The 72,089-nt window shown below is 40.7% G+C and overlaps 1 long non-coding RNA gene across 1 annotated transcript; it reads left to right on the top strand.

Moving 5' to 3' along the window:
- The first annotated feature begins 39,957 nt into the window (after window positions 1-39,957).
- Window positions 39,958-63,679, top strand: LOC117402267 (uncharacterized). Its single transcript, XR_004544436.3, has 4 exons — window positions 39,958-40,314; window positions 44,561-44,623; window positions 51,827-51,919; window positions 62,519-63,679. It is a non-coding gene; the product is annotated as an uncharacterized LOC117402267 (long non-coding RNA).
- The last annotated feature ends 8,410 nt before the right edge of the window (window positions 63,680-72,089 follow it).

Below are 72,089 nucleotides of genomic sequence, written 5' to 3'. Positions count from 1 at the left end.
AAAACGATTATTATTCAAACAGATAAGATTATTTTGATGTTTTAGTCTGGTTTTTATAGCTACTTACATAAGAACTACACAAGAGCTGTACCCATATAGGATGCCATTAACATTAACAAACACCTTTTAAAAGAATCTGTCAGAAATCACTGTTAGCTCTATATTGTCATCTTACTGAAAATACATATTAATGTAAAGTATCAATTCAAATTTTTATTTGTTTGCTAAAAAGGTGTGACGTGAAAATACTTTTACACTTAAATGGCAGCAAAGGCAACATCCTAGAAAAATGAAACTGTAAACTGAAAAAAGGGAAGCACAGTCTGTGAAGCAGCATGGTACGACAGTCTTTCTTAATGGACTATCCGTCTGTAGTCAACACACCAAATCCTTACAACTAAAGAGGGTCCCTTTTGTCAGCGTTCTTCAGGCTGCAATAAGGATGGGATCAGGTCCTTCAGGTCTTTAGCAGCAGTCTGGACGCATGCGTAATAAAACACTGGGCTATCTGCTTTCAAATGGAGCTGCACTTGAGCAGGAATGTTATTTTTTCACTTTTTTGTGGTGCTCAAGTTTGCCGAGGGGTTTAAGCCCTTTCACAAACAACTTGCAGCGGGACCATCTGCTTTTTATTGACCTACACTAGCAGAGACTGCTAAACGTTGTCCAACAGCTATTCCAAGAAGGCTGTTTAAAACACATATTAATATAGTTCAAATCTGAGGTTTCATTAATGCTGTCACTGCATTGAAAAATTGTGCCTGTACTATATTTCTGTGTTACCTATTTAAAAATACCTAAATGAAAACAAAAGTCTATCGTCATTTCTGTCATTTCACAGTCTCTACTGATAAGAGTGTATACTGCTGCAGGAAGCTGCTGTCATAAAATATAAAATGTATAAAAAATAAATAAAAAAAAGCTGTTGGGTAAAGCGCTGGGTTTTGTTCAGGGGAGGTTTTCCGTAATGCAGTTTTGACGGTTTTGAAATTGGCCTGTGTGAGCCCACAAAGAGGAACACTGGAGCTTAAACAGCAGAAAATCCATACTCTCCAGACACCTGCTCGACACTGGAGAATCGCAAGACACTGACCTTCAATTCAGCCTGCATTCTGAGCTGATGAAAAGAGATAAGGAGGCTAGCCTGACAGTCTTCTCAGGCTCTTTTTTATTGACTGCCTGACACTCAAGTTATTTCAGCTCAGGCTGCGTTGCATTAATATAGCAGATGTGATTTAGAAACCTAATAGATATTTATTTTGAGGAGCTAATATGAAAATTGCCACTAAAGACTTCTGAATCAATTTACAAAAGCAAACACAATTGGTTATTCCAGCAAATTTATTAAATCTGAAGGGGTCCAGGTTTTTTTTTTTTTGTGTGACATGTTAGTATGCTTCCCCTCTTCTGTCGCCATACAGATTGAAGAGAGGATTTACTGCAGTGAAGTGAGATTACCATAAAGTATACTTAAAAGTAGATAGACACATTGACATGAGTCAGGAATTCTTGCAGCCCAACAGGGCCCTGGTTGGTCATCACACGTGGGTATACGGTACCCGACAGTGTCACGCGTGGGTATGCGGTACCCGACAGTGTCACGCGTGGGTATGTGGTACCCGACAGTGACTGGCAGAGTTTGAAAAAGAGCTCAAGTGGTGGTAGACTGGTAACCCAGTGCAATGGATCACATACATACACCACCCACCAAGCTGCACATCCGCTGTTTACTGGATGAAGGGAAACTGAAACTAATATGGGATGGAAAAATAATTAGTTGGTAATAATCTACTGTGACTTGACATTCACTAAAGTGTGAACGATATCCTGGAACAGACATACACGCAATTTCATAGGACATTGCTAGTGCCGGTAATAATATGTTATTTCCTGTCATTGTTATAAAAATATATATATATATATATATATATATAAAGTTATGTATATAAAGTTATATATATATATATATATATTTTAAAATGAAGCCCCAATCCACAAATCACCTACTACCTCAAAGGAAAGTATAACATATTTGACTGACATTGTCTAAATTGTAGTTTGACACACTTCATCATTCTAACCTTTATGCAAATGCAAAACATTGAAAATGTGATGGACAGAATTCAATTAACTGAGATGACAGAAAATAATCTACTGAACCGAATGCATCAGGCAGTTGAAAGGTAACATAATCGTCAGGATTTTTTTTTTATATAGCCCATTTCCGCCAGTCTTATCTAATGACACAAGCTATATTTCTCCAAAGCATAGTTTCTAGTCCAGTAAACTCTTGATCTCAAATGGAAGGCCCAAAACACTGTTGCTAAGCAATTAGGGCCTTTAAGTGGGCTGCTTATTCCCTCTGTTTGCTGTCCATCATTACGATTTTTCCTCACCTAATAGACTTTCATATTGATGCACCTCTGCTTGCTGTGTTTAAAGAAAACATTGAGGCTATGCTAGAAATTAAATCACCGGTGTGTATTATTACAATAATCGTTTGCTACTTCTACTTAGAAGAACTGTTGCTGTATGTTTACAACTACAAATGGATGCAATGAATATTACTATATACTTACACAGCTAGAATGCATACATGAGTACACAGACGAACAGAAATGTCAGGAGAGCAATGTATTGCCCTGGTATGTTTCAAAACCTTTTCAATCCTTCTTTCTAACCAGCAAAAATGTGTTACATATTATTAACTGGCAAAATGAACATGAGCTCCAATTATTATTGACCACTTTGAAAGGACTTAATTTAATTACTGCTTCAAAAACAATGTTCAAGCTCACACCTATTCACCTTAATCCCTCAATTACAAATTTCAAGCATTGAAACAGTTGCTTCCTACATTAAAGAAGTGCAGTTACTACTTAATTGGACATCACAAACAGTACAAAAACACAATTACAGTCCAGTATGGGACATACCTGCCTGTAAGAATTTTAATTACAATTACATTCAGAATCCAAATTATATCCCAAGCAGGGGTAGTGTGGCAGTGCTCTTCTTAAAGGGGTTACACTGTTACTGTGCTCCTGTTGTCCACTCCCCTCCCAGCCCCAGCAGTGTGCTCTTCTTAAAGGGATTACACCGTTAACTGTGCTCCTCTTGTCCGCTCCCCTCCCAGCACTGTGCTCTTCTTAAAGGGATTACACCGTTAACTGTGCTCCTGTTGTCCGCTCCCCTTCCAGCCCCAGCACTGTGCTCTTCTTAAAGGGATCACACAGTTAACTGTGCTCCTGTTGTCCACTCCCCTCCCAGCAGTGTGCTCTTCTTAAAGGGATTTCACAGTTAACTGTGCTCCTCTTGTCCGTTCCCCTCCCAGCACTGTGCTCTTCTTAAAGGGATTACACCGTTAACTGTGCTCCTGTTGTCCGCTCCCCTTCCAGCCCCAGCACTGTGCTCTTCTTAAAGGGATCACACAGTTAACTGTGCTCCTGTTGTCCACTCCCCTCCCAGCAGTGTGCTCTTCTTAAAGGGATTTCACAGTTAACTGTGCTCCTCTTGTCCGCTCCCCTCCCAGCACTGTGCTCTTCTTAAAGGGATTACACTGTTAACTGTGCTCCTGTTGTCCGCTCCCCTTCCAGCCCCAGCACTGTGCTCTTCTTAAAGGGATCACACAGTTAACTGTGCTCCTGTTGTCCACTCCCCTCCCAGTAGTGTGCTCTACTTAAAGGGATTTCACAGTTAACTGTGCTCCTCTTGTCCGCTCCCCTCCCAGCACTGTGCTCTTCTTAAAGGGATTACACCGTTAACTGTGCTCCTGTTGTCCGCTCCCCTTCCAGCCCCAGCACTGTGCTCTTCTTAAAGGGATCACACAGTTAACTGTGCTCCTGTTGTCCACTCCCCTCCCAGCAGTGTGCTCTTCTTAAAGGGATTTCACAGTTAACTGTGCTCCTCTTGTCCGCTCCCCTCCCAGCACTGTGCTCTTCTTAAAGGGATTACACTGTTAACTGTGCTCCTCTTGTCCGCTCCCCTCCCAGCCCTGTGCTCTTCTTAAAGGGATTACACCGTTAACTGTGCTCCTCTTGTCCGCTCCCCTCCCAGCCCCAGCACTGTGCTCTTCTTAAAGGGATTACACCGTTAACTGTGCTCCTGTTGTCCGCTCCCCTCCCAGACCAAGCACTGTGCTCTTCTTAAAGGGATTACACCGTTAACTGTGCTCCTCTTGTCCGCTCCCCTCCCAGCCCCAGCACTGTGCTCTTCTTAAAGGGATTACGCTGTTAACTGTGCTCCTCTTGTCCGCTCCCCTCCCAGCCCTGTGCTCTTCTTAAAGGGATTACACCGTTAACTGTGCTCCTGTTGTCCGCTCCCCTCCCAGACCAAGCACTGTGCTCTTCTTAAAGGGATTACACCGTTAACTGTGCTCCTGTTGTCCGCTCCCCTCCCAGACCAAGCACTGTGCTCTTCTTAAAGGGATTACACCGTTAACTGTGCTCCTCTTGTCCGCTCCCCTCCCAGCCCCAGCACTGTGCTCTTCTTAAAGGGATTACACAGTTAACTGTGCTCCTGTTGTCCGCTCCCCTCCCAGCCCCAGCACCATCCTTGGGAATCAACCCTTTTGTGTGGTTAAATGTGACACAGCCTTGGACCGATGACTGCAGACCCTCACAGCGGATTTTATATTAATGGTGTATGAATGCCTGCATAGCATTTGCAGAATAAAACAGGCCTTGCGACCTTGGCAATATAATAATACATTATTAATTACACATTTCCAACATGTAGTTACAGAAAGATTGTTAGTATTTTATCAAACTCCAGATGGTAAAAAAACCAAAACAAAACAAAAAAAACATTGTATGGATTCTAAACTATTGCTGCTTTAATACCAGTTTAAACTAAACATAGAGGAATGAAGTCTTGTTTTCATTTGAGGCAAGCTGAAAAGGATTTACTTTAAGCTTTGACAGGTAAACCAATTAAAGTGTGGAGTAGTGGTTAGGGCAGCAGTATGGAGTAGTGGACACGGGCTCTGGACTCTTGACCGGAGGGTCGTGGGTTCAATCCCAGGTGAGGGACGCTGCTGCTGTACCCTTGAGCAAGGTACTTTACCTAGATTGCTCCAGTAAAAACCCAACTGTATAAATGGGTAATTGTATGTAAAAAATAATGTAATTGTACGTAAAAATAATGTGATATCTTGTAACAATTGTAAGTCGCCCTGGATAAGGGTGTCTGCTAAGAAATAAATAATAATAAAAAGGATAACAATTACAATATATTTGAACCTACTGACTTTTATTAAAGGAGGCTCACATATACATTCTTATCTTAATTATTATTTTTGTATTATTTATTAATTAGTCATTTAGCAGACAAAGCGACTTACAGAGACTAGGGGGTGAACTATGCATCACAGCGGCTGCTGCAGAGTCACTTCCAAGAGGACCTTGGTTTTATGTCTCATCTTTATAGAGGGCAGCCCGTCGAATTAACACTTGTGTGCTTACTCTTACAGTATACAATTACAGCACACTGCTTTCATTCATCTCTTTCTATTGAATTTCCTTTTTTTAAACTTGTCTTGTTAACTGTGTAATAGTTATTGAAAACACCAGAATGAGGGCAATACTTCAGCAAACCACACACCACACCCGGGGGGAGGGGGGGCTGAAGCTTCTACATGTTATACACAAACAGCCAGCTGGGGGCAGTCTTACCCAATTTAAGTACAGCTAAAGCTACTGGTGTAAAAGCCTTCACAGCTTTGCAAGATATTATTCGTCAACTCAGTGTAATGCCACCACTACTACTATTACTACTACTACTATTACCACTACTACTACTATTACTACTAATAATAGTAATAATGTATTAATAATAATAATAATAATAATAATAATAATAATAATAATGTACAACTTTACCTGCCAAATATGTATTTATTACACACATTTTAATACAAGTAATTCTCTTCACATGAAAAACCTTTCCAAATAACTTTAAAAAAATGCATTCAATTCTTAAATATTGTTTTATTTAGAAATTGTAATAGTCGGATTATGCTGTTTGGTTATTTTTTTATTGAAGAAATCATAATAAACATATATACAATTGCAGGCAAGCTAAATTATAACACAATTATATTTAGATATATAGATATATACACATCACACACACACACACACACGAAACAGTAATTATACAAAAGAAGAAAAAAGAAAAATCAACAAAAAAACTTAGGCGTGTAAATTAAAAATCTTATTATAATATTTTATTGTAACCAGACTTACAGTTTTGTGTTTGTTTTAAATAATCTAATTAAGATTTAAGTTATTCTAAGAAAACTCTGCATTTGGGCATAGAATTTGAAAACTTAGATTTGTGTATATGAAACTTGGCAAGCATTAAAAAGAGATTTACAATGAATTCAAGACCCTTGCTAGAATTATTTTCATAAACCAAATGATCTCTTGAGCTGTTAAGGTAATGTGAAGACCTGTTCCATCATAGATAAGCTTACAAAATCCAGTCTCGTTCTTTAGAATACCCGCCCAGATCAAGACACGTTCGGTTTCGCGTGATTACATGATGTCATCGCTGCTGTCGATCACGGAGGTTCGAGAGCCATTGTTCTTCTCTATAAAGTCAGTGTGCACACTATGCCTTCAAACTGTATTAGTTGCCTTTAAACCGGCTTAAAATTGCTAAATACGGTTAGCGTCCACACTACGCAGCATTTAACACCGTACTCAAGACCACTTCAGGAGGTAGTCTCGAGTCCGGTTCTATTAGATCGTATCAGGTAGTGCGGTTTGTCAGAAGTGTAGATGCTGTAATACCAAACTACATATTTTGTGTATCCCCCCAACATCCCAAAATGCTTTCTGATATGTTTGGAGAAATACTCAGAGCAGGCGCCTGAAGGACTTGCTATCAGTATACACTCCACACTAGGTATTCATTTTTATGCTTAAAAAAAAAATAAAATTCTGCCCGGGCATCTAACTAGTGGGCCACATAACAAGCACAATGTTAAATTAGGGGACTGCAAAACTGAAAATCGAGTTAAAAGTGGGGTCAGGGGTGTTATGTACAGGCCAGTGTTGGGGGTTAGTTCAAATTATTAACATTTTAATTAATACATTAAATATTAGAATTTGACTTGGTAAATGTAGTTTAGTTATGTGCTTACATGTGTGTTCTGTGCACTGTTGCCATATAAACACTAGGTGGCTCTACGGTGACGTTGGTGAAGCTAACTGCTTCAGCTGCTTTTATCTAATGTTAATTTAATTTCTTAACGACAGAGGCCGTGACACTTATTTAAATGTACAGTTTTAATGTGTCATCAATATTCATTAGTCCTTATGTGAATAGTTTGGAATTTTTCAAAAGTGACATTTAGAACAACAAGCAACATTTTCAAAAGTAAATTCTGGGGGTTTTAAGAATCATTTGATAAAATACAATATGTATTTAAACTAAAGTAGTTAAAGCAAATTTGCCCCAAATCAACATGTCATTTAAATATGTATAAACATATTTTACCAACATAATTTGGTTACACAAATGTAAAAAGTAGCCTTAGTTGAGTTGACGTTTATATTTTTACAATGACGACAGCTTGTTTAAACTGTGCATTTGCAGATGTACACCTCCCCACAAATTGCGCAACTCAAGGCTGTGTTCGCGTTGTATCATTATTTAAAATTATACATTTAGGAAACACAGTACAGTGGTACACTACCATATAACTGGGACTCAGAACTAAAACTCCAAACCCTACACTCCGATATCTAGCCCTCAGACTTTCCTTACCATTTGTGAAGCACACTTTCTGATTAGCATCTTGCCATAATAGTTTCTCGGATTGGCTATTGTAATTGGTAATTAACTGTGAGGTAGGTTGGGGCTAACCAGACACAGAATTGGAATGACAGACTCCAGTGTTAGTCCTATAATAGAATGATAATGGCAGAGAAAACGTGTTCTTGTTTCAGAGCAGCTTGTATATTTTGTGGAGATGAAAAGGACGATGTTATGGCGCGTTGGGAATTACAGAACTACACAGCTGACGTTAATTGTGTTTGTAAAGTTCTGTATACTCAGTTAATAAATAAAAGCTTCTGATCATCAACATTTTCATCAACCATTTAAGGCAAAGGAGCTCACCACTATGTTTGAAAAATACTAATTCTATTAAGAGGCTGTTTAAGCCTTCTTTCAAAACAGATTAAATGAATAACCCTATTTTTTTTTAAATAATAAAACCTACAAAATAAAAAACAGAACCATTACATATTGTTGTTAAGTGATTTCTCACTATATCTGTTACATATAATATAACTTACACTAGCCATCAAACTACTGTAAGGCATTTAATTAAATATACCCTTTCAAAGAAATCCGTTGCAGGCAATTTAGAGTCTAGCACATTTGAAGCTTGTGTGCGGTTACTAGTGCTTTTAACCACTGCTTAGAGTGCACAGCCTGTTAATTAACATATTTAGAATGAAGTAGATTTGCCACCACTAATCATTCTCTAATTCAGTAAGAACTATCCCCCTCAAACACTGGACACTAATCACAGTTGCAAGAGCCCGCATATTACATAATCACCAATTACATTCTGCAAATAAAATTGGTGGGGGCTCATCAATATGAATCGCTAATGGCTGCTTAGTGTAGTCAGGCGGTTCTTGCTGAAGTGAAATATACACATTCTGCATCATTTTCTGATTGTATTAGCATAGAGAAGGGCAGTGTAAAAAGTGGGTTTGGGCCATAAAGTGGTTTGGTGTGCATCATGGACACAAACAAATATTCCTTCCTTTTTCTAAACTCTGCGTTGGTCTGTACTTTGCATTGTGTCAGGTGAACTGGTTGATGAATGCTTGAACATCTTTTAATGGACCTGACAGCAAAGCAAATGGGAATCAAGTGCCCGGCCAGACTACAGGGGTCGCTGGTGCGCAGTGAGCCGAGGACACCCTGGCCGACCTAACCCTCCCTCCCCCCGGGCGACGCTTGGCCAATTGAGTGCTGCCCCCCTGGAAGCTCCCGTCCACGGTCGGCTGTGGAATAGCCTGGACTCGAACTCGCGCCGTCCAGGCTATAGAGCGCATCCTGCACTCTAGCGAGTGCTTTTCCTGGATGCGCCACTCGGGAGCCCCTAGAATATCAAATACATTTTAACTGTATTTCCTACATTCAACCTGAAAATCTCAGAAGTACTGTACAGTTAAACAAGTAAAAAGATGCTGCAAAGTGCACTGGCTATGTATCTCTACAATACAGCACAATACCGCATGCGATAAGCTTGCACTGGCTATGTATCTCTACAATACAGCACAATACCGCATGCAATAAGCTTGCACTGGCTATGTATCTCTACAATACAGCACAATACCGCATGCAATAAGCTTGCACTGGCTATGTATCTCTACAATACAGCACAATACCACATGTGATAAGCTTGCACTGGCTATGTATCTCTACAATACAGCACAATACCGCATGCAATAAGCTTGCACTGGCTATGTACAATACAGCCCAATACTGCATGCAATAAGATTCCTTACACATAAACAAGCAAAACATGTTGAAATCTGCCAAGGCATTCCTGTCATCTTTACCAAAAGAAAGATGAATTAATTGTCAAATTGGTCAGTAGCATTGACATTGCACATGTGTATAGAACACATTCTTTATATATATATATATATATATACACACAGTACCGTGCAAAAGTTTTAGGCAGGTGTGAAAAAATGCTGTAAAGTAAGAATGCTTTCAGAAATAGACATCATTAATAGATTATATTAACTAAATGCAAAGTGAGTGAACAGAAGAAAAATCTAAATCAAATCCATATTTGTTGTGACCACCCTTTGCCTTCAAAACAGCATCAATTCTTCTAGGTACACTTGCACAAAGTCAGGGATTTTGTAGGCATATGATTAAACAATTATACCAAACAGGTGCTAATGATCATCAATTCAATATGTAGGTTGAAACACAATCATTAACTGAAACAGAAACAGCTGTGTAGGAGGAATAAAACTGGGTGAGGAACAGCCAAACTCAGCTAACAAGGTGAGGTTGCTGAAGACAGTTTACTGTCAAAAGTCATATACCATGGCAAGACTGAGCACAGCAACAAGACACAAAGTAGTTATACTGCATCAGCAAGGTCTCTCCCAGGCAGAAATTTCAAGGCAGACAGGGGTTTCCAGATGTGCTGTCCAAGCTCTTTTGAAGAAGCACAAAGAAACGGGCAACGTTGAGGACCGTAGATGCAGTGGTTGGCCAAGGAAACTTACTTCAGCAGATGAAAGACACATCATGCTTACTTCCCTTCGCGATCGGAAGATGTCCAGCAGTGCCATCAGCTCAGAATTGGCAGAAAACAGTGGGACCCTGGTACACCCATCTACTGTCCGGAGAAGTCTGGTCAGAAGTGGCCTTCATGGGAGACTTGCGGCCAAAAAGCCATACCTCCGACGTGGAAACAAGGCCAAGCGACTCAACTATATACGAAAACACAGGAACTGGGGTGCAGAAAAATGGCAGCAGGTTCTCTGGACTGATGAGTCAAAATTTGAAATATTTGGCTGTAGCAGAAGGCAGTTTGTTTGTTTTTTTTTCAGTGTTTTACTGTTTTTCTAAATTTGAAATCCGTCATAGTCTTAAACCATGAAACACCAATTATAATTTTAAAACTATTAAGAAAAACAAACTTAAGAATTCTAGAATTCCACCAATAACATGTCTAAGTTAAACATTTGGAGTAAGAGACTGTATTTTAATACACCGGATTCCACTTATTCCACAGTACACAAATAAAAATATATCCTTTTTTTATTTCACATAACACCCAGAAAAGAGACAAACATACATATTAGATAATCTTGGAAACAATGGCGTACAATGCACTGAAACTGAGAAAGGGGTTTTAAGCCTCCTGTAAGCTGAGTTACTGTTGCATCTACAGATGATAAAAACAGATTAAAAGTATATACTGTGAATTAATCACACAGGAAGCACTACATCTCTTGTTTTATTCATGAGTTGGATGAAGATCTAAGCAAAGAACCCCTGCAGTCACACCGTGTGAAGGTTATGAAGGACATAAATAAGAGATTTGACTGTGCTGGATTTCCAGTGTGCTTCTGTATTAGTGTTACATCAAAAGTAACTGGAGAATATAGTTAATGTAACAATTTTCAGCTATTGTGAAGCTATAAGGAGTGAAAAATAATCAATTCCGCCCATAGAGAACAGTACAAAAAATAAATGTTTAGACAAAAGAAAAAAAGTCTAGTATAAAAAGTGTAGTCTTCGGATTGTCAGGAAAAGGGTTACTGGACCAAAATATGATTGAAAAACAATTACAAAGGAAACTAAAATATTGCATATCTTGATACGGACAGTGTTTAGACATTAGAACACTATGGTTTTCAACAAACTTGACATACATTAAAACCAGTGTGCATGTTTTTGCAAGTGCCCAGAAGTGTTAATCAGCACATTTTGAATGTGTCTCTTGAACAGTGTACTTTCAGTGATATAAATAAAAACAAACACTTACTGCCCTAATTCTTACTGCTCCCCTTTTGAAAATCAGAAGTTGCTTTTTTATGCTGGACGGTGGCAAAAAACAAAACGGCAATTGACTTCCACACACAAAGGGAGTTGTGCAGTCATTTTGTGCAGAAAACACCTACTAAGTAACAAAGAAAAGTCATTTTATAAATAAGGGGTGGAATAATTGTTTCCCATTAAGGTAATAAACAAGCAACACAGGCAAGTGATGGGATACCGTATCTGTGTATCTGCTTTTGTATAAATGATCTGACCTGGTATGTTTTTATTTCCATTATAAAAAACCTATATATTGTTGCTCGGGAGAATAAAATCCTAGCAGTAATATTTTGTCTTTAGCTTTTGGCTGGGATTTGTATAATTGCTTTTGTGAATGCAGAAGCAGTTGCTTCCATCACTTAAGCCCTAATGAGTGGAATTGTTGTTTAAAAGACTGCGTTTTCCTGCTGTGAAACTGCATTAGATCCAGACAGCCGAGCTCATTCCCATTCTCCCTGTCATCTCTCTAGAAATGACGTGCAGTGCTTCAAACTGTTTATTTCCACATTCAGACCTCCTCCGCAGCGGCAGTCATCGGCTTCAATTACCAGGTTTCCTGAGCGGAGCCATCAGGCAGCCTGACACCAAGGTCCAACCTAATTCCCACCTTCTCCAAAGTCAAGAGCATAATGTGCAGATAAAAAAAGGTGGAAAATAGCCTGGACTTCATTAGCATGCAGAGCCTGGCTGTTCATTTGCTTGCTGCGAATGAAAGTTCTGACACTCAGCGCCTTCTGCAATATGAGAACAGTCCTCTTCAAACTATATGATGTCCTTACTGCTGGGGAAAGGTCACTGAAAGGCAGACCCCAGCCTTGCTATCTGCTCTTCATGGCTGGGGTATTGATTGTGGGGACACCTCACTACATGCTGGATCAACACATTATCACCGTGTTCCCTGAGTGAATTGTTTACAAGTGTCTTTATCACGGGCAGAAGCCTCCTAGACAGGCCATGACCGCACTCATTTGTCTGTGACCTGCCAATTAGATGTTATCTGATATGCTGCTATCTGCCTTGATGCATGACCAGGTCCGCTGCCCTGCATCAACGGAGCCCCATTACAGCTTCTTGCTCCCTATGAATATATCCATTAGCCTGCCAATGTGTGTGTTGTTTTCCCTCTCACAGCAGTCAGACGGAGTGCTATGTCTCCATGATTTCCTATGCATGAGGTCTCTAATCAGTCACAAATAGGATTCAGTTGCTTCTTGCAATACCCCACACAATCTGCAATCAATATGCATGGTGTAAAGGTAATACTGGAAGGACAGCGGGGGCTGTTATATAACTAGGTTGCCTTATATAAGTGAAATGCCTTAATAAAAGGTCCTGGCCCTGCGCTGTCACATTGCATTCGGGCACAACAGAGGAGAGTTCAAATTGCAAGGGTGCTGGGTTTGTTTTTTTTTTAATCCAAATTGCTAAATAATTTAACCTCGAAAGCAAAATGCACATAAGTACAATTCCCAGTTTCGGTGTCAGTTTGATTTGACCCTTATGGGGTGAAAACAAACGCACTCACGCACACACAAATAAACCTTTTATGCTGTTGATGTGGCATTTGACCTGCAATTGCTAAAGAGGCAGGACGGGAAGCAGCTGACAGGCAGACCTGAATAGAACAATGTGATACACGTGCAGAAAACACACAAACACACAAACAGTGCACTGCCTCCAAACTGCTGAGGTTCTGAAGCATCCTGGATAAGCATATGTGGAACAACAACAACAATAATAATAATAATAATAATAATAATAATAATAATAATAATAATAATAATAATAATAATAACATTTACTCTGCGTACAGCAGCTAAAAATTGTGTGGGGCTTCTGTATCATGTAAATTACTTTTAGAATTGTTTCAATATTTTACAAGTTATTAAACATGCAGGGAACTGATTTAGATGATATATGCGTTTGGTTTCTTTTTTTATAACATGCTTCGTGTGGTATTTTTTCATTTTGGATTTACTTCCTGTTTATTAGATTCTTCAATAGTTTAGCTCTCGGTGCTCTCTGAGGAAGCAGACCTTCGTACAGCACGTCACTCTGCGAGACAAACCCTTCTCCTTTTACTGCTACTCATACTTCTCTTGTTATTGCTGAACCCAAGCAGTTATTTTTAAAGGAACGTCTGTGTTTTTAAATACCTGATAACAACTTCTGAATAAAATAATAATAATAATAATAATAATAATAATAATAATAATAATAATAATAATAATAATAATAAAAAATACATCATTTTATACTCGATTGTTTTTGAGCAGGATATTTGGAGATTGCTTCTAAAATAAAATGTAAATATAATCCAGGGAGATTGCCGGCAGGGTAATTGTAAATTGAATGTTAGACTTTAAAAGACCAACTGACCAACATATTCATACCTACGCTTGCCTGGGGTCGGGCAACTTCCTGCTACCCATGCCTAGCATATCATTTAATAAGTGGACAGTACCAGAATGTCAGGGTTCGAGAGCAGCTGCAGGGACAGACTGGGTTTAATCATCTCTGTCCTGTCCCATGCACACACACACACACACACACACACACACACACACACACACACACTAATCAGCTGTAGAGAATCACGGTATGGGCATGTACACACATACACTAATCAGCTGTAGAGGACCACAGTCTGAACACACTCACACACACACACACACACTAATCAGATGTAAAGAACCACAGTCTGTACACACACACACACACACACACACACACATACACTAATCAGCTGCAGAGAATCACAGTCTGGTATTTCATAGCTTTTATTACAGTGGTTTCTCACATATACCACTTCATACCTGAAGGAATTCAATAGAGCCGACAGGTGCCAGACACGAATAACATTTCCTTTACTATGCAACCAATACATTGGGAATAAAAAAACCTAACTTACACAACAGGTCCCTTTACCGGGCAGTAATCCATATACAAAATGTAATTAATGTTCATATACCCAAAGCAACTGTATTCGGTAGTCTGCAAAACTATCATACAACATATGCTTTACAGTCTCCATTTTGTAAGTCTGAGAAACAGCATAGAACAGTAAGTCGTCTTACATTTATCATGGTTGTTAGACAGTGCAGGCTAATTAACCCTCAGAGGGCAGTATGAAATGACTAGGCACACTGCTTTTGAAGTCAGCAAACAGCTAATGTTTCAGAGGTAGGCAATGAAATTGATTATTATGACCAGCTTGCTCCATATACACCAGGACATTGTGCATTGTACATGATGCAGATTACCATGACTATGGAAGGGAAGTCAGTAAAGTAAACACGACGTCTGAGGTTACATACACTAGCAAATGTGAGCCAACGACTGCGTGCAAAAAAACCTCCAAGAACATAATTAGATCAATCTCCAGTTAAAAAAAAAACCCTGTTTGTTATTTAAATACTTTGTGTTTCATGTTTATTCGTGTGCTGCATTTCCATATTAATGGCTAGGTAAAGGTTACCAGGCAGACTTCAGAGCAAGGATCTCTCTTTCCGACATCATGCTTTTAACTGAGCCATTTTCAATTCATAGCAATCTAGTACAATTAAAATGCTCTGCACTGAAGTATGTTTTAGTGAAGCATTAAAAAGCATTCCGCCAAATTGGATTGACTAGAATGATCAGCTAGGAAATACTTTCTTTTTTTTTTTTTTCTATGAGATTTGAACCTCAGCATACCACGTTTGGATGACCCTGTCAAACAAGCCCGATCAAAACTCAGTAAAAGTTTCTCTGTATAAATCTGTGTGTTAAGCCTGGTATCACAGAGGTGCTGGATGTACTTAATACTTTGGGATTCTTGTCATCACTGTCCTTTCCATGATATTATTAACTTTACTGGCCATAAAATTGCAAAAAATTGGATTTTGCACCTTTTATCCACTTGACAGCACTTAACTAATTGCTCCCCCCCCCCCCCCCCACACTAGACTGTAGAGGAACTGTTTCTCTATTACTTTCAAAAAGATGAGGGCCATGGTGTCTCTAGCGCCATTTGCATATGGACTAAATTCACCTCTGACCTAAATTTAAACACAAAACACTCACATGTCATCTAAACAAGCCTTTAAAATGATTCAACCACATGGGCAAAGCCGTGGGTTACTTATACAACTTGTAATGGGGAGGGGGGACCTTCGTATCTGACTAGCAATTATTTGACTCATCCAGGGGGAATTCTCTAGTGTTCGGCTTTGTTTAGTGCAGTATTACATACTGAATAAGGCTGAAACATTGCTGACGTCAGTTTGTCAGGTACTGCACTGCTGAGGAACTTTGTGGAATACACTTCATGATGTTGTATCCATTGTGTAAGCCCTATAAACCCTACGAATTAATTTTATTCTTTTTAAAGAACGCCTGCACCACAGCAGCAGAATAAAGAAAAACTTTAGTCAACCTAATAAAACCTTTTTAAAGCAACTCAGAAAAAGAGCGTCAGTCCTTGTCAAGTGTATTAAGAGAATGATTTATTCGACTAAAAAAACAGACTAACACACTTTCACTATTCACTGTGCACTAGTTTTAGGTCTGCTTTGTGATACCTGCAAACAGGATTGACTGCACTCACAGCTGTTAATCATTGAAACTATTTTCAAGCTGCATAACTCATTCCTGTTCTTAAGCCAAAATGAGGAGGGGGGGGGGGGGGGTTATTGGAAGCCCCAGTAATGCTGTCTCTAAATCCAGCCTGCCACTTCAGAAAGATACGAACAACAGTATGGCTGTTTTCTTAGCCTGTTTTGTCTGTGTTACTTTATTTGAAGAATGGGCATTCTACAAAGACTTGCTTGTCTGTCTTCTGATCAGTATTTACTCATAAGTAAATGCTTACAATTCTGCTTTGTGTTGTTTACATCTCTGGAAAGCGACATCAGTGAAATCACTCGATACAACGATTGCTTTCGTGCTGCTGCTCTTCTGTCATTTTGGAGGATAAAAAACAAAAACACAGAAAGAGAAATTGCTCTTGCAACAATGGGATCCAAACAAAATGGTCAATAAAAGGTTTTGTTATTATTACTAACAATGTTATTGTCTTCATTACTGAAAAAAACAATAAAATACTTTATAAAGTAGCGGTGTTACTAAAACATATAACCTTACTGCATATTTAAAATAATTTGAAACTTCACTCTTAGCTACTTGAGAAATTCCACAAACAATCAATACAGAGCAATAGAGTACACAGAAGACAACTTCACCAAGTATTATAATAGGTATTAAGGAAATACATAGGTAACAGCACAGAATGCTGACGTTGAAGTGTGTCCCAAAGTGAACTTTTGCTATGCGCCCCACGCTGCCAACGAAGGGAACTACACTACGTAGGTCTTAGGGGATAGTGCATAGGAAACAATTTGAGACACAGCCTTGGTGTCAAAGCAGTGGGATAGCAACGCCTCCACAGGCCAGGAGCAGTACTGCAGGTACACTTTTTTTTTTTTTGTAAAAAGAATGGAAGGCGAGTTGGAGTCAGGCCAGTTGTGGGACTGGATAAAGGAAAATCCTGGGCTGGAGGACCAGTCCATGCCGATGGTGAATGATGCTCTGCGGTAGAGGGATGGGGACCGATAGAGGGCCTGGCAGCGAGGACACCGCCCAAGGTCACCGGAGGAGGTTGTGGAGTTGGTCCTCTGCTACCTAAAGGCAGGCATGGAGAGAACAGCAGCAAAGGTACCAGTGTCTCCCACATGAGACGGAGAAGCCCAGCAGTCTCCAGCGCCACAGGAAGGAGCCCCGCTGTCTCCAGCGTGAGAGGGAGAAGTAAGAGAGGGAGAAGCCTCTCTGTCTCCTACGCCTGAGGGTGAAGGCCCACTGTCTCCAGGGCGAGAGGAAGAAGCCCCTCTGTCTCCAGTAAGAGAGGAAGAAGCCCCACTGTCTCCAGCGCCTGAGGAAGAAAGGAGGGAGCCCAGCTGTCTCCAGCGTGAGAGGAAGAAGCCCAGCTGTCTCCAGCGTGAGAGGAAGAAGCCCAGCTGTCTCCAGCGGCTCAGGGAGAAGCCCCGCTATCTCCAGCGTGAGAGGAAGAAGCCCTGCTGTCTCCAGCGTGAGAGGAAGAAGCCCTGCTGTCTCCAGCGTGAGAGGAAGAAGCCCCGCTGTCTCCAGCGCGAGAGGGCGAAGCCCCTCTGTCTCCCGCGTGAGAGGAAGAAGCCCTGCTGTCTCCAGCGTGAGAGGAAGAAGCCCCGCTGTCTCCAGCGTGAGAGGAAGAAGCCCCGCTGTCTCCAGCGTGAGAGGAAGAAGCCCTGCTGTCTCCAGCGTGAGAGGAAGAAGCCCCGCTGTCTCCAGCGCGAGAGGGCGAAGCCCCTCTGTCTCCCGCGTGAGAGGAAGAAGCCCCGCTGTCTCCAGCGTGAAAGGAAGAAGCCCCGCTTTCTCCAGCATGAGAGGGTGAAGCCCCGCTGTCTACAGCGTGAGAGGAAGAAGCCCAGCTGTCTCCATGCCTGAGGGAGTAGCCCCACTGTCTCCAGCATGAGAGGAAGAAGCCCAGCTGTCTCCAGCGCCTGAGGGAGAAGCCCCGCTCTCTCCAGCGTGAGAGGAAGAAGCCCCGCTGTCTCCAGAGTGATTGGAAGAAGCCCCGCTGTCTCCAGTGTGAGAGGAAGAAGCCCAGCTGTCTCCAGCGCCTGAGGGAGAAGCCCCGCTGTCTCCAGTGTGAGAGGAAGAAGCCCCGCTGTCTCCAGCGTGAGAGGAAGAAGCCCTGCTGTCTCCAGCGTGAGAGGGAGAAGCCCCGCTGTTTCCAGAGTGAGGAAGATGCCCCGCTGTCTGCTGCGCGAGAGGGCGAAGCCCCTCTGTCTCCAGCGTGATTGGAAGAAGCCCCGCTGTCTCCAGTGTGAGAGGAAGAAGCCCTGCTGTCTCCAGCGTGAGAGGAAGAAGCCCTGCTGTCTCCAGCGTGAGAGGGAGAAGCCCCGCTGTCTCCAGCGTGAGAGGAAGAAGCCCTGCTGTCTCCAGCGTGAGAGGGAGAAGCCCCGCTGTTTCCAGAGTGAGGAAGAAGCCCCGCTGTCTGCTGCGCGAGAGGGCGAAGCCCCTCTGTCTCCAGCGTGAGAGGAAGAAGCCCCGCTGTCTCCAGCGTGAGAGGAAGAAGCCCCGCTGTCTCCAGCGTGAGAGGAAGAAGCCCCGATCTCTCCAGCGTGAGAGGAAGAAGCCCCGCTGTCTCCAGCGTGAGAGGAAGAAGCCCCGCTGTCTCCAGCATGAGAGGATGAAGCCCCGCTGTCTCCAGCGTGAGAGGAAGAAGCCCCGCTTTCTCCAGCATGAGAGGGTGAAGCCCTGCTGTCTACAGCGTGACAGGAAGAAGCCCAGCTGTCTCCATGCCTGAGGGAGAAGCCCCACTGTTTCCAGCATGAGAGGAAGAAGCCCAGCTGTCTCCAGCGCCTGAGGGAGAAGCCCCGCTCTCTCCAGCGTGAGAGGAAGAAGCCCCACTGTCTCCAGAGTGAGAGGAAGAAGCCCCGCTGTCTCCAGTGTGAGAGGAAGAAGCCCCGCTGTCTCCAGCGTGAGAGGAAGAAGCCCTGCTGTCTCCAGCGTGAGAGGGAGAAGCCCCGCTGTTTCCAGAGTGAGGAAGATGCCCTGCTGTCTGCTGCGCGAGAGGGCGAAGCCCCTCTGTCTCCAGCGTGATTGGAAGAAGCCCCGCTGTCTCCAGTGTGAGAGGAAGAAGCCCCGCTGTCTCCAGCGTGAGAGGAAGAAGCCCCGCTGTCTCCAGCGTGAGAGGAAGAAGCCCCGCTGTCTCCAGCGTGAGAGGAAGAAGCCCCGCTGTCTCCAGAGTGAGAAGAAGCTCCGCTGTCTCCAGCATGAGAGGAAGAAGCCCTGCTGTCTCCAGCGTGAGAGGAAGAAGCCCCACTGTCTCCAGCGCGAGAGGGCGAAGCCCCTCTGTCTCCCGCGTGAGAGGAAGAAGCCCCGCTGTCTCCAGCGTGAAAAGAAGAAGCCCCGCTTTCTCCAGCATGAGAGGGTGAAGCCCCGCTGTCTACAGCGTGAGAGGAAGAAGCCCAGCTGTCTCCATGCCTGAGGGAGAAGCCCCACTGTCTCCAGCATGAGAGGAAGAAGCCCAGCTGTCTCCAGCACCTGAGGGAGAAGCCCCGCTCTCTCCAGCGTGAGAGGAAGAAGCCCCGCTGTCTCCAGAGTGATTGGAAGAAGCCCCGCTGTCTCCAGTGTGAGAGGAAGAAGCCCCGCTGTCTCCAGCGTGAGAGGAAGAAGCCCCGCTGTCTCCAGCGTGAGAGGAAGAAGCCCCGCTGTCTCCAGCGTGAGAGGAAGAAGCCCTGCTGTCTCCAGCGTGAGAGGGAGAAGCCCCGCTGTCTCCAGAGTGAGGAAGAAGCCCCGCTGTCTCCAGCGTGAGAGGGAGAAGCCCCGCTGTTTCCAGAGTGAGGAAGAAGCCCCGCTGTCTGCTGCGCGAGAGGGCGAAGCCCCTCTGTCTCCAGCGTGAGAGGAAGAAGCCCTGCTGTCTCCAGCATGAGAGGGTGAAGCCCTGCTGTCTACAGCGTGAGAGGAAGAAGCCCAGCTGTCTCCATGCCTGAGGGAGAAGCCCCACTGTCTCCAGCATGAGAGGAAGAAGCCCCGCTGTCTCCAGCGTGAGAGGAAGAAGCCCTGCTGTCTCCAGCGTGAGAGGAAGAAGCCCCGCTGTCTCCAGCGCGAGAGGGCGAAGCCCCTCTGTCTCCCGCGTGAGAGGAAGAAGCCCCGCTGTCTCCAGCGTGAAAGGAAGAAGCCCCGCTTTCTCCAGCATGAGAGGGTGAAGCCCCGCTGTCTACAGCGTGAGAGGAAGAAGCCCAGCTGTCTCCATGCCTGAGGGAGTAGCCCCACTGTCTCCAGCATGAGAGGAAGAAGCCCAGCTGTCTCCAGCGTCTGAGGGAGAAGCCCCGCTCTCTCCAGCGTGAGAGGAAGAAGCCCCGCTGTCTCCAGAGTGATTGGAAGAAGCCCCGCTGTCTCCAGTGTGAGAGGAAGAAGCCCAGCTGTCTCCAGCGCCTGAGGGAGAAGCCCCGCTGTCTCCAGTGTGAGAGGAAGAAGCCCCGCTGTCTCCAGCGTGAGAGGAAGAAGCCCTGCTGTCTCCAGCGTGAGAGGAAGAAGCCCTGCTGTCTCCAGCGTGAGAGGAAGAAGCCCCGCTGTTTCCAGAGTGAGGAAGATGCCCCGCTGTCTGCTGCGCGAGAGGGCGAAGCCCCTCTGTCTCCAGCGTGATTGGAAGAAGCCCCGCTGTCTCCAGTGTGAGAGGAAGAAGCCCCGCTGTCTCCAGCGTGAGAGGAAGAAGCCCCGCTGTCTCCAGCGTGAGAGGAAGAAGCCCCGCTGTCTCCAGCGTGAGAGGAAGAAGCCCCGCTGTCTCCAGAGTGAGAAGAAGCTCCGCTGTCTCCAGCATGAGAGGAAGAAGCCCTGCTGTCTCCAGCGTGAGAGGAAGAAGCCCCGCTGTCTCCAGCGCGAGAGGGCGAAGCCCCGCTGTCTCCCGCGTGAGAGGAAGAAGCCCCGCTGTCTCCAGCGTGAAAGGAAGAAGCCCCGCTTTCTCCAGCATGAGAGGGTGAAGCAACGCTGTCTACAGCGTGAGAGGAAGAAGCCCAGCTGTCTCCATGCCTGAGGGAGAAGCCCCACTGTCTCCAGCATGAGAGGAAGAAGCCCAGCTGTCTCCAGCGCCTGAGGGAGATGCCCCGCTCTCTCCAGCGTGAGAGGAAGAAGCCCCGCTGTCTCCAGAGTGATTGGAAGAAGCCCCGCTGTCTCCAGTGTGAGAGGAAGAAGCCCCGCTGTCTCCAGTGTGAGGGGAAGAAGCCCCGCTGTCTCCAGCGTGAGAGGAAGAAGCCCCGCTGTCTCCAGCGTGAGAGGAAGAAGCCCCGCTGTCTCCAGAGTGATTGGAAGAAGCCCCGCTGTCTCCAGTGTGAGAGGAAGAAGCCCCGCTGTCTCCAGCGTGAGGGGAAGAAGCCCCGCTGTCTCCAGCGTGAGAGGAAGAAGCCCCGTTGTCTCCAGCGTGAGAGGAAGAAGCCCTGCTGTCTCCAGCGTGAGAGGGAGAAGCCCCGCTGTCTCCAGAGTGAGGAAGAAGCCCCGCTGTCTCCAGCGTGAGAGGGAGAAGCCCCGCTGTTTCCAGAGTGAGGAAGAAGCCCCGCTGTCTGCTGCGCGAGAGGGCGAAGCCCCGCTGTCTCCAGCGTGAGAGGAAGAAGCCCCGCTGTCTCCAGCGTGAGAGGAAGAAGCCCCGATCTCTCCAGCGTGAGAGGAAGAAGCCCCGCTGTCTCCAGCGTGAGAGGAAGAAGCCCCGCTGTCTCCTGCGTGAGAGGAAGAAGCCCCGCTGTCTCCAGCATGAGAGGATGAAGCCCCGCTGTCTCCAGCGTGAGAGGAAGAAGCCCCGCTTTCTCCAGCATGAGAGGGTGAAGCCCTGCTGTCTACAGCGTGACAGGAAGAAGCCCAGCTGTCTCCATGCCTGAGGGAGAAGCCCCACTGTCTCCAGCATGAGAGGAAGAAGCCCAGCTGTCTCCAGCGCCTGAGGGAGAAGCCCCGCTCTCTCCAGCGTGAGAGGAAGAAGCCCCACTGTCTACAGAGTGAGAGGAAGAAGCCCCGCTGTCTCCAGTGTGAGAGGAAGAAGCCCCGCTGTCTCCAGCGTGAGAGGAAGAAGCCCTGCTGTCTCCAGCGTGAGAGGGAGAAGCCCCGCTCTTTCCAGAGTGAGGAAGATGCCCCGCTGTCTGCTGTGCGAGAGGGCGAAGCCCCTCTGTCTCCAGCGTGAGAGGAAGAAGCCCCGCTGTCTCCAGCGTGAGAGGAAGAAGCCCCGCTGTCTCCAGCTTGAGAGGAAGAAGCCCCGCTGTCTCCAGCGTGAGAGGAAGAAACCCCGCTGTCTCCAGAACGAGAGGAAGAAACCCCGCTGTCTCCAGAACGAGAGGAAGAAGCCCCGCTGTCTCCAGAACGAGAGGAAGAAGCCCCGCTGTCTCCAGCGTGAGGAAGAAGCCCCGCTGTCTCCAGCGTGAGAGGAAGAAGCCCCGCTGTCTCCAGCGTGAGAGGAAGAAGCCCCGCTGTCTCCAGAACGAGAGGAAGAAGCCCCGCTGTCTCCAGAACGAGAGGAAGAAGCCCCGCTGTCTCCAGCGCCTGAGGGAGAAGCCCCGCTGTCTCCAGCGCCTGAGGGAGAAGCCCCGCTGTCTCCAGCGTGAGAGGAAGAAGCCCCGCTGTCTCCAGCGTGAGAGGAAGAAGTCCCGCTGTCTCCAGCATGAGAGGAAGATGCCCCGCTGTCTCCAGCGTGAGAGGAAGAAGCCCCGCTGTCTCCAGCGTGAGAGGAAGAAGCCCCGCTGTCTCCAGAACGAGAGGAAGAAGCCCCGCTGTCTCCAGAACGAAAGGAAGAAGCCCCGCTGTCTCCAGAACGAGAGGAAGAAGCCCCGCTGTCTCCAGAACGAGAGGAAGAAGCCCCGCTGTCTCCAGAACGAGAGGAAGAAGCCCGAGCGGAATAAGATTCTAAGTAGAATATCAAAATATCTCACTGAAGCAAACACTTTTAAATTATAAATTTAAAATATATTTGTATTAAGTTGAAATTAATAATAAAAGCAACCCAATGTACCCAGTCATGAAAAAGACAAGGAACAAAAAAAATAATAAATAAAAGCTGATTAGCAAGTTCTGAAGAATAACTGGTTACAATAAACCAAATCTGCACAAAATAAACCAGGGCCAAATGTTGCAGGTCTCTATGAAGAAAAAGGGTTGCACTGGCAGATCATTCAGAAAGTATTTGTATTAGCTGTTTATCAAATTATTAACTGCACAGATGTTTGGCTGGAGAGCAGCTGAACTCTCTAGCTGCCGAGCAGGGAGACAAAGGTCTGGAGGAATAATTAGAGATGTGGGCAGAATATTAAATTCATTTACTGCTCTTCATTCTCATGCAAATTCTGACCTCTGTTAAAGCATATCAATTACATGGCATACACTGTCTAAAAGACAGGAGACATATTCCTTTAAAGAATTAAACAGAAGTGAAGCAGTAAAAGAAACCATGATACATTGACTTGGGAACAAAGGGAAATATAAATAAAAAAATAAAACACATGTTTTTGTTGATGTTGTTCTGCAGTGTTTCCAATCTGATTAAAAGATGATATATATATATATATATATATATATATATATATATATATATATATATATATATATATATATTCTGGTACCGCAAATTTTATTGTTTTAAAAAATGATTTTCTAAATGGTCTAGAGACTGTATACTAATGATAAAACGTAGTTTGTGATATTATTTCTTCATTCATTCATTGGAGTGTGTAATGGTCGTACATGGTGTTCATTTTACTCTATTACAAAGACAGCAGGAAATGGAGTAGAATTCCTGTTCAGATGAATGGTGAGGAAGAATGATCAATCGGTGATACAGGGCTCTGGGTTCAAGGCTTCAGGTTTTGTAGGTCACCCTCAGGAAGGAGAGTTTAATTTAAAGCTGCTGTATCTTGTGGCTCCGGTAGGACTGATTTCTACCCATGGTTTCATCTCCTATCTAGTGGATTTAGATTATTTGTTATCGAGGTTGATAGTATTTGTTTCATATTTTATCTGTCTAAACAACAAAGGCACATATATATTCTTACCACAGACTTTCAAAGGTAAGTTTACTCAGCTGACAGTGCACTCGTCAACGATTGCACAACAATTATGACATAGAAATACTGGAATGGCAACGTAAATATACCAAGATATTTGCTGCATAGCTAAAGGCTGACTTTGGTACAACTCAGTTATTGCATGTATTATGTATGTAAAAATGTATTGTACAAATAGTGTATTAGTGTAGCGTCTTAATTTAATAAAAAAAATATTATATTTTACAACTTAAAACCTTTGAATTAAAAACTAAATAACATGTGTGGATTATGCTTCATGTGTTATTATATGACGGTACTGTGTACATTGCATTGTAGGACTTTTTCTTAATAGATATGAGATGCTTATGAACAGAAGCTGCCTATATTTTTCACTCTACTAAAGAGACCTCAATATTTCTTTTTTCATTTATTTCTTTATTTTCTCTAGTGAAAATTAAATGAATAGGATAAAATAATGGGATTGATCCCTTTCATCAGCCTTTAAAAGAGCCCAGCGGTGAAATGGTGTTTGGAGGCTCTCTTCGTCACCCCCAATATGTACAGCCTTTCAGCTCTGTGCAGCACGAACAAAAAGCTCTGCAACAATATCAATTAATCATGCAGGCAGCGAACAAGGGGATTTATTCCACTACAAATAGCCTCACAGAGGGACTGAGAATAGGGATGATTAGCATGTGAAAAGGAGAGCAAAACTCCACAGTTCAACAGCTAAAGAGCAATTTGATGGGGCTGGGATGGGGAAATTGCTTGATTAGGGTCTGCAGTTGGAGGAGCCACAATTAGAGAAGCTCAGCTGTGAAGCATGGCAATGAGACAACACACAGCACAGTCACAGTCAAAACACGAGACAACACACAGCACAGTCAAAACACAAGACAACACACAGCACAGTCAAAACACAAGACAACACACAGCACAGTCAAAACACAAGACAACACACAGCACAGTCACAGTAAAAACATGAGACAACACACAGCACAGTCACAGTAAAAACATGAGACAACACACAGCACAGTCAAAACACAAGACAACACACAGCACAGTCAAAACACGAGACAACACACAGCACAGTCAAAACACGAGACAACACACAGCACAGTCACAGTCAAAACACGAGACAACACACAGCACAGTCAAAACACGAGACAACACACAGCACAGTCAAAACACAAGACAACACACAGCACAGTCAAAACACAAGACAACACACAGCACAGTCACAGTAAAAACATGAGACAACACACAGCACAGTAAAAACACAAGACAACACACAGCACAGTCACAGTAAAAACATGAGACAACACACAGCACAGTCACAGTAAAAACATGAGACAACACACAGCACAGTCAAAACACAAGACAACACACAGCACAGTCAAAACACGAGACAACACACAGCACAGTCACAGTAAAAACATGAGACAACACACAGCACAGTCAAAACACAAGACAACACACAGCACAGTCACAGTAAAAACATGAGACAATACACAGCACAGTCAAAACATGAGACAACACACAGCACAGTCAAAACACAAGACAACACACAGCACAGTCACAGTAAAAACATGAGACAACACACAGCACAGTCAAAACACGAGACAACACACAGCACAGTCAAAACACAAGACAACACACAGCACAGTCACAGTAAAAACATGAGACAACACACAGCACAGTAAAAACACAAGACAACACAAAGCACAGTCACAGTAAAAACATGAGACAACACACAGCACAGTCAAAACACAAGACAACACACAGCACAGTCAAAACACAAGACAACACACAGCACAGTCAAAACACAAGACAACACACAGCACAGTCAAAACATGAGACAACACACAGCACAGTCAAAACACAAGACAACACACAGCACAGTCAAAACACAAGACAACACACAGCACAGTCACAGTAAAAACATGAGACAACACACAGCACAGTCAAAACACAAGACAACACACAGCACAGTCACAGTAAAAACATGAGACAACACACAGCACAGTCAAAACACGAGACAACACACAGCACAGTCAAAACATGAGACAACACACAGCACAGTCAAAACACAAGACAACACACAGCACAGTCAAAACACAAGACAACACACAGCACAGTCACAGTAAAAATATGAGACAATACACAGCACAGTCAAAACATGAGACAACACACAGCACAGTCAAAACACAAGACAACACACAGCACAGTCACAGTAAAAACATGAGACAACACACAGCACAGTCAAAACACGAGACAACACACAGCACAGTCAAAACACAAGACAACACACAGCACAGTCAAAACACAAGACAACACACAGCACAGTCACAGTAAAAACATGAGACAACACACAGCACAGTAAAAACACAAGACAACACACAGCACAGTCACAGTAAAAACATGAGACAACACACAGCACAGTCAAAACACAAGACAACACACAGCACAGTCAAAACACGAGACAACACACAGCACAGTCAAAACACAAGACAACACACAGCACAGTCAAAACACAAGACAACACACAGCACAGTCACAGTAAAAACATGAGACAACACACAGCACAGTCAAAACACAAGACAACACACAGCACAGTCACAGTAAAAACATGAGACAATACACAGCACAGTCAAAACATGAGACAACACACAGCACAGTCAAAACACAAGACAACACACAGCACAGTCACAGTAAAAACATGAGACAACACACAGCACAGTCAAAACACGAGACAACACACAGCACAGTCAAAACACAAGACAACACACAGCACAGTCACAGTAAAAACATGAGACAACACACAGCACAGTAAAAACACAAGACAACACAAAGCACAGTCACAGTAAAAACATGAGACAACACACAGCACAGTCAAAACACAAGACAACACACAGCACAGTCAAAACACAAGACAACACACAGCACAGTCAAAACACAAGACAACACACAGCACAGTCAAAACATGAGACAACACACAGCACAGTCAAAACACAAGACAACACACAGCACAGTCAAAACACAAGACAACACACAGCACAGTCACAGTAAAAACATGAGACAACACACAGCACAGTCAAAACACAAGACAACACACAGCACAGTCACAGTAAAAACGAGACAACACACAGCACAGTCAAAACACGAGACAACACACAGCACAGTCAAAACATGAGACAACACACAGCACAGTCAAAACACAAGACAACACACAGCACAGTCAAAACACAAGACAACACACAGCACAGTCACAGTAAAAATATGAGACAATACACAGCACAGTCAAAACATGAGACAACACACAGCACAGTCAAAACACAAGACAACACACAGCACAGTCACAGTAAAAACATGAGACAACACACAGCACAGTAAAAACACAAGACAACACACAGCACAGTCACAGTAAAAACATGAGACAACACACAGCACAGTCAAAACACGAGACAACACACAGCACAGTCAAAACACAAGACAACACACAGCACAGTCACAGTAAAAACATGAGACAACACACAGCACAGTAAAAACACAAGACAACACACAGCACAGTCACAGTAAAAACATGAGACAACACACAGCACAGTCAAAACACAAGACAACACACAGCACAGTCAAAACACAAGACAACACACAGCACAGTCAAAACACAAGACAACACACAGCACAGTCAAAACACGAGACAACACACAGCACAGTCAAAACACAAGACAACACACAGCACAGTCAAAACACAAGACAACACACAGCACAGTCAAAACATGAGACAACACACAGCACAGTCAAAACACAAGACAACACACAGCACAGTCAAAACACAAGACAACACACAGCACAGTCACAGTAAAAACATGAGACAACACACAGCACAGTAAAAACACAAGACAACACACAGCACAGTCAAAACACAAGACAACACACAGCACAGTCACAGTAAAAACATGAGACAACACACAGCACAGTCAAAACACGAGACAACACACAGCACAGTCAAAACATGAGACAATGTCCAGCACAGTCAAAACATGAGACAACACACAGCACAGTCACAGTCAAAACATGAGACAACACACAGCACAGTCAAAACATGAGACAACACACAGCAGTCAAAACACAAGACAACACACAGCACAGTCACAGTAAAAACATGAGACAACACACAGCACAGTAAAAACACAAGACAACACACAGCACAGTCAAAACACAAGACAACACACAGCACAGTCACAGTAAAAACATGAGACAACACACAGCACAGTAAAAACACAAGACAACACACAGCACAGTCAAAACATGAGACAACACACAGCACAGTCACAGTCAAAACATGAGACAACACACAGCACAGTCAAAACATGAGACAACACACAGCAGTCAAAACACGAGACAACACACAGCACAGTCATAACATGAGACAACACACAGCAGTCACAGTAAAAAAACGAGACAACGTCCAGCACAGTCAGTCAAAACATGAGACAATGTCCAGCACAGTCAAAACATGAGACAACACACAGCACAGTCAAAACATGAGACAACACACAGCACAGTCACAGTTAAAACATGAGACAACGTCCAGCACAGTAAAAACATGAGACAACACACTGCACAGTCAAAACATGAGATAACATCCAGCTCAGTCAAAACATGAGACAACACACTGCACAGTCACAGTCAAAACATGAGACAATGTCCAGCACAGTCAAAACATGAGACAACGTCCAGCACAGTGAAAACATGAGACAACGTCCAGCACAGTCAACACATGAGATGTCCAGCACAGTCAAAACATGAGGCAACATCCAGCAGTCTAAACATGAGACAACGTCCAGCACAGTCACAGTCAAAACATGAGACAATGTCCAGCACAGTCAAAACATGAGACAACACACAGCACAGTCACAGTAAAAAAACGAGACAACGTCCAGCACAGTCACAGTCAAAACATGAGACAATGTCCAGCACAGTCAAAACATGAGATAACACACAGCACAGTCAAAACATGAGACAACACACAGCACAGTCACAGTTAAAACATGAGACAATGCACAGCACAGTCAAAACATGAGACAACACACAGCACAGTCAAAACATGAGATAACATCCAGCTCAGTCAAAACATGAGACAACACACTGCACAGTCACAGTCAAAACATGAGACAATGTCCAGCACAGTGAAAACATGAGACAACGTCCAGCACAGTGAAAACATGAGACAACGTCCAGCACAGTCAAAACATGAGACAACACACAGCACAGTCAAAACATGAGACAATGCACAGCACAGTCAAAACATGAGACAATGCACAGCACAGTCATAGTCAAAACATGAGACAACTTCCAGCACAATCAGAACATGAGACATGTCCAGCACAGTGAAAACATGAGATAACGTCCAGCACAGTCAAAACATGAGACAACACACAGCACAGTCAGTCAAAACATGAGACAACGCCCAGCAGTCACACTCAAAACATGAGACAACACACAACACAGTCAAATTCAAAACATGAGACAACACCCAGCACAGTCACAGTTAAAACGAGACAAAGCACAGCACAATCAGTCAAAACATGAGACAACGTCCAGCACAGTCAAAACATGAGACATGTCCAGCACAGTGAAAACATGAGACAACGTCCAGCACAGTCAGAACATGAGACAACGTCCAGCACAGTCAAAACATGAGACAACACACAGCACAGTCAGTCAAAACATGAGACAACGCCCAGCAGTCACACTCAAAACATGAGACAACACACAGCACAGTCAACACATGAGACGTATCCAGCAGTCAAAACATGAGACAACGACCAGCACAGTTAAAATATGAGACAATATCCAGCAGTCACACATGAGAACATGAGAACATGAGACAGCACAGTCACATTCAAAACATGAGACAACACACAGCACAGTCACATTCAAAACATGAGACAACACACAGAACAGCACAGTCAAAAAATGACTAGTAACATAGAACTTCCGAAGTGCAAAACTCCTGGAAAACCTTAGCACATACATAACATATGTTTTAATATCCCCAGAATCTAATATAACAAAAGGAGCCAGTATCTCTGCTTGGCAACTACTCAAGCGTTACAGTACAAGCGGGCCTTTTCTACTCAAGCGTTACTGTACAAGCGGGCCTTTTCTACTCAAGCGTTACTGTACAAGCGGGCCTTTTCTACTCAAGCGTTACAGTACAAGCAGGCCTTTTCTACTCAAGCTTTACAGTACAAGCAGGTCTTTTCTACTCAAGCGTTACAGTACAAGCAGGTCTTTTCTACTCAAGCGTTACTGTACAAGCAGGTCTTTTCTACTCAAGCGTTACAGTACAAGTGGGCCTTTTCTACTCAAGCGTTACTGTACAAGCAGGTCTTTTCTACTCAAGCGTTACTGTACAAGCAGGTCTTTTCTACTCAAGCGTTACAGTACAAGCAGGTCTTTTCTACTCAAGCGTTACTGTACAAGCAGGTCTTTTCTACTCAAGCGTTACAGTACAAGCAGGTATTTTCTACTCAAGCGTTACTGTACAAGCAGGTCTTTTCTACTCAAGCGTTACTGTACAAGCAGGTCTTTTCTACTCAAGCGTTACAGTACAAGCAGGTATTTTCTACTCAAGCTTTACAGTACAAGCAGGTCTTTTCTACTCAAGCGTTACAGTACAAGCAGGTCTTTTCTACTCAAGCGTTACTGTACAAGCAGGTCTTTTCTACTCAAGCGTTACTGTACAAGCAGGTCTTTTCTACTCAAGCGTTACAGTACAAGTGGGCCTTTTCTACTCAAGCGTTACAGTACAAGTGGGCCTTTTCTACTCAAGCTTTACAGTACAAGCAGGTATTTTCTACTCAAGCGTTACTGTACAAGCAGGTCTTTTCTACTCAAGCGTTACTGTACAAGCAGGTCTTTTCTACTCAAGCGTTACAGTACAAGCAGGTATTTTCTACTCAAGCTTTACAGTACAAGCAGGTATTTTCTACTCAAGCGTTACAGTACAAGCAGGTCTTTTCTACTCAAGCGTTACAGTACAAGCAGGCCTTTTCTATTCAAGTGTTACAGATACAATTCATGTCTAGATTTGGTATGAAGCAAGGATACACAATTTACAGGTAATAGAACCACTAGGAATAAGTGACCATAATATGATAACGTTTGTGGCAAATAAATCAAGGGCAGTACACAAATCAAAGACGATGGTATACAATTTCAGGACAGCAGATTACAAAGGAATGCAACAGGAGCTTCTAAACACAGACTGGGAAAGAATACTAATAGATAATGAGCTGAAAACAATTGGATTACATTTAGGGATATAATGTTAGAAATGCAGGATACATTTATCCCAAAAATGAGAAAAGATAAACTTAATAAAAATAAACCACGATGGGTAAATAGATCCATTAAGCTGGGTATTAAATAATAATAATAACAAAAAATGATACCTTTCTATTAAATCAAAGGGAGTAGCCTCATAAATAGAATACAGAGAGGCCTGTAGAGACCTTAAAATGCAGACTAGGAGAGCAAAAAGGGAATTAGAGGGACAAGTAGTGGCAGATAGTAAACGTAATCCAAAAGGGTTTTTTAATATGTTAATGCTAAAAGGAAACTGAAAGAGGAAGTCAGTAGTTTACGTGACAGCAGTGGTAATTTAGTGACTAAAGACAACCAAATCACAGATGTACTTAATCAATACTTTATACAAGTATTTACAAAAGAGGATTTATACAATATACCAAAGTTAACAGAATGTACACAAACATCATTACCAGAGTTTATTATAAAAGAGAATGAAGTACTAAGGGAGCTCGCAGTACTTAAAATAAACAAATCCCCAGGGCCTGACGGAATCTGTCCTGGCATCCTCAGGGAAACTAGAGAACAGATTTTTAAACCAATATGTTAAATATTCAATAAATCTATAAATAACCTGTGCTTTTCAATAGAGCCCTTCACACCAAAGAGCGAAACAAATTCCAACGCGAGCGAGGAAAACAAAACAGAACCTGGTCCTATTTTTGCTAATTCATCAAGCGACAACTACACAGCTGAGCAATCAGAGAACAGCTTCATGTCATGTGGTTTGAAATCAAGCCTGTTTCACTTTGTGACGGGTGCCCACCCCTTGTGTGTATTTTATTATTTATGTAGGTATTCATTTGTTATTATCATTATTATATAAATATATTGTGTTTATGTGCGGACGTACAGTAGATGACGGCGAAAAGCCGTGCTTTTGTGTTTTGTTTATTTATTTAAAAACCTTGTGCAGAAGGTGACCATCTCCCGAGTTAATTCATTGATTAATTGTTGCTAATCGGGAGATGGTCACCTGTATAAAAACCTGCACCTTTCTGCACTCCAGGAGAGAGTGTCATAGGCGAGATGCGAGTCTAAATTAATAGAGAAACAATTGCTATTTCTAAAATATACTTGTTTAGAATTATTAGTGTTTGTTTTACTTTGGCTAGAGTGCTCTTTGCTTTGTGTTGTGTGTTCTTTTGTTTATACTGTTTATTTTGTTAATGTGGCAATGTGCCCCGCCCGTGTGTATTTTTGTGTTTTATGTTGTATGTTGCGTGTGTTAATGTTGGTGTATAGATATGGCTGCACGGAATATAAATGGGTGTGTGCAGCACGAGTTATTTAAAATGTTTAATTGTATTTAGGCACGGGGATTGTACTTCACGTGCATTTAAAGTATTTAATAATATGTGGGGACGGGGTTGCACAGAATTAGTTCACATGCTGGGATTCAAGTGAATAATTAATTCATAATTGAATCCCGGCACAATAGTATATATAGATGCACGTTTCACTCACTCAGGGTTGTGTTTTCAGTGAGTGGAGAACGGGTGTGGAGAAGGAGTAAATAAAAGTAAAAGAAAGTAAATATAAGTTATTTGTACTCACCGTGTTTGTTTGTCTGTTAGTCCACCGTTTGTTTAAGTGTTAGTCCATTTTGTTTGTCTGTTTATTTTGGCCGCAAGTGCCGTGTCCTGTTTTCTGTTTCAAACTTTTATCTTACAATAAACATACTGAGTGCCGCAGCGACTCAGTTTTCATCCCGAGTACTGCCTGTCTGTGTGTGTTTCTTTCTGGCCTGACATAACCCCTGCAGGTAGCCTGTCACAGGTAATTATTAAATACGAGCACAGCAGAGCCGTTTTGCCTGTACAACCATTGTTATTGTTTCATTTCCTGGTCTGACAGCACCACCCACACGCACCACTCAAAGCAAATTGTCACATTTTGTTGAATTACGAATAATTTATGCACAGTTTTTCAAACTAACTTTTTTTTTTTATTCAAAGCTGTAGTGGTTAAACTGAACACTGTTATATGAGGAGGTGGTTAAATGTCAGCAAAACTTACAAAGAAAATTTACAAAATGAAATTTACTGGTTGCATAAGTATACAGCCCCTTCAGTCAGTACTTGGCAGAAGCACATTTTGCAGCAATTACTGCTATGAATCTTTTTGGATAGGTCTCTACTAGCTTTGCACAGTAGGATGGTGAAATTTTTGCCCATTCTTCATGGGACAATTGCTCCAGTTCTGATAAATTTGTAGGGGATCGTCGATGGACTGCAATCTTCAAGTCTCGCCATAAATTTTCGTTTGGATTCAAGTCAGGACTTTGACTGGGCCACTAAAGAACATTAATTCTCTTCTTGTTCAACCACTCCAGTGTGGCTTTGGCTTTGTGCCTCGGGTCATTGTCCTGCTGAAATGTGAATTTCCTCCCCAGTTCCAGAGTCTTGGCTGACTCAAACAGGTTTTCCTCAAGGATTCGCCTGTACTTTGCACCATCCATTCTACCCTCTATCCTGACAAGCTTCCCAGCCCCTGCTGAAGAGAAGCATCCCCATAACATTATGCTGCTACCACCATGCTTGACAGCTGGGATGGTTTTGGTTGGGTGATGTGCAGTGTTGGGCTTGCGCCAGACGTAACCCTTGGAATTTAGACCAAAAAGTTCAATTTTGCTTTTTTATTTCTGTATTTTCTTCTTAAATGTACTCTACCAGTATATATATGTGTGGTTTTTCTGTATTTTTTTCTTAAAGGTACTCTAGCAGGTATATATGTGTGGTTTTCGTGTTGTTTGAATCTTGGTGTGGTGTTAGACGCACAAGGTGAAACCTGCACACAGGATAAGAGGTGCTGGAATTTTGGCAAAGACTGCACTATGATTGGTTGTTTTATTATATGTTACAAATGTCAATAAGATATTTACAAACTTGTTTAAAGTTCAGGTTATAAGGCATTCCATTGGAGGGGATGACACTCAACTACTTTACCAATGCACATTAAAATAATTGATTTAAGATAAGTAGTGTATCTGCAAATGAGTCAGTTCACAGAAAACACACATTTACATGAATTATTCCATTTAATTGTGCTAATTATAACCAATTTACATAGTCAAACAATGTTAATTGAATAAAAGACCAACTTTGAACTTCAGAAAAGGTGGATAGTGTTTTAGAACAACCATTTAAGAAAAGTGTGTGATTAATGTTCTAATGTGGTGTCATTAGTGTTTTAATTGGCTTAATCGGATTCACATATTAGGATATAGGCAAAGACAACACAATCCAGCTGCCAAATACATTTACACTAATATCTGGACAATTATTGGATGCTCAATTCCATTTGCAAGCAAGCTGTAATAAAATAATAACCCATTAAAAGCTTATACGCAGTGCAGGCACATTTGAAAACCTGAAAGCCTTTCTCTTTACAGTATGGCAAGATGAATGAAGTGATCGGATTGCTGTAATGGACATAAGATATACGGTAACTGAGGATCAAACACAAACGTGTACCAGGTGATGTATCCAGTTCATATTTTTCTTAGGGTTACCAACATCAATATCTTTGTTTGCAAATAGTTTGCGTTCAGACACTGTAAAAGAACATACAAAAACACATAAAAATTAAATTATATATATATATATATATATATATATATATAGAAATAACCATTGATAATCCTATTTACAGTTTGGAGATGACAAGGAGACCATATGATTGATAAGGTCTTCTCGAAACAACAACAACATACATAAATGAAAGAAATGTTGGGACTGAGTGCAACACAGAGCTGGACATCCAGTCACCGTGGTCTTCCAGGTTGGAGCTGTTACTACAGGACCCTTGCATTTCAGACTCTATTAGGGTGCACTCACTGCGATATCTTTTAGTACTTACTTGCTGTTTGATTTACACCCTATTATTGTCATCTGGCTGCAAGAAAGCCATCTGATAAATATTGCAATTTATTCCAAATGGGTGGTTTTTTAAGAAGATGGCAATTTTAAAAACAGCTGGGTGTTACTTAGAATAAAATGAAATGTAACGATATCATTTCTCAAAATGATAAGGGTGTGCAAGTGAATTCGGATGCAGCTGGCAAGAAGGTAATTGTTTCCTGAATGTTCGTATTAAACACAGTCTTGCCTCAGTAATATTTCAGTCCTTAAAGGAAACAGAAAAAAATGAACCTCTCGTCAATATCTCAATCTCCCAGACAATTTAAATGCATTTGGTGAAATCAGCTGAAAACTATGTAAACCTCCACTTTCAATAATTGTGGGGATATAGTTGTGTGTTTCTTTTACACCATTGTACTTTTCATCCAAAACAGACATGAATTGTGTTGACGCATAACAGGTGCATTTTAATTTTGCATGAGAGTAGCTGATATTATTTTACTTTTTATTTCAGGATAAATCCATAAATTTGCCCATTCTGACAATCACCTGCATTCTGATAGTGAGAACATTCATTAAAACGACAAACTGGTTTTAACACAATGGATTGATCACCTCAATGTGTTGAACTGAGTTAACAAATAACCCTTTGCTCTGCACAGTATCAAACGTATCACTCCACCCAGTTCATGTATCTCTCTATCGCTCTGGTACCTCTATTATTATTATTATTATTATTATTATTATTATTATTTATTTCTCAGCAGACGCTGTTATCCAGGGCGACTTAACAGTGTCAGTGATAGATAACAGACTCATGGCTGTAATTGCTGCCAAAGGTGCCTCTACCAAATATTGACTCAAGGGGGTGAATACTTATGCAATCAATTATTTTCTGTTTTATATTTGTAATTAATTTAGTACAATTTGTAGATTTTATTTTTCACTTTGACATTATAACAAGATAAATACACACACACACAAACCATTTCAAATGATTATGACCATGATTTATTATGAAACAACTATCAAACAAAATGGTTAATTATTATTGCATATTATTAGATAAAGGCCTATTAGAAGAAGTGTTAAACATAATACTTATGGTAATGCAACAAACAATAACAAAAACAGAACTGGAACTCTGAACTTTTCACCCTACTCTTAAACTATGCAGCTTCTCATTCTTCTTCAAGGATGTAAACAGCAGCCCTTATGCTGATTTCTGCTGTCTCGTTGTCTTTATTTGACACTACAAACACATAGCAGAACAAACAATTGGATTACTTGGAGAGTACTATGCGCTAATGCAATTATAATGACACACGAACAGTATATGTTAACTGAAAGAGTTTAATAGAGCAATGCTGAAACTAATTACACGTTTAAAAAAAAAAAAAAAGAATGAAAGGCTAGGCCCAGGGGCTGTGGGACGGCTCAATCACCCCTGCCTTCATTTCCAGGATCTTCTTCACTGCCTCCTCCCGACGAGCTAGCGGCAGCCAGCGTGGTGGCTGGCGAACGGGACGCGGTTCACCGGTATCAATACGGTGCTGCACCAGGCTTGTGCGGCCGTTGTTGTTCGGGTCCAGGCAGAAAGTATCACAGTACTTCTGAGCAAGCTGGTGTAGCGCCTCACGTTGGTCTGGCGCTAGATGGGCACTTCCTCTTTAGCACATCTTCATCAGGGCCTCTGGCAGTGGCCCCCTCTCTCTAGATCCATCCTCCATATAATGCAGGTATTCTCCCTTTTGCTGTTGGCCCCACATAAAACTGCTGCCCTGCACTCCCTAATGTCAGCTTGCCTGTGGTCATGTCCAGCTGACTGTTGTTGGTTGGGAGGAAGTCGAGGCCCAGGATGAGCTTGTCGTGGATTGCCACAACCCATGTCTCTTGCTGTGCCGTCACTTCTCCCACCTGGATTTGAAGCACTGCCTTCCCTTCCACTGGGGCTGGCTTGCCAGTGGCTGTCCTCAGCTGACCTTGCACTGGTCTCAGCCTCTCTCTCCAGTGACCACTTGTGCGCTTCAGGACATCAGGACGGACAATAGTGACAGAGGAACCAGTGTTGATAAGCCTTTTGCAGTAGATGCCCTCTATCCTGCAGCCCACATACACGTGGTAGTGCCCCGCTAGCCGAACCAGGTTGGGCTTCTGTGTGGTCTGCTGCTGTGCTGGCACCTTGACTGGGTTCCCTGCTCTGCTGTTTCCCTTCTCATTGTGCTGTCATGGATCTGTCCCCCTGCGGGACTTTGGCTGTTATTCGCTGCGGTTTGGTTTTCTTTTCTATCTCTGGGGCCCATTGATATTCACAAACCACGGTCTGCCCTCTAGCCTGGTCCTATTGAGTTTCCCCACTCGGCGCACCTTGGAGAACGCTTCATCGGGCAGTTGTGGCTGAGATGCCCACGCCTCCTACATGTCCAGCAGGGGAATGGCGCGCGTGGGTGGGGACCACGAAATCGCTGTTCATCCCTCAAGGCTTCAACAATACTGGCCATGTTGGCAAAAGTCTGACTCATCCATGCAAGGCTTCTAGCATCTTGGCCGCAGCTGCTAGAAATGACATTTTCTTCAGGGTTAAGCTTGGGTGCCATAGGCTCAGGGCCAGCCAAAGGATTTCATAGTATTATACATACCCCTTCAACGTAGCGCCGAAGCAGTACCTCCAAAAAATAGTGGCTGCTACGGCCAAATCGCAGCCTTTGACATCTCTGCATTATGATTAGAGGTGATAATCATAAAAACCGAAAATGTATATAGAGAGAGATAAGTTAAACACATGCCATTCCGGATCCGGGTTAGATTAGAAAATAATTATGTTTGAAAAACGTATTGTATTAGTTTGTGATGAAAACTTCGACCTTCTTATGTCTTCTATTATGTGTCTAGGGGGGTCGACAAGTGGAAAACACCCATTTCATCTTGAATTGATCATTGTAATGCAATAACATGTGGTATCCTGCTTGCAGCTTGTTCAGAATACCGCCGCTAGAATTCTGACTAAAACCAGGAAAAGTGAACATATTACCCCTGTTTTGGCCTCTTTACACTGGCTCCCTGTGCAGTATAGAATCGATTTTAAGATTTTGCTGTTAACTTACAAGGCCCTGAATAGATTAGCACCTAGTTATTTGCAGGAGTTACTGACCCCGTATCTTCCAAACCGCACTCTGAGATCACAGGATGCGGGGCTGCTGGTTATTCCTAGGGTCAACTAAAGCAACACAGGATGAAGGGCTTTTTCTTGTTGAGCTCCAAAATGACGGAATGCTCTGCCTTCGTTTGTCAAGGAAGCTGGGACTAGGGTTACCACCCTGCCCCATAATTCCGGAACACTGTGAGACCGAACAGGATTTTGAAGTTGCCTTTAAGCGTGAATTAACCGCTAAACCTTTGCTAAATTGATTCTGTTGATTAATTATTTCAAGGCAGCATGACAATACAATAATAGCTTTTAACAAATTAAATAAATAAATAAGTACCATCATCAATATTTATTTATTTATTTTATTAATAGTTTTAAAATATATATATTTTAAAGTTTCTTTATAATTTCTAATAGTATATGGCCTTCTCCCGCTCAAATCATTAATACTGACTAGCTGTTCACTATTCCTGACACCAGACAGCGTGAACACCTGATCAGTGTTATTATTTAATTGGGAGAGTCAGTGTAAATTAGGGCTACAGATTACTAATCAACAGGATATAAATAACAACTTTTAAATATTGATAACTGAAATATTAATTTTACAAAATAAAAAAAGTATCTTACATGTTTATTCAAGATGCTTTTTATATTTTGTAAGATTTGTATTATCGGTATAAATTAAACAACTGTTTAGTGCTCAATTCACAATGTTTATTTATTTCAGTTTAAGGGCAACTTAAAAACCCTGTCCCTTTCCAAAGTGTTACGAAATTATGGGGCCAGGTGGCAACCCTAGCTGGGCCCATTACAGTTTTTAAGTCAAGACTAAAAACGCACTTTTATAAAATGGCTTTCTCATCTTACTGGGTTTTTAAATGTAACTTTAAAACTGCTGCGTTTGCATTATTATCTGTACTGTACTGTTATTTAAATCTGTTATTTAAATGGTCTGACTGTGGCACTTGTATGTGTGACATGCTATACAAATGGACTGTGGTTTGTTCTTTTTTCTGCTATGTATGTACTGTACAGTGCTTTGTTATACTTTTGTATAAAAACCGATAAATAAATAAATAAATAAATAAATGTCATATAGATTGGGGGGGGGGGGGGGGGGGGGCAATTGACGCCTCTGCTGCGATACACTATTACAAACACATTGCATTTTACTGTGTCCTCACAGAAATAAGACACCACATACCACATACAACTGAATGGTCTATTCCTGATTTTACATTGACATGAGCTTAACTTCAATACAACCCTGTAGGAAAAGTTCGTGTTATGTATGGCTGAAACAAACTTCTATACAAACGGACCCTCGCCCTGGAACAATAACACTGTACTGAGACTATATTATAAACAAATATACACATTATTACCCTTTGAGGGGTGAAATGCCTACCTTTCGTAACAGTGCAGTAGCCAGAATCGTGTTGTGTGTTTGTGCGGCTCACGGGCATTTCAGAATTCCAGATCATGAAAACGTTGCACGAGTTTGCAGCAAGTAGATGAGCTCAGTCCAGTGCAGTCGATCTTAATTTTTAATGATGAAAACAAATGTGTTTTTCAAACCGAGAGGGTTCTCATCTCTCCACATGGCATGAATGTTTACCAGCAATGCTTTCTGGGAGTCTGTGATTATGACAAGCAGGGTAAACAATTGGAAAGTGCTGCTGAACAGTGGACATCCGTTTCTGTAAATCACAAGGACATCCATGGCGTTCTCCGAGAAAGAATGTTTTGGAAAAATTGGGAACATGCAACAGAAGCGATATGAAAGGTAACATTAAAATATTATATTTTAATTTAAGCGATTTTAGCGACTTTAGCTAAATCGTAAGCAGACCAACTGTAGACCACGGGATAGATTTACTAAGGGGTAAGGCTGAACTTCCAATGAGCACAACTCTTTGGTGTTCCTTGCGCCGTGGCAGGGTCGGTAAATCTAATACATAACGCAACTGAAACGCAGAGTCAGTGTACTGTGTAATTTTGTATAGCTTTAAAAAAACAGCAACTTTATTTGTTAAAAAATGTAAGTTGTTGTTGATTTTATTAATTGACTGGTGTGTAAATGTAAAGTTCAAGGCAGTCATATATATGCGCGACTGTAATCATTTTACAGTCAAGCGCACATTTGGGCATTTCGAGTTCCTATAGTATAGTGCACTTGCTGGTGCTTAGGTAATGCCCAAACGTTATTGAGAACTTTTTGGCATGGCATTGCCTTGAACGTGGCATTCTTGGGAGTGCCTGTATTTTGTATTGTTTAAGGTTAGACCAAATAGCAGAATATTTAATACAAAAAATGTGGAATAGCTCCCAAATTAGTTTCAGGGTTAATGCATCTCAAACTGGCGGGTTGCATGTTTGTATAGCCCAGGGTTCGGTATGTGTTCCAGTAAGCTTTGTTGAAGAGAGGACTACTTTTCCGAGTCTGTTACTGTTTTGCTTTTTAATAATATTATTTATATAGAGTACATGCATCACCAGCATCTGAAATTAAGCCACATAGGCAATACAGCAAAATTAATATTATTGTTTTTGGACTTTGCCTAAACTAAATAATAATAATATTATTATTATTATTTATTTCTTAGCAGACGCCCTTATCCAGGACCACTTACAATTGTTACAAGATATCACATTATTTTTTTACATACAATTACATTATTTTTTACACATTATTTTTACATACAATTGCCCATTTATACAGTTGGGTTTTTACTGGAGCAATCTAGGTAAAGTACCTTGCTCAAGGGTACAACAGCAGTGTCCCCAACCAGGGACTGAACCCACGACCCTCCGGTCAAGAGCCCAGAGCCCTAACCAGTACTCCACACTGCTCCACTAATAATAATAATAATAATAATAATAATAATAATAATAATAATAATAATAATAATAATAATAATAATAATAATAATAATACACAGACACTCATAAAACACCTAACTGAGAGTAAAGCAGATCTAGGAAGGCCTACAGAAGTTACAAGCAATGCCCAGAATATTACAGATTTTATATGAAGTATGGATATTGCATAGTCTAAATAATGTAATTATAATATAGTATAGGCACACAGATATATCCAAGGAATTATCAGAAGACCCACTGTGGCAAAGTGGTTAGCAGTGTGCAGTGTGCAGGTGATCAGTAAACAGACAGACAATTATAATCCACGTGAAAAGTTGTTTCATGGTTTTTAAATCCAATGGCCTGATGGCAAAACAACAGTAAATAATAACAATGGTAATGAAGCAATACAGCGGCGTGTATTGCTTATTTATAATCCGCGGGTTGGCCCCGAAATAACAGTCCTGGTTACAGTTCACCCACACGTAACACATACACAAACACAAACACTCGTAATGCTCGTAGTGAACACAGTTCTTTCGTGTTAAACAAATGTGCAGTGTTGTTGATCATGGTTTAGTGCTGGCCTTTGGTGACAGCTCCAGATCGTGTTAGCCGTCCAAATAATTACAAACAGTGTTATTAACGACAAACAAAAACAAACAAAACACTCACGTTTCACAGAATAGGTCCTTTAATATAACCATTCACAAAGGAACAGATCACATCACTACGTCCCCTTTTTATAACATCACCCATGACCCCTTGGTCAAGAAGCGCATCCGCTCCTCCAGTCCGCGGATGCCACGCCGTTTCCCGTTTGGGTCATTGAGTTTGTGTACCGTAGCCCCGCCCCCTTTCTAGATGGACGACTTCCATCTAACCCTGGGAATAAACTGTCGTGCCATTTAGTCCAGGGTATTCTGTTCCCTTTATGCAGCAACCTCGCAGGTTGGGAGGGAGATCTAACACCAAGAATCATTCGATCTTTGTCACACCCACTTTGAATTTTTATTTTATTTTATTTTTGCAAGAGAAGCATCAATATTTATTAAATGATACTACAAGGGTGTGCAGTTTTTGAAAAAAAAACTTGATGCCCAAGGAACAAAATGCTACAAAAATCTACTTGTCAGTCTTAAAAATCTACTTGTCAGTCTTAAAAATCTACTTGACTCCTCCCCGTCACACAAAACACACACACACACAAAAGTAGAATATAACTTGTAGGATTCTGGTTTTATTTAACACAGAGTAACACAAATTAGTGATTAAAAGGGGCGGATCTACTAGCCTTGTAGCTTGACGGGTTCACTAAATTCTTCAAGATACACAAAAGGTTCCCTGCGACCCCACCTCAACTCAACGAAGTGTTCCTTTCAGTGCAATTTGGAACACATTTGCGAGTAAATTTAAGTAACATACTATGAGTACAACTATAATAAGCAATACTTGGAGTTATTCAAATATAAAAATAGCTTCTGCCTGTTTTTTCCACACTTTCTCCATAAGCTAATTTCAACTGATGTCCAGGTGTTTTAGTTTGTTGCATCACAGACATGAAATCCTTGCCAATTATTACTGCTGCTTTGTGGAATTCTGCTTTTTCTTGATGTGCTTTCAGTTTTGCAACTGCTGAACCCCATTTATAAAGGACTTGTGTTTTTAAAACTTAGAAGTTACTGTTTTTCTACCAAAATGCACACAATATTTACAGTAGGCTCCATCAAATTCTGCAAAGACAAAAAATGTTTTTTTTTTCTTTTGTTTATTTTTATTATATACTTAAAAAAAAAAAAAAAAAAAACATTTTACAGCTATTTTTCCTCATCTAACGTCTTGTCCCATGATGGCTAACTGGAACACTGCTCCTGGTTTCAAACCCTGCTGGCATTTAATTTATTTATTTATTTGGAGGGCAACATTCTTTCCCTGCACTACTCTCACTGAAAAATAAATACATCAATTAATTAATACATAAACACATTGCCATGAGAATTACAGTCTGTATTTTATTTTAAAAAAGTAATAAAATAACGTACAGATAATCTCATATATAAGTATTTCATTTATATCATTATAATGTTCATCTTTTAATAGTTTCACAAATCCATGGATTGTGCATGTCCAATAAATAACTAATATATCTTCCTGTTCAAATATATAGTACAAAAAAAAATGCGTTAAATATAGCGTTTAAATCTAATAAAAAAGATGTAAATATGGTAAATAGCAAACTAGGTTAGCAACACTAAAATCAAAAGAAAAAAAATCATAACAGTTTTTGCTAGGGATAGTTTGTGTTGAAATGCTTATAAACAGTAAACGTTACATTTTATTAAATATCTTCCGAACAAGTACACGCTTGACCACGAAGTGTTAATAAATTACACAACACGATTTTTTCTAATACGTTAAATACCTTAGCAACTATTTTTTTTTATTTATTTGTATTTATTTTTGTAACTTTACTAGATTGCTGCATTTAAATGTCAGGTTCATGTATGAAGAAAGCTGCATCACGTATTTGCTCATTTACAAAAAACGTAAAACAATACCTGAAGTTTAAAAGATTAGCCTGTGCTTTGACAGAGGCTCTCACTCTCAGGCAGCCATGTCTGGGTTTCTTTGTAACCAATAGAAGATCAGCGTCTTCCACAGCTAGCCTATCAGATGTGACAGGGGTGGGACTTTTTAAAATGTTTGTGTAGGTGCTAGACTTCCACAATTCAGTTTTCAGAAACTTGCGTGGCTCTAGAAATATACCCGGAGTGTCTTTCTAGCAACAGAATGAACATAGGAAAAATAAGTACATCAAAACTAGTTGTCCGACGGGCAAAGTATAAAGGCAAAACTTGTCCATCACACACATCTTGTTGTCCTTCGCGTCAGGCGATACGAATTGCACACCCCAGTACTATTATGAATTTTATTTATTTTATTTTTTTTCAACAAAACAAAATGTTGATGTTGCATCATTAGCAGTTTGTTTTTGCTTTTACAAAAATGATTTTAGTTAAAGTTTTTTTTTTTTTTTTTTACATATATGGCCCCATGTGTTATTAAATACATAACCTATATAATCGTTCAGGTATATATTGTATATTAGTCTGCATGCAATATACACACCTATTAATTTAACATCAGTATTAATCTCTCTTTTTTAACAGTGAGAAAAAGATGTTGGAGCTAGAAAAGCAGCTGTTTGCATATAGCAGATCTGATGAGCGAATGTAAGTATATCACACTTTTAAATGTACTGTACCAATGCAATTTACAATTTGCATCAAACCATTACAGGGGATGAAGAGCCCCGCTCTCCACAGGCTCAGTATAGCACAGTGGTTCTTAAACTACTGCCAGACCCCTTCCCCCTAATAAACTTAAATCAGCATAGGCTTTCAGCAATTATACCGACTGGCTAATGCAAGGTAAGGGTGGGACCAAGCTTGAGCTGATTGCTGGGGAATCATGTGAACTGTCTGGAAGCATTTAAAAAGTACTTTTGTACACCAACATTTGCAAAGCAGGCTTTTGCAGTATGCAGTGTATTGGAGCCACCACTGCGTAAACACATTTTTGGGGGTTAAATGAAGAACAAATGTCCCGTCTGTATTGGTAGTGAATGTCGTGCCTATTAAAATATATATTTAAAAAGGGATGGCTATATTCAGGGATATACATTTTTTTGTAGGAAAGCAGACATAATGGGGTCAAACAGACAACAAATGTAATCCCCTGTAATGCATATTTTACCTATTTATTTATATGTTTATTTAATTTAACAAAGTTGTTACAATAGGGTTAGAGGATGTGAAGTAAGATAACAGTTTAAGAACTACGCCTACAGTGCTACTGTCTGTTGAATACTGTGCTTGACGGAACACTTGCCTGCTCCCACCAGCTAGCTGGTAAAGTATCACTTTGGACATGCATACAGCACCACATTCATGATGAACATTTTAGAACTATTTTACTGAGTACAGTTACAGTAAACATAGGATATGCTAGTTTTAATGCAGTATTATTAAGAACCCCCTCTGTTTAGACCATTCAAATAAACCCCACTGTATTAAACATTGCCAGGAATAGCCTTGTCTATGCTTGTCTATGTATCATTGCATACTTCAAATGTCTCCCAGTAACCAGATAAAAAATGCTCAACTCCACTGCTTCCTGAAGGAGATGTGGGAGAGAGAGAAGCAGGCTCGGATTAGGAACCGTGAGTTCTGAAGGATTTTGATCGCATTGATTCACACATAAGGATTCTGGCTACTCATAACAACACTCCATTAAACAAGGGTCATTTTGGTAGGATTTGAATTGGGGTTGATATCTTTATTAATTTAATTGTTGCGATGGACCCTCAGGTTTATACCCAAATGAAAAAAAATAGGTTCTTAGCAAGAGAACTGAAGTAGGTTTAGTATTGACACACACTGTTTTCTGTTTTCACCACTGCAGGTATGTTATAGGACATTATTGCCAGCCAATTATGTATTTTCAATGCGAAAAAAACTATTACGGTAATACAAGCTTGAGTTTTGTCAGTGTACAGAGTGGTACATACATGTAACCTTTCACTGGACTATAAGCTGCATTAATGACAGTACTATCACATTGGATGTGAAATACGTATAATGTGGCTACAGTCAACTAAAGAACTAATGTGTACTGTGCATTACAGTATGTCGATTTCAGACAAATTCCCTATGTGTCTGGTTTTGCACTGGGGGAAAAAATCAGGTCTCAGTTCAGTTGGTTTAGTTCAAATTAAATTATTTAGGATGATTCACATATGCCTACATACAAACTAAACTGTCCTTCAATTCGGACCTACTGTTGAAACAAATTATATATAAAAAGGACTCTTAAAAAAACGTACGTATTTTAGGGAATTGTATTGTATGTGGTCTCTCAAGGATTTTTCAAAAGCTTCTACAGTTCCAGAGATTTGTGTTGCTTCAGGCATGATGGAGGTGACTGAAAGAAAGCCAGTGGTTTTAGGCAGCATTGTCTGCAGCTAACAATGCATTCATGTGGGTATTAAGAGAGCTTTATGTATTGGCTTAACACAGCCAGTGCTGTACTCTGTGGACCATCTGCATCAGAAGGCCACGAGTTCAAGTCTCATCTGAAAAACAAAATCCTTTTAAAATCCCTGTGCTAGATGACTTAACAGTGCTTCCCAGCCAAACCAGGAAGTTTGTGTCTGATAATACTTTTGAAGTTACATTTTTTTTGTTGTAATTTACGTAAGATAATTAAACTGATCTACTGTGCTTCTGGTTATATTACAAATTCCAGTCCAGAAATCTCGTAAGAGCATTCATTTTAAAGGGCCACCCTCTGATTGTTTTTCAGCAGCTCTGTTCATCTGAATATTTGGAGAAGATTGCCACAGTGAACATTTACTATGCTAACTTAGTTAAAGAATTTAACAGCAGTCAACATTGCCCTAAGACGTATAAGTGTAAGATAAAAAACAAAAGATTTGTCCCATCTTGTGTTAGAATCCAGTGTAGACTGGCCTGCAGATAATGCATTCAGGGGTATAAGGGGCAGCAGTGTGGAGTAGTGGTTAGGGCTCTGGACTCTTGACCGGAGGGTTATGGGTTCAATCCCCAGTGGGGGACACTGCTGTTGTACCCTTGAGCAAGGTACTTTACCTAGATTGCTCCAGTAAAAACCCAACTGTATAAATGGGTAATTGTATGTAAAAATAATGTGATATCTGTATAATGTGAAATAATGTGATATCTTGTAACAATTGTAAGTCGCCCTGGATAAGGGCGTCTGCTAAGAAATAAATAATAATAATAATAATAATAATCAAGGGCTAGAGAAATATCTAGTTACCTACTTTTCTGCATGAATAGAAAGCATTTATGCAGTATTTTGTAATGTACTTTTATTGGATGGGATACACGTGCTAACAGGGAAAACAACAACGTGCAATAGATTGATCTTGACAAACCTGGCAAAAAGACCTACAATAAAATGTACCCCTACGTATATCTATCTTTGGAAGCAGAGGATAAGCAAGCCTGAATATGTTTTTCAATAGCATAGTTGGGTGCCGATGTAGGTAATAATGGTGAGCTTTCTTGTTCATAATTTGAAGTTGTTTTTTAAATGTGTTTTATATTTATTAATATCTGCCTCTTGCCCCAGGAAGTGATACAGTGTTTTATTTGTTAATTTTTCACCTTATCATAGAAGGTGAATTTCAGATTTAAAACAAAAAACAAGAAGCTGATGAGCAGTTCATACTTTAGTTAATGCACAAGAGCCTAATAACACTATGCGTTTGGAAAATGATTGATATGCTTATCATATCAAGTAAATTGGTGAGATTATCACTTAAAACTGAACAGCAGTGCTTCAAATCTTAATATCAAATTAACAAAACCAGTTAATTATGTCCTTTCAAATGAACAGCATAATGGTGAACAAAATGCAGTGAAGTGGTGCAGTGTTGAAGTTCTTTCTTCCCAGAGGGTTTGCTCGACTGTTTCTCTTTTAATATATGTTATCAGTTTACAGTACATGCCAGCAATTGTGTACAGCTATGGACAAAATTTTCGCGTCACCTAGAAATGTAGGTTTGAGACAGAATGTAAAAAAAAAAACTATATGAACATAATTTAAATCTTTTGTTTAACATCATGTAATCAAAGAAACTACAAAATGACATTGCAAAAGAAAATGGCATTGCAAAAGTCATAATAGTCATAATAGTAGTACAGTAGTTTGTGTTACATTTTGAAATGGCAATTGTTTTTTGTGTTTGTCAGTTTTTCTTTAAGTATATAGAAAACTACAAAGCGGTATGTAATTCAATATGTTATAACGTAACATTATCTAGCAGGTTTCTTCAGTCGAAATTTGTTAATTCTATAGGGTGATGCAAAGCTTTTGGCCATAGCTGTAGATCCTGTTTTTTTTTTGTGTGTGTTTTTCAATATTTTGAAATGTCCACCAAGTATCAGTTCAACCATTAGAACAGCACAAGTCAAGGACCTTCTATCTGACATCTCTTCTCGGTGCAAAAATAACACACTTGAGAAACAGGGTGATGCTTTTTATTATTCTGATTTTTTGATATTACAATATAATATTCACATTTTCTAGTCCCATCTAATGAATTATCACATTTAAAGGGCTATTCACACTACAGCATTTAATCGCCTCGTTTTTTATACCTGACATTTCACTGCTATTTTTGTATTCAGACTTCAAATATCACAGGCAAGATGGGGGAACGTCTGATTATAGCAATGCAGAATAGCTTGTTCTTTTATGATAAAGCAGCACAAGAAATATCTCAATAAAGAATACAAACAGAAATGATGGGAAAATATGTGGAAATCAGAAAGTGCATGCCATGTGATACCAATCCTATAGCTGTATGCTGTGGTTGTGAAGGAGTCACCTGTAGCAAGGTATCTATGAGAAATAAAATAATACAATTTAAAAAAAAACATCGAAATGATTGCTTTTGCTAGTCCTAATTTTGTTTTGTTGCCATTAACATTTTTTGAGATTATTTGTTACCAATACAGTGACTGATCTGACTCACACAGTCTCCCAGTCGCTCTCACATGCTCCCTTTTAATTGGCACCATAGTTACAGTACAGCCCACGTGATGGATTTGCCATAGTTACAGTACAGCACACGTGATGGATTTCTCATAGTTACAGTACAGCACACGTGATGGATTTCTCATAGTTACAGTACAGCACATGTGATGGATTTCTCATAGTTACAGTACAGCACACGTGATGGATTTCTCATAGTTACAGTACAGCACACGTGATGGATTTCTCATAGTTACAGTACAGCACACGTGATGGATTTGCCATAGTTACAGTACAGCACACGTGATGGATTTCTCATAGTTACAGTACAGCACATGTGATGGATTTCTCATAGTTACAGTACAGCACACGTGATGGATTTCTCATAGTTACAGTACAGCACATGTGATGGATTTCTCATAGTTACAGTACAGCACACGTGATGGATTTGCCATAGTTACAGTATAGCACACGTGATGGATTTCTCATAGTTACAGTACAGCACATGTGATGGATTTCTCATAGTTACAGTACAGCACATGTGATGGATCCAAGTGACGGAAAGATTCTCGCTCTGAGTTGCTCAGTTACTTAACGCACCCAGTATGTCATACGTTTACTGCATGTAAATGCATATGCGGTGAGATGACTGGAAGAATTGTGATGGAATTTGCTAACTGTTTAGCACAAGTAGTAGATTATTTATTTATTTATTTCTTAGCAGACTTACCAGTGTTATAAGATATCACATTAGTTTTTTACATACAATTACATTATATTTTTTACACATTTTTTTTTTTTACATACAATTACCCATTTATACAGTTGGATTTTTACCCATTGTCCCTATTGTTAATTAGACAGTTAATTACCATAATTGAAACGTGGAATTTACAATCATCAGGATCATAATAGTAAAACAAAAAAATGGTTTGCATTTTTCAAAAGTGGTGTGTTTTGGATCTGGTTAGTCACAGAACAGTTAGGTTTGTCTTGCTGTTTGCCTTTTGCACAGAATCTCTATAACCAAACATTTCTGCTCCTTAGTAGGGGCTTGCGGTATACATGCTGCACATAGCACACAACATATCTACACTTTGTGAAATTGTTTGTTGTAATTTGCATCTGTATGTAAATTCACTTGTCATTATTAACCATAATACTCGGCATATTAAATCCTTGTTTATGTTATATTGAGTTTATATTGAGTTCATGGATTATTAAACTGTTCTGCAGTATCTACAGTTTTCCTGCTTTGTTTTGATTATTTTATTCTGATTGTGAATAGGCTTTATGTTAATTTGTGTGTTTTTGTATTTTGCAGGGCCAAAGAGTTATTAAACTAGAGATATTTTGAAGATATGTGTATTGTTTATTAGGAGTTAGTGCTTCAGTAAAATGCATCCTATCCAAAATGTGCTGTATTTTTTTCAGCATCTAATTTTCTTAAGTGCTCTGCTAAAAACATCTTTATTTTCAACAGCAAGAATTCAGAGAGGCTTTTGTTTCTTACATTTGAAAATTAAGCATTGTAGAAACACAGATGAACTTGTGGGGTCTTTATTTACTGTGTAAACTATGTATTTGATACGGATGCAGTCTTGTGCAAGCGTTGAGTGTTGTGGTGTTGAATAACTTTTTGTATTCAACTCCGCAGGATTTAAAAAAAAAAAAAAATCAGATGTCATTTTTTAATCTACTTTGAATTCATTCAAATTCAACAACAGAATGACTGACTGGCACTTTGCCAAGTTACGCTGCGTTGCTAAGCAGATGAGGGGCTTGATCTAAGGAAGTCTCTGAATTCAGCTGTTTGCTTTATATATATATATACATATTCCTTTTCCATACATTGCACTTGTTAAATAAACATAATGCGTTATTAAGTAAGCTGTAAACAACCCACTTTCCTCCCTTTTGGAGGCTCACTGGTGGATTTATTTTGAACTGTTTAGATAAGATAATATATTGAACACTGTCCACTATATAGGCTCCAACGACATTTATCTTCATGATACTACTGGACGTTTTTAACAAAGACTTTTTTGAGAACTAATAATGGCAATGTACAGACATCAACAGAGTGCAAAAGACATGTATTCACAATGGGGTCCATCACTCTTAACATCACCTGCAACAGTGGGTGACACATCTCTGAGTATAGGCAGTATTACTACCTGACAGCTGCCAATAACAGAGCAAGCACCCGGGAGTGTTGAGTGAATGCCAAAAATTCGGATTTGCTACTTTGGATTTAGAGCAAATTACGTTTTACAATGAACCGTTTTTTTTTTTCAGGTTTACTGGTGATTAAAACTAGCAGGCTCAAAGATTGAATGCTCAGTTATTTACACGTCCTAAGAAAGGCAAACAATGTATACCACAGTAATTCTACATCTGGGATTTGATGAGAGCACAAAAATAAATAATTCTCTAACTCTAACGATGTGTTAATAGTAGGGATGTCCAGGGACATATGGGGTCAGCAGTTCTTGAAGATAAGAAGGTCCAAGACCATGTAAGGCCTTATAGGTAATAAGAAGAACTTTAAAATATGTATTTGCTGCTTGTAACTTGGCTAGGCAGCCTGGCTTTAACATTGGTTCTATAGGAAAAATACTGCATAGCTTCATTGTCAGCGCACCTGTTCTAACTGATACTTAACACAACAATGATGCATACATTGATTTTTCAGGCCAGCTGTGGGCCAAAACAAGGCCTTGAAGGAGCAGTGTGTTTGGATTTTCTCACAGCCCTCGTAGCTAGCCCTTAGGAGACCATATTACTAGTTCTGGGAAAAAAAAGAAGACAAAATAAAACAGATGTTAAAATAGAATTTGTTTTATTTGTAACAGGTGGCGTATGAGCCTCAGATTCAGAAGCGATCATCAGCTGGGAAACATGACACTGAGTTAAGAAGAGAGCAGAAAGGAGCATGTACGGACCAGGTAGATCTATGCATTGGATTTAACCAGACAGAATTAAAACAAAACAAACAAACAAAAAACAGTATGCTTCATTTTCAATCAGAGATGTGGAATATTGGGGAAAAAAAAAATATTCATTTTGATTAAAATTGCTTGGTTGTACAATATTATGTTACTGATGGAGCCAATTGAAAAGACCAGTGATTAAGTCTTTATTTATTTCACTGAAATGAAGCAACTAAATAACAGCAGAATATTTGTAGAAAGAACGGTCTACCCCAATGTATGCTGTATGTTGCGATTGAAGAATGTAAAGGTATAGATAAGGTATTGGAATAAGAATACATATACGTGGCCATGGTGAAAATGATTGAAGTGAAATGACACATTCACTGGCGCTGTTAAACTGATCTTGTGAAAAAAAGGTTGAGAGCCCGGATCCAGTTTATATTGGGATATTGAGATCTGAATGTTTCATGGACTAAAACACACATGGATGTTATAAAGAGAATTCAGCATATGAAGGACTAAAAGTATATTTATCCATACATCTGATAATGTAAATGTTAGGCATGGTATTTGAACATAGACGCGCAGCACTAATGCAAAAGAGTAAAATTATCATGGCTCAATTTTTAAAGAAAGAAAAAGTCCACCCAATAAAATTGCCAAACCAGAAATGCAATTCAATCTGGGGGCCTCTTTTAGTGTGAAATTGTTTTTTATGGGTATGTGATACAGGTATGCCTGGCGGCAGCGAGGGTATATGGAGGAGCGTCTATCTACAGACTTACAAACCGCACTTAAACACATATTTAGACAACTGCTTATTCAATTGTAATAAAAAAAAAAAATCAACAATTACATTTTTCTTTCAGAATCTTGCCCACAGTTTTCAAAAGACAGAGAAACTCTTTGACAAGTAAAAAAAAAATGTGCATTCAGAAATGTGGTCATCAACTCAATACCATCACAAAGGAGAGTACGAAGATCAGGCCTTTGTTTTCATTTAAAGGAAGTGAAACAAAACATAGTTCAGAGGAAAGCAGAAATACTGATACGGAAAACGTATTTCTATGTTTAGAATTTCAATCATTAGATTGTGTGGCAGGGGCGGGTGGACGGGCATGATTTTGTCAGTGGCACATCCTTAGTGTTTTCAACCTTACAAATAAATCTGTAACATGGTATATGTTTAGCTGTGTATCTGTAATAATGGAGGTATCTAATCCCTGCTGCTGTATCTGTATAAACGATGTAGTTCAAGCCCATAGCTGCTTTTTCCTTCACTTAAAGCCGTTAAAGCTGTTTTATATGAAATGTCTAAGACATCTTATAATAACTTGGAGCATGCTGTCTAGAGCAGTCACTTGTGACTCTGCACAAACCCCCCTCAGCTTGCAGATATTGTAATGTGCAAAATGGTACCATCACTCCATTATGCATACAAGCTATTGCTGGCAGCGTGCATGTCCCTTAGGCTGCAGCATTCATTAAGAAAAGCTTACCGGGCTGAAAGCTGGAAACAGATGATAACGGGATACCATTTTCATATTTAATACATTCCTTGGAAGAGCACGCGCGTGCCGCAGATTGATAGAAGAATCAATTGCTACTTTAGTGAAACACTTTCTACTTTGCCCTGCAGCTACCGATGGAATCACTCACCCAAGAAATTAACTTTTCCTCCTTTTACCTACTTTGTGGATCTGCTGGGCAGACTGCATGGTTTACAGTGAATGTTATTAAGCAGCTAACTGTTTGGTATTTAAGACTCTTATCAGAAAAGAAACAGAAGCAATGCTTTTTGTTATTATGTTGGGAAGAAGGTTTTTAGCTCCCCCCCCCCCCCTTGGTGCCAAAGCAGACATTAATCACAACTTGCGTTAAGGATTGTTAATCAGATTAAAAGTTAAAACATTGATCTTGTAACATTCTTCTAAAGCAGCTTAAAAAAAAAGAAATCCAACCTTGACCCACATAAACTGTGGCTCGACATCATTACAAATATGAGTTTTGAAGGTGTTAACAATTTACAAAAATATATAAAAGGAAGGAGAGAATAACAGTGACATTCATCTTACGCCACCACTGTTAATACAAAAATATAGCTACCACTGACCTGAAAAAATAGATCACCATGAACTACAGTACATCCACTGTATGCACATGCTCAAATTAATATCGACATACATACATACATACATACATACATACATACATACATACATACATACATACATACTTACAGATTGATGCTTCTATATATTTCTGCATTGTGATACTCTTGATAACTTGCTAGAATAGAATGTCCAAACCAGGTTTTACTGACAGGGGAATAAGCGTTTTCCTGTATGTAAAAAGTGTATCATATACAAACTTATTTCAAATCTTTTATGATAATGTCACCTACCTCTTGTTATAACCCAGGCAGATTATGGGAGTCAATAGAGATGATCTGCCAATTTACATTTGAATAATTTCACTATCCTGTTAATATCAACCACACTAATTGTGAAACTTACTTCCATCCCACTGCTAATATCACTTCAGGACATAAAAGCATTGCTATTAGACGTTGTACATTTTAATGTGAGTGAGTGGCTGTTGAAAGTTAATGTGTAGTATTGGAATGAGTTTAAAGCATTTTGATATGTAATAAATATAAAGCTTTCATGTACTGCATAGTTGATTGCACTCTCTTCATTGCCACCAAATGTTGATAGTTTTAGTCATTTTAATGAACACATAAATCTTGCACTCAATTAGTTTAATACACATTCAAGTGGTTGTAGCTAATAAAATAACTCCATAGATTTTAGCAAACATGTATTTTCATTTTAAAACTTGATAGCTGGTAATACACTAGTGTGGCAAAGTGGCTAGTGAAGGGGAACAGGTGTAGCGGTGATGCGATGCAGGAGTGACAGGCAGACAACGGTATACAGTGGGAAAAAAGTGCTTTATTTATAATCCAGGTCTGGTGACCGTCAACTAATAAACCCCCGGCTATACACACCAATGTGTAAAGCACGGGGATAACAAAACAGGGCACAGTCCCGAACAAAAATGAACACACGGTCACCAGTCCTGGGTGAGTGCAGTCGTGCTGGTGCTTAGTGCAAACACAAGTATTTCGTGACGGTTAGTGCAGTGGTGCTCCGGATTGTGCTGACCCTCGGCGACAGCTCCGGAGATGTGCTCTAACTGTCTGGTGAAGTAAAACACAAACAATTACCACACAGACAAACACAACACAAAACACGTATCACGTCTCTTTTTATTATTGAGAGCTCCTCTCTCAGTCCTTCTCTCTCTCGCGCTTTACCCAAAACGAAGGAAAAGAACAGCGTTACCGTGGCCCCTATATGTAATCCCGCATGATATCTAGGTAAACGGTTGCAGCTGCCTTATTACTTGCAGCTGCCCCTCGTTTACCTGTCAAATCAATACGGTCTTACAACAGAGTCTCGCTTCCTTCCAGGCTGACCCACTTCCCGGTCCCGGAAACGAATTGTCAGGCCAGCCCTTCCAGATACTTCCCCTCCCGTTCTTTAGCGCCCTCACAGGTCGGGAGGAAGATTTATCACCAGAACTCATTGTATTTCTGTCACAACTAGGTAAAATAAATCTCTGTTTGCGAGACATGCTTTCAGATTGTCTTGCACTTAATGGGTCATTTCACGCAGTGCCAGTGACGCAGTCGCGCCCGCCCCCATGGGGTATAAAAAGACAGTCCTGACACTGATGTCATCATCATTCTTCCTTTCACCGACCTGAGACGAGAGAGATCTATGAACAGATAAGTGTTGAATAAAATAATTTTATCTGCTTTTTGCTTGTGTATTACACTATTAATGTGATTAATTGCGTGTTTTAGGTAAATTCTTTCACGTATTGTCCACTCAGTTGTGGTTTTGCGTAGTCCCGCAGCGGCCTTGTGCTCCGCACGAAGCCTGCAGCTGGGATCAAACACCTTAAGTCGGCTACTCTCTCAAAGCAACGAGCTTTGGTCAAAGCGTAAAAATACAAAAATTGTTTTTTGTTATAAAAACTATATTCAAATAATGGTAATTGTTTGTTTACTGTATTGTGTGAGAACATTTTTTTTTTCTCTGTGTATTTTTTTTTTTTTTTTTCCACAGAAACACTAACACTGGGCTCAGCTCTGCTTCGGGTCTGACTGCCTGTAGTTTTTCCTGTAGTGTCTTGTTGCCGCTCTGGTCTCTGCTTGCAGCAGCATTGCGAAGGCTGTGAGTGTCAGCAGGCTTCCTCCAGTCTTAGGGCTGTGTTGCGTTAAGCCAGAAGCTATTCAGGTGGGCATCCCTGTATTTTGCTTCTTCGGTAACTGTAGATCACTGCCAGGCAGCAGTACGCAAGGGAGGCACTGGTAAACCGCATTTCTGCGAGTTTTGTGTGCATTCTCCAAGCATACGTTGGAGAAACTTTTCTCCTGCAGCTCTACAGAGTGCTCTGCGTTCCTCGCTTGGAGAGCCACACACCTGGCAATTGAGAAGCTCTGGGCAGCAGTTTCCAACAGGCACGCGTGTCTGATGGGGACAAAGTTTGCTCCGTTCCGTCTGGTTCCGGCCCACTACCGACCAGTGCCCCCATCTCAGTTTGGTACCAAGCAGGCCTTGCTGACAGTCCTGTTACTGTCTTTAGCAGCGGAGGCAGCAACTGTACATTATTAATGTACATTGCTTGCTATTGCATATGCCTGGGTTTTTATCCCTGTGTCAGCAGCTTCTGGGACCAGCACAGCCAGCTACGCCTGCGGCCAGACCGCCTCCAGGTGAGCAGCGGCCCTAGGGGTTTGCTGCCACAGGTCCAGGGCCCCTTTACAGACATCTGGGTGTTTACTACTGTTCAGATTGGCTACTCGCTGCAGTTAAATCACGGACCCACAGGACACCGCTGTGGTGTCTCAGGAGGTAGCAGCTCTGTTGTAACAATGAGCTATTCATATGGTACCCCCCCTCCAATTGGAGGATGGGTTCTACTCCTTGCCCAAGCGGGATGGTGGCCTCAGACCAATCCTTGACCTCAGGCAGGTCAACAACGTTCTGAGCCGAAGGAAGTTCAAATGTGACGATGCAAGAGCTAGTTGCAGTCATTCAGGCCAGGCAATTAGTTCACCAAGGTGCACCTCAAAGATGCCTATTTTTATATCCCCATAAAAACCGGCACACTTGAGTACCTGCGGTTCACTTTTAAGTTTTGCCGTTTGGCCTCTCTCCAGGCCTTTTTCGAGGCGCAGGGAAGCTATGCTAGCCCCATTGAGACTCAAAGGTATCAGAGTACTCTATTATTGGACGACCGGTTCGTTTTGCCCAGTCACCCGCTCAGACATACGCTGACACATAACTGTTCATCAGCCGCTTTCTATGGTTAGGACTTACGGTGAATCTGCAAAGAGCCAGCTCAGCCGTGGAGCCTACCCGAACGTCGCGACCTGCTCAGTCAGGCACGGGGGACATTGTGGCATCCCAACCCATCGAGCCTGCGGCTCTGGGTTTGGTCCCTGAATGGCAACATTTGAGATATTTGGGTCTTTCCGACAGGGTTATTGACACCCTGCACAATGCCAGAGCAGCGTCCACACATTCCCTGTATTGGTACAAGTGGGGTATTTCAGACGTGATGCTTGCCTAAGGGCTTTGACTACACGACCTGTCCCATGGCAGTTATTTTTCTTTTTTTTTTTTTTGCAGGACCGGTTGATAAGGGGAATCCCCCTCTACATTAAAGGTCTATTTGGCAGCTATTCAGCTTGCCATATCAAAATTGATTCAGTCTCCCCAGCAGCTCAGCTTCTGGCAGGGCAGTTTTTAAAAAGAGCTCAGTGACTTCGGCCACCTATGAAGGACGTTATCCCACGCTGGAGGCTTAACGTGGTGCTTGAAGCACTTATGAAGCCTCCCTTTGAGCCCTTGCATTCAGCTGAGCTGAAATATTTGTCTTTGTAAGCGACTTCCTTGCTTGCAAGTACATCAGCTAAGCAGGTGAGTGAGATGCAGACATTCTCTATTGTAAAGCCTGCTTAATTTTTGCAGACAAAGGTTACGCTCCATACCAATCCTGCTTTTTTGCCAAACACTATCTCAGCATTCCATGTCAACCAGTCTGGATTGGAGGCTTCTTCCACCTCCTTCCAGTCTGACAGGGAGGGAGCCTTGATGTGCCATGTTGACAGGCAATATGAAAGTTGTAGGCAGTCTACATGATGTGTTGTCTGTTCTGGAACAAAGTTCCATGATCAAGCCCTTTCCAGGCAGAGCTGTCCAAATGGATCACAGACACAGTCAGGAATGCCTAAGAGCCTTTATATAAACTAATCTAACTGCTCAGTGGAGAGGAAAACCCTGCCTTTTTTTGGGAGGAATCCTCTGGTGGTCCTGGCGGATAGATGGCCCCCACTCCGGGCATGCTAGCTATACTTTGTTTAGTGGAATAATATCAAGGAGGGAAGAGCGAATGTAAGATTCTACCACTGAGGAAGGACTGGTTGATTTTAATTTTGGCTGCTGATGTTGCTGTACCTATATGTAATGAATGAGAGAATACGATTGGGGAGGAAGAATGTGAATGAGCATCACCGCAGAAACTGCACAGATGTAAAAAACTGCATCCTTTGGAAATGCAGAATGAGGAATTGAAATTATTGCACAGCTGTCTGCCAGCAGAATATGTGATGGGTCTTCCATGAGAACCATTACTTGTTGAAAAAGCAGCCAGAGCTGAAGAAACTGCAGATGCATGATTCCTAAAAAAAGGAGTGTTGTCGAAAGCAGGGGGAGAATAATTTGAGGCTGATAAAGAGACTGAAGAGGATGCTGCTTTTGGACACAGAGAGGTAGAATGGGAGGTGGAAGCACAAGCCCTGCAAGCATCAGCACGGAGACCACTGAAGAATCTATTAAAGAGATCATGATTAGGTTGAGACCAGTAAAGCGGTGTATTGTACAATGCTAACCAAGATGCTGCTTTGGCTGAAAAAGCATTTATGATACTCATAAAATATGGTACCACCATATCTGACCAAGAGATCAATAATGTTAAATAAGTGAGTCCAGTTCTTGTCGTCGGTGAGCATAAACTTCACAAAGCACATCACGAAAAACAGAAAATGCAAGCACAAATTCTCCAAGAGGATCCCAAGATTTTAGAGTAACAGACAGATCTCCACAGACAACTACCCTGTGATCCAGAAATTCTGAGGTTGCAATAGAGACCAAATTAACGTCTTTACCTTCAATAATATTGTGTCTCAGTTGAGGAGAGAGAGAGTGGCAATGCACAACTGAAACAGAAGAGGTTCCTAAACCAGAGGCGGTCGCTAGAGTGAAAATTGGCAACTCGAGAGTAGGTGTGGCCATGGCTGAAGTAGCGGGAGAGGCGAACGCTGTTGCCATTGATGAGGAAGTAATGGCTGCTGGTTCCAAGAGAGTGATCCTGCCATCTAGTGCATCCAGGCAATCAGATACTGTACAAATTGTGGTGGAAAGAGGATGTGAATGAGTTGCTTGATATCGTTAAAAATCTGATAACACAAACCAGAGGAAGGATCAGATGAAATTGAAAACTGAGGGGTTGTAGTTGCTGAATCAGAGGCGAGTGAAGTTTGCAATGCAGCAGGGGTGGCGCGTGAAATGACTAGTTTGGATCTCTGCTGAGACTTTTGAGGAGGGCAGACAGACTCGTCTGATATGGAATTGCAATATGAAATAAAGCAGCCCGATCGTGTCCTGCTTCAATGGGCAGTCCTTTTTTGAAAAGAGCTTTCATGAGTTTGTCCATGGCCCAATCTTTGTAAAAGTTGCGCTGGAAAATCACCCTGAGCTGTAATGCATTTAGAGCGATGAAGAGGAATGGCAGCGGGCACAGCTGGATAAGCAGGGATTGAAGCAGCAGCATTGTCAGATGGAGGAGAAGCAGGACGGGCAGATTTCTTTGAAAGTTTTTTGGATGGATTATTTGTTGAAGGAAGACCGCCAGAAGGAGAGAAAAATTCTTCATCTGTCAGATGAAAACGAAAGCTGCTCAGGTGAGTAGTCATTTTTAAACCAATTGAAAACATGGTTTGTTTTAAGATTGGGTCTGCAGTCTGCGTGGTAAGCACAAACTGAAAAACAAGGCGAGAATTAGGAAGCTGTCTACGGTGTAAATAGGATGACATTTAGTCCCGGCTCCAGCCCCCCAAAATACACAAAGGTTCTACTAAATATACGAACGCAGTATAATCAAGTTTATTTTATATTAAGATACAACAAACCATATACATACCAATCATTGTCAGTCTCGCAGGCAAACACCACACACTAAAGTATTGTTTAACCATTTTATTCCATTGATTGGATTAGGTACCAAACACCATTTGCATGCTGCGTTAAGCACTGTTGGTATTATTTTGAGGTATGCACATGTCAGCGGTTCATTGCATTTTGTCAGTGTGATTACTTATGCTATTATTAATGTATTTTTAAAATGAGAACTTTCAGTGTTATAAATGAGATGTACTTTTAAAACATCAAAACACATCTCAAAATAATGCAAAATTTGCAGTTACACCGTACTTAATACTTTTAGAGGTGTCGTCACGCAGAGCAGCTAAAGATTCAATTACTTCCGGATTGGCTAGAAAGTCTGTGCACAATGAAGTATAGAAATATTTTGGTTTTGAGGTGCCTGATGATGGAATAGTAAAACAATATAACAAGACCTTGTTGGATATTGTGAAGCAAAGCACCACTAAGTTAAAGGAAGTTATTGCTTTTCATATGTAAATACCTGTTCACGTCTATATATGTATATATATACAGATGCCTTGACCAGACTGCACCCAGCTACCTCCAGACCCTCAATTCTCCCTACACCCCCACTTGACCTCTCCGCTCTGCCTGCACTAGAAGACTAGCTCTACCTCCGCTACGCTCCCCTGCCTCCAGAGCCCGCTCCTTCTCCACCCTTGCTCCGCAGTGGTGGAATGACCTTTCTACAGATGTCAGGACTGCCCAGTCCCTGACCACATTCCGGCGCCTCCTTAAGACTCACCTTTTCAAACAGCACCTGTAGAACTCCTCTGTTTGTATCCTGGGAAACTATCACCCTTCATGTAAATGTGCTTTATTTTGCTCTTATCTGCCCCCTATTTTACTGCATTTAATCCTGTACTTCAGAATACTGTAATCTGCCAAGTGTTTAACCTGTAGTACTTTGTATTTAATCATATCCTGATGTAACTATCACTATTTAATCATATCCTGATGTAACTATCACTATTATCTGCTGTATTATTGAATTGTGGTTTGTCACACTTGTACTTTGCTTGAACAAAAGTTATTGTATTTCTTGCTCTTATTGTATTACTTGTATTGTAACACTTGAAATGTATTTGCTTACGATTGTAAGTCGCCCTGGATAAGGGCGTCTGCTAAGAAATAAATAATAATAATAATAATAGTATATGATATTGCAATTGTGTTATTATATTTTAATTTGTTTTGGAAGACTTTGATATTATCTATCGAAATATGTGCACAATATTGATATACAATTTTCATATTATTGCCCATCAGTAATTATTGTAAGTATTACTGTTACTGTTATTAAGCTAGAAAGGACAAGCTAACATTATAAAATTACTTATGTCTTTTAGTGCTTTAGTCATCCATGACAGCAATTCTGCCTTAAGCTTTGCCACTGTTATGTAGTGCAAAGCAATGACATTTTCATTTTTCATTCCTGCTGTTTACTTATACTTAGGGCTTTTGATTTTCAGTTTTAATTTATAAAGCACCCCCGATACAAAAAAGTTTAATAGGTGGATAACCAATAAACAATGGGAAACACTGGAAAAACTGTGGAAATGATTAATCAATTCACGTTGACTTTACCTATTTCCCATTAAAAAATAAAACCTACTATGAAAATACTAATACATACATTTCCCAGTGCTGCTGGGCAATGTCCCGCCTTCCTGACTTGTATTTATTATTGATTAGTTCTGAATACTTTAAACCCGCCCCAACTACTGAGTGACAGCACATTCCTACATTTCTATTGGAGACTCCGCTTGCGAGATTTAAAACGAGATTACAATCAGGAATAGAAGCTTGTTAGCGGGATTTAAAGCTGTATTACAGTTAAGATACAGAGGATTTAAAACAGAATTGTGGCAAAATGTACAAAAATAAGTACAATTAATAAAAACCGAAACACAGGAGCCCTGCTTATACTGATCTCAGAAAAGTATTTGAATTCAAGAGAGAAGATTACAGAATATGATCTAGGATGTATAGGAGTAACTTTTGTTATAATTACTTTTGTTTTTCTATGTAAATAAATGAAATGAATAAATATTAACCGATTTACTTGATTAATCAATATTAATAAGTGTATTTATAATTGATTTATTTAAATATTTGCTCAGCGCACCACTACAAGTTAAACATCTTGTAGTGCTTATTAATATTATTTTTTCTTTTAAATTTGAAATTCAATCCTTTATTTTCAAATTTGGTTCTGAAGTTTTGTTCATTTTTTTGCAATTTACAGAGGTATAAAAAGCATTTGTGAGATTAAACATTATTTCCCCCCCCCCCCCCTTTTTTTTTACAGAGGGTTCATCCATCAAAAGTGGAGCAGCTGAGAAAGCTACAGGATTCCAGCCAACACACCAGAAAGAGGGGTGCAGCTGCTTTCAGTGGGGGTCCTCCTTCGAAAGCCAATGTAACATGAGGCTACTTTCAAGCAACTGTTTCAGGCAACGACATTGTCAAGCACTTTCCTCCAAGTTGCTCAAAACTAGATCATTTTGATTTTGTTGCAACGTAAAATCATGTTATTTATGTTATAGCTTAGTTAAATTATTTCACAGAGTTGCCCCGTATTAGCGGAGAGTGAAGCAGGTACAATTTAGGGGCAACTGTTGTCACCTAGTGCCACCAAGTTGAATGTGTACAATGTTACACATAATGTTTTTTTATGTAGTACAATGTATTCTTATGTTTGACAAACCATGTAAATCGACGTGTTTAAAGGTGTCTGCTAAATTACTAATTAACTACTAAATAATAAGACCCTTTTAACCCTTTGCGGTCCTATGTCAGACGTAAAAAACAGGTCTCTTGTCGTTTTTTCTCCGGAAAAAGCCGAGAAAACCATTCAATGGCCGAGTGAGACCGATAGGAGCCGAGAGAAGCCGAAAAAAAATAAAAGGGGCGTATCTCATGAATACAGATACCCCCGACACCACATAGATAACACGGACATAAGCAAACAAGATAGCTGCTTCTGCATCCAGCGCTCAAAGAATATCACAGACATTTTTAAAGCTTTTTTTAGATGTTATAGTAATAAAATAATGACTTGGATCACATTATTGAGGAGTTTGGTGATAAAATGAGTGATCAGGAGATGATTTATCGGTATGCACGACTATGTATGTGAAAAATACAGCGAACAAGGGGTGGTGCAGGGCTGGAGTGTCCTGTTGATATGCAGTGCCTTTTAAACCTGTTTTACTGTGACAGTTAATTCTTCAATAAAAAAATAACTGACTTAATATTTAATTTTATTATTACGACAACGGTAATGCATTTATTTATTCTATTAATTCATATATTGTATTTAATCAAATTAATCTGTTTAGTCTTTAAATTAATACATTGTATTTCACTTAAAATGTTTCTATTTTGTTTATGAATATATTGTATTTGATTATAAATTAAAGCATTTTCTGTTTTTTAATTGAATGATTAGTAATAAATATCTGTTATACACAAAGCAGTTGGTTTGAGTTTTTGTTTGAAGGTCTCTATATTTACAACAAAAAAATATGCCTAGTTATAATAACTATCTTCTTTTTAATAATTTAAGTGATTGCTTTAAGCTGCCACAGCTCCAGTAGAATTGAAATAATGTTTGTATTTTTCTCTAATTTCCTTTCCATTACATGATGCATGTTTGCTTTGGGTTGCTTGAAGAGGCAGAAAAGAATTCAAGGCACCATCTTCTCTCCGTGAACCTGAAATTATTTGACCTGTCCCTACATCTTCTTGGTCAGTGCTTCCAGGTGGAGTGTAAAGCACACTTCTGGTGGAGTGTTAATATTTCTACTTTTTTCTGGAACAAGTCCAAATGTTCTCCGGAAAATCCCCCAGCGGCTTGCCAGTATTCCAAAGGTATTCTCCACGCAGCGCCTTGCCCTAGAGAGACGATAGTTAAGATCCTCGTCAGGTTTGCTCGTGAGTAGGGCTTCATCAGGTAAGGTTTAAGTGCAAAGGCCTCATCTGCCCCCACCATGTATGGCACCTTACTATTCTGCCCTGGCAGGCATTGTGGAGGCGGAAGCTTTAACTGATTACTTTCAAGAGCTGAACTGAGACCACATTTGGCCCAAACCCCACCATCACTCATTCTCCCATATGTCCCAACATCAATGTATGAAAATTTTAGCTCAGCATCCACTAGGGCCAGGAGAACAACTGAATGTGAACCCTTGTGATTGAAGTAGTGAGAGCCTGAATGTGGTGGGGGCTCAATAATTACATGTTTGCCATCTAAGGCCCCAATGCATTGTGGAAAATTCCACATGTCCTTAAACTTTGAGGATACAGACACCCACTCTTGGAGTTTGTGGAGTTATGAGGTATTCTTCCCTAAGCCCACTGTACAATGCCTGACATGTTTCCAAACAGCCTTGCTGTATTCTGGCTGAAATGGAACAAGTATTCCAGAGACTGGAACGTTTCCCCTCTTGCCAGAAATCTCAGTGTTATTGCTAGACGCTCACTTGCTGCTATTGCTGCTTGCATTACTGTATCTTTTTTTTTTCTCAAACACACTGCTACATTTTTTTCTTCCATTTTTACTTTTAGCAACTGTTAAGTTTTTAAATGTTGTTATGACAACTGTAACTGTAAAACAGATTTAGTAACTCCAAACTTACTTTAAATATTACTGGTTCATCTCTTAAGTTTCCTGAAAAAGTTGCCATTGGAAGTTGCCTGGTGTTACATAGAAGTTGAAGCAACTTAGTTGCCAGCAACTCATTTGGTGCAACAGTTCCCAGGAAAAGTTGCCTTGTGTTATATTGGCTTAAGATGCTGCAACAAAGTGCAGATCCATTCTTCTAAGCTAGTGCAGAACCAGAAGGTGGACCAGCTGGTCCTTAATTTTGTTGTGAAAGAACTTCAACCATTCAACATTGTTGATCGACCTGGAGTGCGAGAACTTGTACTTGGGCTACAACCAACAAGGCAACTGATGTCTAGGAAGACCCTGGTAACGATGGTGGAAGATGAGTTCACCACCATGAAGAAAAACCATCTGAATGTGTTGGCAAAGCTTGATTTTGTGTCAACTACAGCAGACACATTGTCATGCAACAACAAAAGCTTTCTCATTGTTACCATCCACTGGATCGATCCAGACACTCTAGCAGTCCAGTCAGGAGCATTGGCCTGTCGGCGACTCTTAGGGCGCCACACGTATGATTTCCTTGCTTCGATGCTGGAAGATATCCATATGGAATGCCTTATACAGAACAAGGTGAAAATGACAACAACAGACAAAGGCTCAAACTTTATTAAAGCTTTCTGTTTGTTTGCTGATGAAGAAGATAAAGAAGATGTCCTCTGTGGGTCTGACGTGGAAAATCAAAACTACCACTTGCCAAAACACCCAGGATGTGCTTGTCACACCCTCAACCTTGTTGTGATCAGTGACACAGAAGAAGTTGGCCATGGAACAACTAAAGAGGATTATGGTGGAACAGGAGGAAGGACTCCATTTTGTATGCGGTGGAGATAGCATTCATTCAGGTAAGATTAACTTCCATTTTATTTCAATGTTCAAGATCAAATAAATAATTTGTGTGTGGCATATTTTGTATGAGCTTGGAGCGTACTAGTTTGATACATGCACCAAATAACACTGTTGACATATTTTAATATAGCACCACAGAGGTTGAAAATAATATGCAGAAATTAATGTTATATACAGTGCCTTGCATAAGTATTCACCCCCTTTGGACTTTTCGACATTTTGTTGTGTTACAACCTGGAATTAAAATGGATTTAATTGGGATTTTTACCATTTGATTTACACAACATACTTAACACTTTGAAGGTGCAAAATATTTTTTATTGTGACACAAAAGTTAATTAAACAAAAAAAAAAGACATTTGTTGGTTGCATAAGTATTCACCCCCCTGAGTCAGTACTTGGTAGAAGCACCTTTGGCAGCAATTACAGCTGTGAGTCTTTTGGGGTAAGTGTCTACCAGCTTTGCACATCTGGATCCTGCAATTTTTGCCCATTCTTCTTGGCAAAATTGCTCAAGCTCTGTCAAGTTGGATGGGGACCGTTGGTGAACAGCAATTTTCAAGTTTTGCCACAGATTCTCAATCGGATTGAGGTCTGGGCTTTGACTGGGCCATTCTAAGACATTCAGGTTCTTGTTTTTAAACCACTCCAGTGTAGCTTTGGCTGTGTGTTTAGGGTCATTGTCCTGCTGGAAGGTGAACCTCCGCCCCAGTCCCAGGTCTCTTGCAGACTGAAACAGGTTTTCCTCTAGAATTTCCTTGTATTTAGCTCCATCCATCTTGCCCTCAATCCTGACCAGTTTCCCAGTCCCTGCCGATGAAAAGCATCCCCTTAACATGTTGCTGCCACCACCATGCTTCACCGTGGGGATGGTGTTCTCAGGGTGATGAGCAGTGTTGGCTTTGCGCCACACATAGCGTTTTGCGCTAAGGCCAAAAAATTTAATTTTGGTCTCATTAGACCAGAGAACCTTTTTCCACATGTTTGCTGTGTCTCCCACATGCCTTTTGGCAAAATCCAAATGGGATTTGATATTGTTTTTTTTCAGCAATGGCTTTCTTCTCGCCACTCTTCCATAAAGCCCAGCTTTGTGGAGCGTCCGGTTTATAGTTGTCCCATGGACGGTTTCTCCCATCTCAGCTGTGGATCTCTCCAGCTCCTTCAGAGTTACCATTGGCCTCTTGGTTGCTTCTCTGACTAATACCCTTGTTACCTGGTCACTGAGTTTTGGTGGACGGCCTTCTCTAGGCAGAGTCACGGTTGTGCCATATTCTTTCCATTTTTTAATAATGGATTTAACGGTGCTCCGGGGGATGTTCAAAGTTTGGGATATTTTTTATAACCCAACCCTGATTTGTGCTTCTCCAGAACTTTATCCTGGACTTGTTTTGATAGCTCCTTGGTCTTCATGATGCTGTTTGTTCAGATATGCTCTCTAACAAAATCTGGGGCCTTCCAGAAACAGGTGTATTTAATCTGAGATCATGTGACACTTTAATTGCACACAGGTGGACTCCATTCAACTAATTATATGACTTCTGAAGGCAATTGGTTGCACCAGAGCTTATTTAGGGGTGTCACAGCAAAGGGGGTGAATACTTATGCAATCAAGACTTTTCAGTTTTTTATTTGTAAATAATTTTGAAAAATATGTAGATTTTGTTCCCCACTTCGACATTATGGACTATTTTGTGAAGATCAGTGACAAAAAATCCTAATTAAATCCATTTTAATTCCAGGTTGTAACACTACAAAATATGGAAAAGTCCAAGGGGGGTGAATACTTATGCAAGGCACTGTATATATATATATATATAAAAGAAACAAGGCGTTATTATTTTAAAAAATGACTCATTTCCCTAAATAAATATACCCAGGAAATATATCCAAAACTGTTATATAATATTGAATGGGGCAAATGGGAACATTTTTCTTTCAGCAAAGACTATATTGATTTTAGTTATGAAAGTTTTCCAGTTATGGCTCCATTGGCACAGGCGCTTGACAGAGGCAGAGAAGATGGCATACCTGGGTGCTTTGAAGCCAACGATTTCCATCCTTTTGGAGAAACTTCAGTTTGGTCGGACTCAGTTGTGCGACACAGCATGCCTTTGCTTGATGCCATTCTCAGTGGTTTGCACCATAGGTTTGGCTACAGATTTGAGGAAGAACATTTTCCTTCTGGCAACCGCAACTCACCCCAGGTTCCTGCTCCAATACCTTCGGACAGAACAAAAGATGCACCTGATCTTAAAATCTGAGATGCATAAATTCCAGCTGACACCTGAACGGAGACTTCTAGTGAGGATGATGAAAGCTTTTCAGGATTCTTTCTGAAAATTCAGAACCGGAAGAGTGATCTGAGTAATGAAGTGGGCAGGTGTTCGAATCCAGTGAAAAATCACTTGTAAAAACATACAAGTCCTTGCCAATGCTAAAGAAGGTGTTCATCAAGTTCAACACAGGTTTGCCTGCAAGTGCAGCCTGTGAACGCCTCTTCAGCGTTGGTAAGGGCATTTTTCATCTAAACCGAAATCATTTGTCAGATTCTCATTTTGAAATGTTACTTTTATGTCATATACAAGAGCTTCCGTTACTAGACATTGAATCTTAATAGCTGTGGAAGGGTGGGGGTATTCACTGACACGGGAGACAGAAGATTTTATTTGGAAACACCGCACAGGTGCCCAGATTTATTTATTTTTCTTATTAATTGTTTTATTTAGTTTAGCCCGCAGAGGGCGCTGTTGTCCGTGGTCTGGATACTGCCGACAGTAAACCAAGACCACGGGGTTACCAACACAGGTATCCAACTCCGTGCACCTTCAAGTGCTCAAAAATAATAATGAAAACAGAAGGCGAAAGAAAAAGGGAAAATAAAACACAGTAATAAAACTACAAACAAAAGTGCTGCTTATGCAGTGCCCCCACTGCCGCTAAGCCGGTCCGCATGGGTCTCCGTCCTACACTCCGCTGTGCTTATACACTGGGGTTGGCCAGGGTTCCCCGTATAGCTATACACGTCCCCTCGGGTAGGTAATTGTTTCTTTTATTTTGTAAATTATTTTTACAGAAGGCTGTCCCCTCAGTCGGGCTCGCCTGCTCCTTATTTCACACCGGCCTCTTCTGCCAGCGACACTGTACTTCCCCCAACACAGCCACCCGAGCGCATAACCAAGCCAGTTCTTATGGGCCGAGCAGTCTCCCAAGGCCCGCCCCTCAGCCACTCAGAGAGAGGGAAAGCACACACACCCTCTTCCCCACCTCTCCGTGTCATCGCCATGGCCGACAGGCAGATCCCACGAAACTGCTGCCCTCTACCTGCAGTAATACGGATGTGCCAGACAGTCAGTCCAGATCTCCCCTGTTACAATAGCACTGTACAACTGACTGTTGTGTGATTAGCAGCTGCTATCCTGTTTCGTTTTCCTTTATATATTTTTGTAACAATGTAAAAGTAGCTTCAAAAGTAGCAAGCTACTTTTTCCAAGTAGCATTAAAGTGTAGCTAGCTACTCATTTTCAAAATAGCTTATACGTGTAGCTAGCTATCTTTCTGAGGAGTAGCTTGTGGCTTTAGCTAGTTACTTTTTCAAAGTAGCTTTCCCCATGCTGGGGACTGTATAATGGAATTGTAATTCAGAAGGGCCTCGTTAGTTATCCTCTTTTGAATGACTGCTGATAAACACGTTGTAGTAATTATTTGATAAATGGTATGCTTAAAATAAATATATTTCATGACCCAGGGACAGCGCTGTAATGTGTCGAAAGTGGAAAATCACACACATTAGCAGAGTATAATTCTCCTTACTCAAATTACTAGATCTACAGTAATTGGTGCCTCTTTTTTCTGAGACTGTCTGCAGTGCAGAATTGAATGTCAAAACTGTACATTTACAGTTGCAGGTACAGCATGACCTTCATTAATTTTTTATTGGAGTAAATGCAGCAAGGTTCTGTACAAGATATTTCTGACAATATGCAGAATGAATGAAAGAAAAGGTCAAACCAATGCATGTCTCTTCCCCGTGCTATTTATTGTATTGTCCCTGCCTGGGATGAATATCCCTGGCGAAAGGGGAAATGCTGTTTGTATATCTTTAGTATATGGAGTCTGTCCAGCTGTCTGAACACTTACAACAGCAGACAACCACTTGCCCAATTGTGATTACAATGACATGTAATCACAATTACATGAGGGCTCTGAGTTTTAATTTACAGCCATGGCAGTGGGTGTATGTCACCATGTGACTCATGGTGACTTTGGCAGTGTGATACTGTGTAGCTAAAACTGGTACAGTGAATTTATAGCTTGCTATTATTTGAACCATTGCTTAATCCAGTAGCAACTGCTTTGAGATCACCTTCCAATAACTTGGTAAAGACTAGTTCATATGAGCAATTACCCTTTTGGTCTTTAATAATAGTTTGTATGTAACATAATTTGTTTTTTTCTGATGTTGGTTTGAAATGACCCCCTTTTTATTGAGAGACATAGCATTATTTTCTGATGCCAGTTGTGTGTTTGTTTCCTGCTCAGTATTTGGTTTTGGCGTGTCATTGCATAATCAGCAGCTAGGTTGCATGGTGTACAGTCTCTGCTGTGCTCATTTTGAGTTGGCTCCTGAATCTAGCAACACTACTCTTTTTGTTGATAGTCTACCCAGTGCAATGCTGCTTAGCATCTGAAGTTACTGCACATTAGTCTAGCTATGAAAAACAAAGATACAGATATGTCACTTCCAAAACATGAATAGTACAGTCTATCCAGGCATATAGTGTGTATAATATGTCTTTGTCTATAGAACTAAGCCCCAATTCTGTTTCTCTACTTTCTCTCTTTTATTGAAGCTGCTGCACTTTTATTATTATTACTGTCTCACTAAATCAGTGGTGTGAAGTTTCACATAATGTAACAAAACTGAAGTATTATTATTATTATTATTATTATTATTATTATTATTATTATTATAAATGCAGTTGGAATGTAGCCTATAATGTGAAGAGACTTGCATTAATATGAAGACATTCTGACAACTACACTGAATGAGACCCACAGAGAGAGCAAGACCCAGGTTGTAGTTTGAGACTTGTTGGCAAAGCCAATAATAATGAAGGTTTGGTGCCCACGATGCATTCATCTTGTTAAAGGTCTCTTTTGAAGAGCACCGACAAATAAAGTGGATAGAAAGACGATGACTATTTCAAGGCCCATACTGAAGGGAAAAAAGGCAGAGCTTTTGCCCATGCTACTTCAGCTGCATTGAAGAGGACTTAGCGCAGATGGATTGTGCACTACACAATGTCATGGATATAATTCAAACTGCCAGCTTAATCAGGATGTTACCAGGAAACAACCTGCAAAAGAGAAGGCTCAACCTCTGACCTCCAAGCCCATTATAGATTGTCATAAATTCTTTTTTTCTTTTCTTTTATGTTGTGGCTCGCTGGACCTCTGCTGGGTTTTGTGGAGAATTCACTGAGGGCCACCCAGAGCTGAATGCTCAGAAAATAGGTTCACAGAAAGAAGAACATGTATGAGGCATATACTTATACCTTTTAGAAGCTTGCTGATTTAAGAATATCCACTTCAAGAGGAAAAAAGGATTTTATTACAACTGCAAACAGAATATAAATGTGTAGAATTCTGTTTCTGCAAAGGTGAATTCATTTATAATTCATGGTATATGCCATTTCTAAAGGCTGTGTATTTTTGAATATAATTTATCCTGAAACATAATTACTGTAGCTGCAGTAGGTAAAACCTAGTTAATAGGCAGAGTTGTATGTTTGTGTTAGCCTGCGGGTGGTTGAGGGTTACTGTAGATGGATCTGTGCTTTTAGGGTTACTGTAGTGTTGATAGGATTTATCTCCTGATTTGCAGGTTAGCTTAAATATCTGTATTACCAGTAATGCTGTTGTCATTATACTGCCCCCATTAGTTGAACAAGTTTAAAGATATTCTTAAAAAAATTTATTTAATTTTATGCCGCGCAAGATTTATAATTTAAACAATGCAAGGACGTTTCAGAAACCTGGCCATTCATAATAATGTGAATACAAAGAAGCCATTAAAAAAGCTGTTTACGCTATCAGAATACATTTAAACAAAGGTTTGGAGAGGCTTGTTTATGTTCATTTAGGTTGTTGTTTACTTTCAATTACAGTAATTTGTAATTTACACATCATTAAAAAAAGAATAAGATACCAGCTTCATCTATGGTAACATTAATTTGAAATTGAATATTCATAACCATCTTTACTTTGATCTATTATAACATTGGGAGCCCATCATTGTTTGGGGTGTTTTTGCTATTAAAAAGAGTGTCTGAATTAAGTTGTAGCCACGGCACTTGAACCT

This window comes from Acipenser ruthenus, chromosome 5, assembly GCF_902713425.1.
Source record: "Acipenser ruthenus chromosome 5, fAciRut3.2 maternal haplotype, whole genome shotgun sequence".
NCBI lineage: Eukaryota > Metazoa > Chordata > Actinopteri > Acipenseriformes > Acipenseridae > Acipenser > Acipenser ruthenus.
Note: the sequence above shows the minus strand (reverse complement) of the source record. Positions and strands in the feature narration are given on the sequence as shown.